The sequence below is a fragment of the Phoenix dactylifera genome, chromosome 3 (genome assembly GCF_051530095.1).
Source record: "Phoenix dactylifera cultivar Ajwa chromosome 3, Ajwa_hap1_PhDact_Kaust_v1.1, whole genome shotgun sequence".
Taxonomy (NCBI): Eukaryota; Viridiplantae; Streptophyta; class Magnoliopsida; order Arecales; family Arecaceae; genus Phoenix; species Phoenix dactylifera.
Window position 1 is genome coordinate 41,751,947 of NC_143192.1, and position 54,955 is coordinate 41,806,901.

At 41.6% G+C, this 54,955-nt stretch overlaps 5 protein-coding genes across 5 annotated transcripts; 1 reads left to right on the forward strand and 4 right to left on the reverse strand.

The window, feature by feature from the left end:
- The first annotated feature begins 4,776 nt into the window (after positions 1-4,776).
- On the forward strand, positions 4,777-9,298 carry LOC120109898 (putative polygalacturonase). The gene is made up of 6 exons (XM_039123520.3): positions 4,777-5,201; positions 5,309-5,680; positions 7,120-7,240; positions 7,485-7,659; positions 7,801-7,871; positions 8,458-9,298. The coding sequence occupies exons 1-6, from the start codon at positions 5,163-5,165 to the stop codon at positions 9,117-9,119; spliced, it is 1,440 nt and encodes a 479-aa protein (XP_038979448.3). The 5' UTR covers positions 4,777-5,162; the 3' UTR covers positions 9,120-9,298.
- Positions 9,299-11,666: 2,368 nt separating this feature from the next.
- Positions 11,667-25,625, reverse strand: LOC120109899 (mitogen-activated protein kinase homolog MMK2). The gene is made up of 6 exons (XM_039123521.3): positions 25,120-25,625; positions 18,234-18,363; positions 15,661-15,798; positions 14,380-14,712; positions 12,307-12,490; positions 11,667-12,220 (listed from the first exon to the last, which is right to left on the reverse strand). The coding sequence occupies exons 1-6, from the start codon at positions 25,278-25,280 to the stop codon at positions 12,048-12,050; spliced, it is 1,119 nt and encodes a 372-aa protein (XP_038979449.3). The 5' UTR covers positions 25,281-25,625; the 3' UTR covers positions 11,667-12,047.
- Positions 25,626-28,575: 2,950 nt separating this feature from the next.
- On the reverse strand, positions 28,576-33,719 carry LOC148714673 (putative protein FAR1-RELATED SEQUENCE 10). Its single transcript, XM_089929685.1, has 4 exons — positions 32,924-33,719; positions 32,609-32,686; positions 29,729-32,523; positions 28,576-29,640 (listed from the first exon to the last, which is right to left on the reverse strand). Exons 1-3 carry the CDS (start codon positions 32,966-32,968, stop codon positions 31,339-31,341), a joined length of 1,308 nt encoding a protein of 435 aa, XP_089785811.1. The 5' UTR covers positions 32,969-33,719; the 3' UTR covers positions 28,576-29,640; positions 29,729-31,338.
- A 138-nt stretch (positions 33,720-33,857) lies between these two features.
- Positions 33,858-38,370, reverse strand: LOC103707530 (Ribosomal L5P family protein). Its single transcript, XM_008792060.6, has 3 exons — positions 37,959-38,370; positions 37,635-37,835; positions 33,858-34,376 (listed from the first exon to the last, which is right to left on the reverse strand). The coding sequence occupies exons 1-3, from the start codon at positions 38,277-38,279 to the stop codon at positions 34,041-34,043; spliced, it is 858 nt and encodes a 285-aa protein (XP_008790282.3). The 5' UTR covers positions 38,280-38,370; the 3' UTR covers positions 33,858-34,040.
- An 11,906-nt stretch (positions 38,371-50,276) lies between these two features.
- On the reverse strand, positions 50,277-52,182 carry LOC120107187 (beta-carotene hydroxylase 2, chloroplastic-like). The gene is made up of 6 exons (XM_039120355.3): positions 51,562-52,182; positions 51,412-51,471; positions 51,134-51,340; positions 50,926-51,051; positions 50,730-50,786; positions 50,277-50,571 (listed from the first exon to the last, which is right to left on the reverse strand). The coding sequence occupies exons 1-6, from the start codon at positions 51,994-51,996 to the stop codon at positions 50,482-50,484; spliced, it is 975 nt and encodes a 324-aa protein (XP_038976283.3). The 5' UTR covers positions 51,997-52,182; the 3' UTR covers positions 50,277-50,481.
- Positions 52,183-54,955: the final 2,773 nt, after the last annotated feature.

A 54,955-nucleotide genomic window follows, 5' to 3' on the forward strand; every position in this document is an offset into this window, starting at 1 on the left:
GCTCGGCTCGATCTCCGTCTTCTATCGAGCTCGGCTCGATCTCTACCGACTATCGAGCTCGGCTCGATCTCCACCGACTATCGAGCTCGGCTCGATCTCCATCTATCGAGCTCGGCCCGATCTCCATCGACCATCGAGCTCGGCTCGATCTCCATCTGTCGAACTCGGCTCGATCTCCATCGGCCATCGAGCTCGGTCTCGATCTCCAAATATCTCGGCTAAGGCCGGGATGCCCCGAGCGCCGACAGTGCGTTCCCAGACCCCTCGGCACCTCGGAAAGATGGGTAGTGCCTTCGCGGCCCCCCGTGGTGCCTCCTCGACTACGGTCGGGATGCCTCGATACGTCAGTGAGCTCGAGCTCCCTCGACCTCGGGATGATAGGGGAGTACCTTCGTGGCCTCCGGATACATGTTCGTGGTCGACAATATATGTTCGTGATCGTGGTCGGCAGTATACGTTCGTGGTCGATGAAAATGTTTGTGATCATCCAGAAATTCGAGACGCAACCATCGATCTCCATCAGCTATCGAGCTCGGCTCGATCTCCATCTATCGAGCTCGACTCGATCTCCATCAACCACCGAGCTCGGCTCGATCTCCATCAACCACCGAGCTCGGCTCGATCCCCATCGACTATCGAGGCTTGGTTCCGATGTCAGATACCTAGATCGAGATCTGGGCGCCTTGAAGCCTGCGACAGCTTCATGTACGAGCTCAAAGGGCTACGACCCAATGCTTCGGATTAAGCTTGGGGTCGACCTCTACGACAAGCTGAGGTACCACTAAGAACAATTCGCGACACGGGGCATATAGCCCCGAGAAGGTACGCTCTGATTGGCGCCTATGTCTTGTTCAATACGCGCGTTCCATTCATTTTTATGTTGGATACTTAAATGAAAATCCCGGCCAATATCGGGATCCTCTGCCGAGCTGATTACGAGCTGAAATCTGGTCGAACGCGCCCGCACGAACCCTAGATCGATTTTTCGGCTGCTCGGCGAAATTTAATCCCGAGCTCGGGGGGTTCAACGATTTGGGCTACAAGCTAGTTACCTAATAAGATGATTAGAGCACGTTGCCCCGCAGCTGGGGCCCCGAGCTCTACGACCACGAAACTGCGACTCAAGCTTAGGAGCTTGGCAAGCTCGAGCTCTTTTTCGATCTAAAGCGCCTTAGCAGCTCGAGAACCCGAGCAGCAAAGCCTTGGAGAAACGTTAGCTAAAAAATGAACTATAAAGGAATTGAAAAAACGAAAGTTGAAAAGGAATATTTCCATTCAAAAGCCCGAAGGCCAAGTACAAAATTAAGGCTCGGCCGTGCGGTAGACAAGGGCCGACCTCTCGTTACAAAAAGGGAAAGAGTACTAGAAGCCTCAAGAGGCGGGAGCCGTAGCATCTTTAGCAGAGATTTCTCCGGGCTCGACTTTGATGACCTCAATCGCCTCAGCCGTCGGACCTCCTTCGGTAGTGGCCCCGACCTCGCCGCCTTCAGTGCCCTCGGGCGCGACCTCGGGAGTAGCTCCCCGAGCAGCCTCTTCCGCGGAGGCCTCCGGAGCTGCCTCTCCGGTCGTCTCGTCCGACTTCGCCCCGAGGCCCTCGACTCCAGCTCCGGGCTGAAGTAGATTGAGATCAAAATTGGGGCAGAGCTGGCACAGTTGATTGTGGAAGTTGTTGAACCCTTGAATAAGGCCGTTCACGGCTTCCTCCTCGAGCAGCTCTTGAAACTCTTCCGATTCTCGGAAGAGCCGGACGGCATTCTGAGCCCGTTCTTGGGCCTCTTTTTTCTGAGCTTCGAGCCGCTCGGCCTTCTGCTCCGCTTCCTTTGCTCTCTGCTCGCGGACGGCGAGCAGAGATTGCGCCTCGGCCAGGCGAGCCTCGGCGTCCTGCAACTCTGATCTAGCCAGAGTATGAGCGGCCTTCTCCTCCTCGAGCGCCATCGATAGGAGCTTAACTTCGTCCTCAGTGGCGCCCACTCTGAGCAAGAGCTCCTTCTTGTGGAGCTCGAGCTCCGCCAGCTTCCGCTCGGCCTCGTCCAGAGCCCGTGAACTCCGACGGGCCCGCTCTTTGTAATCCGCCCCAAGCGAGATCAGCGTCTCGACCTCATGAAGATGCTGCGATCAAGGCAGAAATTAGGCTGAAAATAGAATTAGAGTATCAGAGCTAAAGACGTAGGGAATAAGTGACAGTAAACAAAAGACTTACCTGAACAGCGGAGAGGCGGGCCGACTCCAAAAATTGGTTCAGGCTCATGGCCTGAATCTTCGCCTTGTCGGCTGGAAGGAGCGCGACGCGGAAAAGTTGCCGCGCCGTCTCGATATTCTCGAGGGCTGAGTCGCCCTCGGACACCATCCACTCCACCACATAGTACCGCCTTTCTTGTTGGCCCTCGTTCTCCGGCGGGTCGGGGAGGCCGGACCTTGTCGCACCCGGGGAAGGCGGCCTCGCAGCCCCTTGGCTGCTGCCCGGCTCGGATGCCGAGCCCTTGGGTCGGATGGGAGGCCGACCAGGAATCTGTGAGATCGGCGCCGGGCACGTGAGCACCATAGTCGCCCCCCCCCCCCCCTCCCCGAACTTCCGGGCTCGGAGCTCGGACCTCCCCTCCTAGCAGCTTCGAAGGGGTCAACTCGAGGAGCAGAGACCTTTGCCTTCTTCTTCAGTTCGAGCGGCTCTCCTCCGAGCTCGGCAGCTCTCTTCCGGAACCGAGCGTACAGAGCTTCGCTTTTGGTTACCATTTTTGCGATGTCTGCAAGGACGAGCAGGATAAGAATGCAGAATGTTAATTAAAAAAAAAAGAGAAAAAAGAGGCTTCCTACTGTTACCCTTACCATGAGGACGCGCCGAGCTCAGGCCTACATTCACTAAAGCGTCCTCGCTTATGAGGCCGCTCAGAAGAATACCGTCCCCGAGGCTGCGAACGGCGTCAAGGATCCCCTGCTCGCGCGTGGAAAGCCTAGGGATTTTGTTGGCGGTCCTGAGTCGGCTCGGCCTCCACCTAGGATCAAACCCCCACGTCCGCTCGGAACCTAAAAAGAAAAATTTCTTCTTCCAGTCGTGAATGGACGACGGAGCGCCCTGGAAGAGTGGCCGGCCCGCCCGAAGGGCGACATAGAGCCACTCTCCGTCTCCCGGGTTCGACTTCAGCATAAAGAGCCGCCGGAAAACATTCACGGAAGACGGGATCCCGTACGCCATGCACAGCGACAGGAACCCGATGATCGTCCTCCATGCGTTCGGAGCAAGTTGCGCCGGGACAAGTTGGTACTCCCCGAACAACTCGTTCACGAACCCATGGAAGGAAAATCGTAGGCCGGCCCAGAGTGCCTCCAAGTACACTCCGATCCGACCTAGGGGGGTTCGTCACCTGATCCTCCAACCCAGCGGGTTCCAAACGGAACCCTCACTGAGGAAAGAACCACTCCTCGACCATCTCAACCTCTAACTCACTCATTGCGGACCCGATTTCATTCGGACCGAGACCCATTAGGAAAGAAGGAAGAGAAAAGAAGGGAAAAGGGGTTCCGGGCGGATGAAAAAGACACCTATGGGGTTCGCCGGAGATAATGGAGGATCGGTTGCTTCGGACTGAGAAGGAGATGGGAAGAAGATGAAGACAATGGGAGGAGACGGCCCAGGAGGGATATATATATATAAACCCCTCTGACGGCCCAGATCTGCGAAGTGGAGCGCTGCTCCCCCTTCAGATCATGACACGCGTCAACCCTGAAAATTAAGGCGCTGCATTCAATTCGAACCAACACTTCGAATACAGAAGCGTCTCGTCGGATCGTATGGTCTCATCATGAGCCCACGACGCGAGGACCTTCGAAAAACGAAAAGGTACTCTGATAAAACGTTTCCGAATAAAGAGACGCCGCCTATTAAAGGTGCCTTGAAACGCGCGATAATTCAAAATCCCCCTAATCCACATTAACACAACCGAAACTACTTCCCGCGCTCGAACCTGCGAGCAGCTCGAGCTCGGAAGTCGGGGGGTAGTGTCGGGGGAAAAATATATCGCCACGCTTGACCGAGCAGACCCCTCCGAGCAGGGGCCGACCGAGCAGACCCCTCCGGGCAGGGGCCGACCAAGCAGACCCCTCCGAGCACGGGCCGACCGAGCAGACCCCCTTCGGCCTGGCGATACCCGAATAGCCCTACCAACCCTAGGACGTCTGACCTGCGCGCTGAGGTTACATCCTCCCGCAGCACGACCGAAAGACTATGTTTTGTCTTCGCTAAAAATTAATGTGTATGAGTCCCGCGGACATCTGGTTCACTCAACAATCAAAGCGCATGGTACCTACAGGCCCTCAGCCTACTCAACAATTAAAGCGTATGGCTTCCATCGCCTACGGACATCGAGCCTCTCACGGCAAACACGCATGACTACGAATGATGGCATGACTCCACGACAACTTGAGCTTCGGCCTAATCTCCTACAGTAATAGCATTGATTCACACGATCGAGCATTAATGTCCAATTGTACGACAAACCATTTGCTCTGTCTCATCACAGGTAACCCGGCCCTCTCTATAAAAGGGAAATTTCTCCACTTTAAAGTAAGGATCTGGTTTTCCGGCCTTCTCTCTCTCTTCTGCCATATTGACCCCTCACTGACTTAAGCATCGGAGGGCCGGTGCCGGATAGCCCGGCCACTTGCTTCTTGCAGGTCTCCAGGAGGACGCCGCCCGCCGACGAGCCGCCACCCGCCACTCAGGCAGCGGAGCTCCTCCCTTTCGGCCGACGGTCGCCCCCGGGTTCAATTTCTAGCAACAATAATGATGAATTGGAAAGAATAAAATCCAATCAATACTTTCCATTGACACGTTCTCTAAAATTATTTTTAGCCCGAAGTGTTCCATTAGAGCTCAAGTTGCCCAGCCAAAAAAAGAAGTGTTCCATTAAAGCAAATGATGCCTAATTGATACCTCCCTTTTATTTCCTCGCACCCGTATTTATTAGGATACCTCTGCCCGCAGGATTGGATTCCAGCATATCTCTAGGTAGATTCGCCTTTCATTTAAAAGGGAATGAAATGAAAACAAGGGCAATTGATACGTTACAAAACCAAGACAATTATCCTGGGCGGCTGAGCCCAATTTCCTCTATAAATTGCACCCAAATTCGAGGATAGCCATTGCTATCTTCCCCTCCCAACCAATAATGGCGCTGCTCATGAGCAATACCGCGAGAAAGCTCTACGTAACCCCCTCTCTTCCCTTCCTCTCATGCACACAAATAGAAACAAAAAAAAAAGGTTTCATATATTTTCCTTCTTTTTATCTAATTAATTCCTACTTTTCATACAGGTGCCGAGGCTGGTGATCTTATGGATGGTGGCACTGGTGGGTCTCATTGGAGCCGCGGAGTGCACGAGGCTAGGGAACCACGGCCACCATCACTGGAGGGCCGGCGGCGGCTGGCCCGAGTGGGCGGCGGCGGCGGGTGCCGCCGGCCGCCGGGCCCACACGGCGAGCCTGAAGGACTTCGGGGCGGTGGGGGACGGCACCACCTCCAACACGCACGCCTTCGCGGCTGCCATCGCCCACCTCAGCCGCTTGGCCGCCGACGGCGGGGCGATGCTCGTCGTGCCACCCGGCAAGTGGCTCACGGGGCCTTTCAATCTCACCAGCAAATTCACCCTCTTCCTCCACCGCGACGCCGAGATCCTCGCCTCCCAGGTGCGGTCGCCGCCCTCTCCCCCTCCCTCCTCCCTGTCTCTCGCTTCGCCTCTGTCGGTTTATGCTTCACGTGTTTGCTCCTTCGCATGCACCGATTGGTTTTCTTCCCAATTAGCAAGTACGTATTATTAAGTATTATCCGTCCGGCCATAGATGTAACGCATTGTATGGACGGTGAAGATCATAGATGGGCACGACCCGTGGAAGTTGTCGCTCAGCCAGTAATTTAGCAACTTTATTCGAGCCTCCTTAGACGTATTAAAAGCGGTCGTAGGAATTTTATTTAACTTGGATGGTATGATATTTATTTCTCAACCTATCAAATCAAATATTCGATAAGTTTGTGCACTGAGTGCATAAAAAAAAGCAATTAATCACTCAGTTAACTTAAAAAGAATTACAATTCTTTACGGTGCATGTTATGTAGCACAAATGATTGTGCAGCCTAACTGGACACTGCAGGCATCTTGGATGGATGGTAGCAAAAGAAAAAAATTCCAAATCTATATTGTTTAAGGAATATCACCCAATTATCCTTACAAATTTGGGATAGGATAGAAAGATTGTTTTTTCCTATTATAATTAGGTTTTTTAAAAAAAAAATTGCTTTATAATTTCCAATGACCTTTTAAAGAGACATTCCTAATAGGGATATCAATAATGTGATTTCGGTGCCCTTAGTTAAAAAATCGAAACTGGAATTGAAATTTACTATCATCCTCAAAGCCAAAACCGAAATTGAATAATTTTTGAATAAAAAATCATAACTGTCACCAAAAAAAATAAAATCAAAAAATTGCCAAAAAACCGAAATTCATTTATTTTTTTTTCATCTTACATATATTTTTAAATAACTAAATTCATTTAATTTTAGATTTACAAATAATATCACAAGTATTAAATATTGGGTACATTTAGTTTCGATTTCAAGTTTAGTGTCAAATTTGATGCCGAGTTTGGTTTCAAATCGAGAAATCATCAGAATCGCAACTAAAACTGAAATCGAATGGTTTTTAATTTTTAAACTCATCAACGAAACTATTCTCATTTAATTTTGGTTAAACCGTGCCGTTTAATTCAGAAATAAATAAAATATTCATATATCCATCTTTGTTGACATCCATAATTCCAAACAACCATAATAGACAAATATTATGCAAAATGGTTGCATAGCTTACGTAGAATTCTCCTGTCAATGTATTTTTTTTTTTAATACGGATGCGTTATTGCATGCGCCCATAAGACTAAATATTCCTTGATTTACAATCCAACCTGTGTCTGTTGTAAGTTGTAACTCCATCTTGCAAGATGCAAAGATCCCTTGGAAACTGACAGAAATTGTGAAAGATAGTTTAGTCCTAACAACAAAAAGATTAGCTGAGACTTGAACCTTTTGCCTCATCCACCGTTCAGTCATTTCTCACGATATGGTGTTGCAGGACCTGAACGAATGGCCAGTCATCGATCCCCTGCCCTCTTATGGGAGAGGAAGGGACTCAGCTGGTGGAAGATACAGCAACTTCATCATGGGAACTAACCTCACAGATGTGGTCATCACAGGTATTGCAAGTATTCTTTTCAAGGCTTTTGTAACAATACTGATTCCCATTTTACTGAATAAATTTTTCGACGGATCATAATCCCTGTCCATCATTTATGCAAAAGATGATGGATTTTAAATCTAACCGGCCATCTAATTCACTCGAGAATCGTTGGTCAATAAGGTTTGGAGTTGGACTAAGATTGATCCTTTCAGCTAACATGAATCGCTTTTTAACAACGTCTGTTGGCCGATATGTTGCAGGGGATAATGGAACGATCAATGGGCAGGGGAGATTCTGGTGGGATAAGTTCCGTAATAATCAGCTGAAGTACACTCGTGGTTACCTGCTTGAAATAATGTACTCAGACCGTGTCCTTATTTCCAACATTACATTCAAAGACTCTCCCTCATGGAACGTCCATCCGGTTTACAGCAGGTTTGATCATCTCCTCAAAGGAAAACTGAGAAACTCCATGCCATCATAAGTAGAGAAACTCCATGCCATCATAAGTCACAACCCATATAACTGATTTTTTTCGAGGTTGAATGCTGACAGAAGCAATTGACCTATATGCAGCAATATCGTAGTGTCGAACGTCACCATTCTTGCACCATTTGACTCTGCAAACACCGATGGGATCGATCCAGGTACTTCTGCTGCTTATAGAAGATCTATTGTTTATAAATTGTATTCACCGGACAATCAAAATGCTAACTGGAAATATTAGACTTGTTTTGCACATGCTTGTATATACTGTTCGACTCTATTTTTCTACTGTATAAATATTTAGGATATGCTTCTTCTCATGGTTTCTTAAAGGAGGAAGAAGAAAAGAAAAGGAAAGATACATTAAATAGGTAAAAGCCAAGTGAAAGAGAATCGATTTTCTTTAAAAAAAATCACATTACTGATCTTCGAAGATTATTGGCTGCATTCTTTCTCACATTCCATGTTAACAGACCTCTTTTTGAACTCATATCAAGAAATAAAACACCTCTTTGTAAGAAATATAATCATCACGAGTTAAGGTCATCTTGCTATCCATTCTTCCTGTATATATTGGTAATACCTTTGTGGTGTTAGTTATAGCCATTCACAACCATCGTAAAAAATACTCATGAAACCGTACGAAAGTTCATTTCCCATTTTTTTCTGGGGAAGTTCAAAGCTGACTTAGGATACAGTAATTTTCCAAAGTTTGATTGATAGTTTTGGTGCTTCCCGTCCTCACAGACTCCTGCTCCCATGTCCTCATCGAGGACTGCTTCATAGTCTCCGGCGATGACTGTATCGCCATTAAAAGCGGCTGGGACGAGTATGGAATTGCTTTCAACATGCCAACCCAGCATGTAAACATCAGGAGGCTCACCTGCATCTCCCCCTTCAGCGCCACCATCGCCCTTGGAAGCGAAATGTCCGGCGGAATCCAAGACGTCAGGGCTGAAAACATTACAGCCATCAACACGGAATCTGGGGTCAGAATCAAGACAGCCGTCGGAAGGGGAGGATTCGTGAAGGACATTTTCGTGAGAGGGATGACCTTGAACACCATGAAGTACGTCTTCTGGATGTCGGGCAATTATGGGCAGCACCCTGATGACAAGTACGACCCCAACGCAATCCCAGTTGTCCGGAATATCAGGTACAGCAATGTGGTCGCCGAGAATGTCACCATAGCCGGACACTTGGAGGGAATTCCGGGGGCACCCTTCACTGGGATATGCTTGTCTAACGTCACCATAGATGTTGCGCACTCGAAGAAGAAGCTGAAGTGGAACTGCACTGAGATTGAGGGCGTGGCAAGCGCTGTGACTCCTACCCCTTGTGCTTTGCTCCGAGATCAAGGAACCGGTGCAGCGCCATGTCCATTCCCCGCGGATAGTTTTACCTATTGATACATTCCATGAGTGCAGAAAGAGTTAAAAACTGTGTGACAGCTGGTGCGAGTTCTGTTTTCCTTGAAATAATTCCTTCCTGTCCAACATCACGTAGGAGCAGAGCGTGTATGCGTTTTCTAGTTCTTGATGATTGGATTTTCAATCCGGAAATTTAGTGTTTAATAAATGATCCATTTCCATCACCAAAAAAATAAAAAATCCACTTCTCCTGGGGATTTGAGTTCCATTTTTTTAACGAGTAAGCTATAGCATCTGCTTGCGTGTATGTGAAGCTTGACCTAAATTTATCACTAACAAGTACTAGTTTAATAGCTACAGGGACTATTATTGCAACTGATTATATATAACAACTGCTACTGCAATATAATGGAAGTTCTAATAAAGTGGATGCACCTAAGAAAAAGAAGAAAAGATCTTAATAACCCTCTGAGTTAATGAATTTATTGAGAGGATGAGCAGATCATTGGAGAGAATATTTTGCTTAAACTCTGTTCTCATATTTCTATAACGTGAAACTATAGGTTAAACATACTGAAAAAGTTTATCAATCATTTATTGACTCCATTTGATTCTCTTGTTGAATGCGCAAAGGTTAAAAGAGAACACGCAGGCTTTGTATATTGCAGATGAAATTGATCTTGGTATAAAGATGATACTTTTTTCTTATTAACTGACTAAAAAGTGTCTCAACCAACAGATATCATCAAGAGAACAAGCTCTATCTTGAAAGACAAATCCTTTCGATATACTATGCTAGAGTTATTTAAAGTTGTAAACCAAACTAGCAATATAAAATATAAGGATTTATTTAACGCTACATGAATAAAAACTTCAAGCTGTGCTCTCTGTAGCAAAATACGTCTCCTTTCATCTTATTACAATAATTAAACTTTTATAAATTAACTAGGGGCCAAAGGTAAGTTTATTGACAAGGGTATTTCGACCTTACAATGTGCTTTAAAACCTATTTTAGCCATTGAGAAGTTCAGTAGGCTTGTCCGAATTGCTGCACATATATTCCAGTTTTGATACAAGTGTTTATGCCGAGATGTGGTATTTGAACTCTCTCCAGCTTCCACAACACCCTCCCTCCCCAAGAGCCCACAAAAACGAGGGAAAAAAAAGACTTCCCAGTTGGCTTAAATGAACTAATCAATATGTTGTTGAAGGAGTTGAAGGATCAAATTTTCAATGATGCCATGGCGATGCTTCACTTTATTTATTTGTATGTAATGGAAACCCAGATAAATAATTTCAATCAGTTCTACAGATTCACACATCTATTTGTATGTGAAAATTTCAGCCCCAAACAACTTCATGCAACCACGTCTTTTGGAACCCTCCGTAGCTTCTTCCGATATGCCCATGCATGGAAGAAGCTCTTAAGGTACTTAAGCCCCGTTTGGAAAAGCTATTGGCCATAGAACTTTTGAAAGTAGAGCTATTGGAAGTAAGCTTTTTGAAAAAGAGCTTTTATAAAAAATTGTTTGCTGTTTGGTAACTATATTTCTAAAATACTATTATATTTTAACATGTATTTGGTAAACAAACTGAAAAGGTATTTTTGTATGACAAAATTACCATAAAGAACATTGCATAGTATTATACAACAGAGCATAATAAAATATAACATATATTAATACAAAAATATATAATCTAGTACAATATTACTATAATGTAATATAATATTATTATAATATAGTAATATAACATTATATATTATAGTATAATAATTTAATATAATATTAAATTATTTAACATAACATATCAATGTATTATGATATATGTAATATAATATTATATTTATAGTATAATACAATAATAAAGGTACGAAATATTATAATTATTAGCATACATTAATTTTTCATAATATAACATAATATTAAATTATTTAATATAACATATTAATGTATTATGATATAATGTAATATAATATTATATTTATAGTATAATATTTATAGAAAGAAATTTAAAAAAAAAATTTCTCCTAAAATGTGATTTGAAAAATGCATACAAAAATAGAAAACAAGAATAACTTTTCTTGCACGGAAGAGAGTCTGATCTATGGCTAGAGTTCTTTATTAGGGCTCCAACAAATTTTTAGGTTTATAAAGGAACAAAATATGTAATTGTTATATTTTATTATGAATATTTTATTCCAAAAAACAGCTTTCAGACAAAGCTCAAAACAGTTTTTTCGGAAAGCTCCAAAATGAAGCTTCTCCCAAAAAACTATTTTTAGCTTTCTGAAAAAGCTAAAATAGTTTTTCAAAAATTTTACCAAACATTTTTTTCATCTAAAAGTGCTTTTGGAGGGCCAGAAACTACTTTCTAGCCCTCCAAAAGCTCTCCCAAATGGAATCTTAATCTCAGAGCATTTGTACGCACCAGTCATTCTGCAACATGTCAAAGGTAATTTGCAGTCCAAAGACTTATGAGAAGACACAAAAATCATGGATCATTCCTATGAATAAATTAACCCTGCAACACCGTTATCAAAGCTGACAAGTTTTTTCTCAAAAAAGAAAAAAAAAAGCTGACAAATTTAAAGAGACAGAGAAATTCATTAATGCAAGAGAACCAACAAGATATCACACAACCCACTCAACATGTGGTACTATGGTAATGTCTAAATGATTCTTAGACCAAAATGACATGCCACTCTAACATTCGAGTTCAAAGGCCTGCACATAACATGGTTAACTTCTGCATACGACTTGCTTTATAACTGAACCATTTGATCCACTTCAAATATCTTACATTAAGCATGATGTGGAGAGGACATTAAAGACTCCAGCTATGGCCACTCCCAATAAATTGTACCATGATGATCGTAGCAGCATGTATTTCTTTTTACCTAATGAACGAACGGTCATACAAAGTATCATATTTTTAGGCATATATAGTATCTGCATGTATATCTTCCTAGTGAATAGGATCTGGGTTGTACTTCAGTGACTCCCTCCAGATGAGCTCCTTGATATTTTCTTCAGTAAATGATGGCTGTTCAAAATCAAAATTGAAAGGTGCTCGACAGACAGGCTCATCATTGATGTCATGAAGAGATGCCACATATGGATGACAAAGCGCCTCATCAACTGCAATATGAAAATAAGTACCGGCATGAAAGAATGGAATCCAGACTATATACATTGAGAATAAACTATCAGAAAGTTCAAGGTACCTGTAATTCGCTTGCTTGGATCAAACACAAGCATTCTCTCCAGCAAATCAACTGCTCCAGGAGACATGCTGGGGAATCTGACAGAGAAATTTTGCTTTGGATATTGTGGTAGCTGTCTCACATATCTTCGGGCATTTTCACTTCGAAGAAACCCAAGGTTTGAGTCATCGGGTGAACCTATTAGCTTTTTGGCGGAAAGAATCAAACGAATCGTGTCAGAATTCAAATTGAGCAATAACTACTTATCCTCCAATCATCTAACAGTTTTTAACATTGTAAAACTAAAAAAGAAAAGCAACTAAATGAAAGTTGAATAACTCCTCAATCATCCATAGTTTATTGCAAGGAAACACAAAGTTGCTTATGCACATACAAAGATAATAACAGCATAGAACAAGGAAAGCGGTGTGAAGCACCCATTAATTAGATAAAATTATTTTGCACGAATTGGAATATGACAAGGCAGTTTATCATAATCAGAAATTCCATCAGGAAATTTGACTAATGCGTGAAATGTCTTTAAGGGAATGAAGGTGCAAATTTTGCCCAAACCTACATATAATATATTCATATTTAGACACACCCCGTACAAAGTTGCTGACGAAGATCTGCCTATGTCCGCCTCGAATAATGCAGAGGAAGCAGCCTCAACTATTAAAAAAATAATAACTTATAAGCCTGACCTCGTGTCTCTGAGGTGGTTTTGTCCACCGCACTTGGTGCATGTACCAACGGGCTATATCCCAAATCAATAGCGTTCCAAGATCATTTTTTTCACATTCCCATAATGGTTTTCTTAAGTGTCCTTTCCGGATACTCTGTTTGAGCCCCAATTTACCACAGCCTCTTATTCTTCATAGCATGGTACAATCTTATCTCACTTCATCAGTTCAAGTACTACCTCGTTCTGTGAAGCACCCATCTCGGGCTCCTCGTCTTTGCGACCATCATCGTACATATATGAACTTTCTTTTGTTGCCCAAAGTTCTGACTGTACAACATCATTAGCTTTATATCCGTATTATGCAATTTTCCCTTGACCCTGCTAGCATGACAGTGAAATATACTACCAAGCACATCTTTCCTTTTTTCATACCAATGTGGTTATTTACACATATTGTTATCCATCTTTCATCTTTCAGCCTAAGATCTTGACGACATTTGTGCCATCTGCTTGACCGTATTTTTTGATCATGCCACAAGTCATCTGTGTTCCCATTATAATTGCACCCTGCTAAGTCCAGATTTGGTTTGATTTAATTGGTTAGGACTGGTATCCTCCAAAGCCTTCCTTCGTATTCCCACATAGTACATACTTGCATGATGAGTCTTAGAGACAAGGGTTAACTTTTAGCATAGGCCTAGGTAACTGGAAATTTCTACTTAGGGTACATCTCACTTTGGAACCTCACTGGAAATTAGTTGCTGCACCTCTTCCTAAAGGCTTTAACATTTCTCTTTGTTCTTCATAGCTGAATTTTTCAATTTCAAATCACATCAGAAGCTAAAAACACTGGCGAGCATCACTCAAATCCGAAAGCTTCATAAGGCATTGATATTTTTAGATGCCAGAACTATGAAGTGACAAGCATAATACTAAAAGTAGCACAACCAAGAGGGCAAAAAGAAAAGGAAGCTGGAAAGTCAAAACAACAGTATGAAAAATTGAACCTATGGATTAATTTTTTTATTCATAATTTGTGATGAGACCTCAATTGAACTACTCAGTAACGATTTAAAGTGAAATATTGGTAGATAGAGTCACAACAAAGGATGCATGAGAACAGCAAAAACAAATTAGAAAATTATAATAACACAACTTTATCGGCGTAGGAAGATTTTTTTCCAAATAACAAAAATAATTGACAGGATTAACGATAGTTCTCCAAAAGGGAACACAACAATACTGTTAAGATCTGTCTTGGATTCACCATGTACTCATTTTATTTATCAATAAAATTTTGCAGTGGATTTACACCACTGTCCTCAAAAAAAAATTGTTAAGCCGGAAATCCTCCATGCATCAGCCATCTTGCATATTAAGTTAACTAATGAGATTTCTCAAAGCCATACCTCAGTGATCAATCTTAGCTGATGGACATAGTCTCTTCCTGGAAATAAAGGTTCACGTGTCACAATTTCACCAAGTATGCACCCTACTGACCAAATGTCGATAGCAGCCGTGTATTCTGAACAATTAAGGAGCAGCTCAGGTGCTCGGTACCAACGAGTGACGACATACTCTGTCATGAAATCTGTTTCAGAGGTTGTCCTTGCAAGTCCAAAATCTCCTATCTTAAGATCACAATTTGCATTTATGAGCAAATTGCTAGGCTTGATATCACGGTGCAAGACATTTGCTGAATGGACATATTTCAGCCCTCGTAATATCTGATATAGGAAATACTGCCAGAACAGATAAATATCATGAGATTGCATTAAAATATACTGACTACAACTTATTGTTTAAACATCTGGAAGTCATGTTCATGCAAAGTATCACAGGTACTGAATTTACACAAATTCTCAGACATGATGGTTAAAGATATTTCTTGAACAACAAAGGAAAAGAGAAAACATTTTTGGAAGTAAGACAGCAATGGATTTTTTGAAAAAAAATCCTTTAGAAAGAGTCCCTTCAGGCAAAAACAAGTTCTCTTAGCTGCAATAGAAATCCTATCATCAAGAAATGTTAACACAAAGCAACATATTCAAACTCTGCTTCAGAGATTCAAGTATTATGATCGTGACATATTTAAACTTTAACTAAAGATTTAAGAATGAAAAAGATGATATATAGGTGTTCTCGTAAGTCACCTGAAGTTATAATCTCAAAACAATTAAGAGAAAAAAATGTGGTCCAACAAAAAACAAAAGATGAAAAAATGTGAGAGATTTTAAAAAGTGGAGAGAATAACAGGTACAAGAAATATATCAAAAATAGGTAGAAATGTACTGTATACAGAAGTAATTCATGAATAATTCACAATGATCTGTTTATGAATATGAGTTTTTCAATGTTTTGCCAAAAGAATATTATATGTCAATGAATGTTGTGCTATTTCCATCAGATTGTATTAAAATCAGTGAAAAGATTATGGCAAAATATGTGGAAGTAATTTCCCTTCTTCTAAAGAAAAACAGAGAATTACATGAATCATTTCAACCACAGAAGAGAGAAAAAATAAAAAAGAGGAAAAAGTCCATCAGGTCCAAAGTTCTTCCTGTTACAAACATTTGCGAGTATAATCATGATATACAATCATGGAAAAACTATTGATGTCACTATATAAGACATATACAGCTATAATGATATCATTTCACTTGCATTATGGAAAGATTACTGCACCAAACCTGGCAATGGTCATCAGTCAATGGCTGATTGGACCGGATTATCTGATGAAGATCAGTATCCATTAATTCATAAACAATGTATACATCATTAAAGTTTTCCCTCTGTGGAGGGCGTATGATGTCCTTGAGGGCAATTATCTGTCATACAGAAATGATCAAGTTGTCAGGATGTAGAGGTGCAACAACAAACACATAGTGCGAGCAGAAGTGCTAAAGTGGAAATAAAGCAGTGAACCTGCAGAGAGTCCTATAATGAGGTATCTTCAAAGTCACAGTTTAGGAACCTCTCTAAAATAGCTTTCACTTAAATCATCAAAACTATGAGACACTATCTAGAAGCACTTGTTGAAGGGAATACATGATTGCATCAGGGCATGCAGCCAAATTATACACCATAAAGACACAGCCAGAAAACAATTCACCGCACAAAGGTGCACGTACATAGAAGTGACAGATATAGTTAATGCATAGACATGCATAAAGATTTACAGATACGTCACTTAACAGCACACTGGCATGTATATTGTTTCATACATGCACTATTTAGGCTATGAATCTAACGTACAAACCCTCAAACACAGTAGATCACCAAGAGCTTGCAACAATAATGATACCAAGCAACAGTTAGTTAATTTCAAACCAAAAGGAGAAATGCTACAAGCCAAGCATAGAAGCCAAGTCATAAGCTGCAGAGGTGGTGATCAAGGTGCCAAGTTATCAAGAATAGACAAGATGACACGAGGACACAAATGCAAAAAGTAGTTAAGGAGTTAAACGCAAATATGCGATGCTGCCACTCCAATATGTCTATAGAGAAGCCAAGATTGAAGTATATGAAGAAGCATGTGATCATCAAAAAAAATAGGTAATAATGTCCAACCAAAAATTAAGATCTTTAAATGGAACTCCCATAGCCATGAGATCTGCTAGAATAATGACCATTATAGAAAAATTGCAAGCCTAAGAATAAGAATGCAAGCTTGGGCTGGTTACCAACTCCAAACAATTGCAAAACAGTATAGCCAGCAAAGTTAACTAGCATAACTGATGCTGAGTAGCCAAGCTAACCGCATGTACAAGATCGATGAGGCCCAAGACTTACCTAGCTGGATGGAGGTAGCGAAGTCATAAGACACACAAGGCAGTGAAAGAGGGAAAGAACCAAAAATAACAAGATTGCACAGAAAATAACTCAACCTCAATGTGAACATCTCCAAACTGGGATATTACTATATTAGTCTACACCTACCAAGGTGCAAGAGGTTGAAAATTGAAACATAGGGAGTCAAAGCTGGTCTCAGAACTGCAGGCATGCCAAGGAAGGGTGATGAAAGCTGTGACTGCAAGCCTGAAACATGACATAAACTGAGGAATAATTGAAATGTGAAGCAGCATCTGGACCCCAAGACGGTAGCACATCCAGCATACAATGGAGATAAGAACTAAGCAATGAAGATTTATGAGCCCCAAAGATCAATTATGATGGCAAGATAAACAAGAAGCACTAAAGAAGGCCGGTTCAGAAAAAAAGATTAAAAAAATGACAACGATTTGAATGAATGATTTAAGAAGACATCATGGGTATTAAATCTCTAAGGATGGCCATATTCAGAAAAGTGAGTAGATAGAAAATCAAGATAATTAGAGCCTAGCTAAGGGCCTATTTCATATTGCTTTCGTTTTCTGTTTTTGTTTTCAAAAATCTGAGAAGGAAAATGAACTAGAATGAGCAACATGTATGACGAAATCCATTTGGCTTTTATTTTGTTTGCATAATCTTTAGAGCTTTTTGTGGCAAAGATTTATAGCTTTCAAAAAGAGTGAAAATAAAAGCAAAGAATAGCAGAAGTTTTGTGCAAATGCTATCCTCAACAGAAATGTCCACATGATATTTCACTAACCAGTCAATAAACAAAAACACAAAAATGACAATAATGCCAACTAGACCCTAACCTAAACTATAATCAAAAATTGGACAAGCACGAAGGAAGACATCGATAGAAGTATATAATAATAGAGGACAACAGAGTGATTGGACCAAATGAAGCTGAGAAAGAACCATAAGAAAACCCTCAAACCGATAAGCTTAAATTTCCATGACTACCATGAAGGAAAGTCTTTTACTAGAATGCTTAGTACAAAAAGGTTATTTACAAATAATAAAAAGTTCAATGTTTATGATGGTTTGCAAGCTATTGGGCCCTAAGAGTTTCAGCATTCACAAGCAAGTTTAAAGATGGTTCACAGCACCTCATGAAAAAGCCATGATCGTTCAGGTGATTCTATTGTCTTACAGGCAAGGAAGTGCCCTTTTGCCCAAGCAGCTTTGGCATGAGGCCCACTAAAATTTCAAAAGCAGCCAATTAATAACTACAAATATTAGGTTCAGAGAAGTTAGTCAACATTGTCTGGTCATGTATTAGCTGGTCTCAAATATCTAAAAGAACCATTCGTAAGACAATTTTAGAATAATGAACTAGCAAAGACTGCAAATATTCAAATAGCCAAGGTCTAGAGTAATAAATGAAAAGTAAAATAATTAAAAGCAAGCAGCATTAGTATGCTTAGCTTACATTTTCATGATCCATGTGACAGAGAAGCTTTATTTCTCTTAAAGTTCTCTTAGCGTCAATCCGATTATCAAATGCATTGCCGATCTTCTTAATAGCAACCTCTTCACGTGTTTGTGAATTAACAGCAGCACTGGGCAGAAGAAAAACTGTGTTTAGCCTTCAGTAGGGAAGAGCAAAGATTTTATCCATTAGAACTTGAGCCATGAAGGTAACACTTCAGTTATGGTGGATAAATCCAGCTGGTTAGCACATCAGAAAAAGAAGGTACAAACAGTAAACATTATGTATTGGTTGCACGAATTCTTTGAAATCATCCTTGTGTCATGGTTTTAAGAAACAATAAAGCTGAAAGATCAGACAAAAGGAAACAATAAGATATGGTATTAGACATCAAGCACTCAGGGTAGCCAACAACAAAATGAACGATCCAAGGAAGTGATGAAAAATAGAAGCAATTCCTCCAGGAAACTAAATACAAATTATAGACCTATCCTCCTACTGCCTTGTTTGGCAAGATCAGCTACCACCAAATCCAACTCTGTGAATATGTCCTTCTACTGCTAGCTAATTCTTTTTGAGTTCACATAAATTCCAGTCCCATGTATATACTATAAGGTCCCCTGTAGATTGTAAAGCTAGAACTGGATTTGGGATTGTATTCCATTACAGGATGTTGTCATACCTGAAGAGAATGTTTTAGGACGAAACAGTTGGTGGAATTTTACTTCGCAAAATGAAACTAATGTGACACGTAATAAAAAAAATTCCAAATACCGACATGCTAAACATTTCTACCAAACTTTTTTTATGTACAGTCTTGCAAGTACCAAGTGGTGGCATGGGTAGCCAAACCACCCACTCCAGCAGTTTGCGTAACTAAAACTATACCAAACAAACAAATATATCTTAATAAATGGTTCAATAACCAAGTTTCAGTCTTCGGAAGGTTGTATTTGTTACTGTTAGAATAAGTGGCTCATATTAAGTGGTATTCTTATTTGAGTGGTACACTGGTATTCTAACGGAGCGGAGCGAAGCGACGAGATATATTTATCTTTGGGATAATTATGTAATATTTTATCTTACCAGGGATGCTGATAGGGATTGGGACTCCAGGATTAGGGTTTAGCTATAAATATCTTGTAACCCTTGTTATTTTGTGATAGTGAAAGTTACGGCCGTTTCGCTCCCGTGGACGTAGGCACATTGCCGAACCACGTAAATCCCTGTGTTCTCTTTTCTTCTTCCTCCTCCTCTCTCAATTCTGTGCATTGTTCTGTTCGCCGTTTGGATCCTGTATTTTCCGCATCAATTGGTATCAGAGCCTTAGGTGATATTTCCTGCGGCCGTGGGCGGTGTTCTTCCCGTGGGGAGATTAGAGGCGTCTTCTCCCAAGCCGAGAAAACGCAAAGAAATTTTCCTCCCGTGGGTGGTCTTTTCCGTGCCAGGTTGGTTTCACAGGAGGGGTTGCTTCTTGAAGGCCGTGAAGAGAGGGAAAGGGGAGATCAGCCGTGGAAGGTTTTGCTTCAACGTGAAGGTAGGAGATTTTCCTTTCACGTCGGAGGGGTTTTTTTTGAGGGTTTTGTGTCCTCTCTCCCAAGCACAGGGAATACAATTCTTCACGTGGGCGTTCCTGCTTCACGTGGAGGGGGGGCTCGTGGGTTTCTTCTTCCCAACCGAAACCCCATTGTTCTCTGGTTCGTCATGGCTCCCGTGGAGAAAAGAAAACCCCATCGCAGAGAGCATCTTTCCCCGAGCACACCGTCAACCCCGCAGCCTCCTTCCCGTCGTGCTCTTCAACGGGAAGCAGGAGATCAAGGAGGAGAGGAGCGCTGTCCGAGCAAGGAAGCCCAAACCCCCATCGTCGACCGACGCAAGCGAGGAGAGGAAGAACTTCCCGTCATCCGCGCGCCACCACCGCCGTCCGTGGCGGGATCCAGTGGAGAAAGAGGCCGTCGCTAGCGCTCCGCCCGCCGGTCCTCTCGTCGCGAGGAGGGGGGTTCTGCCGTCGCTAGCGTGCGTTCTGACCTAGGAGAAGAGGGGCGTTTCTGGTATTTTAATTTTTCAACAGATCCTATTTTTCTCTATTTTATTTTGCAAAAAGATAAGATTGTAGGGATGTCTTCTGCAAAGTTCGATGTGATAAAGTTCGATGGAACTGAAAATTTCGGGCTATGGCAGAGGAGGGTGAAGGATCTGTTAGTATCACAGGGTATGGTGAAGACCCTGTATGGAAAGAAACCAGATGATATGGGTAATGCAGAGTGGAAGGAATTGGAGGCTAAGGCTGTTTCAAATATACGACTTTGTCTGGCTGATGATGTGATGTATCATGTCATGGACGAGGAATCGCCGGCGGCAATTTGGTCAAAGTTGGAGAGTCGGTACATGTCCAAGTCATTGACGAACAAGCTCTATCTTAAGCAGAAACTGTACGGTCTTAAGATGATAGAGGGTGCTGATTTAAGCCAACATATCAACGTGTTCAATCAGATTATCAGTGATTTGTAGCGAGTTGATGTGAAGTTCGAAGACGAAGACAAAGCGTTGATGTTATTGCATTCTTTACCTGCTTCTCCTACGTACGAAAATTTGGTTACAACTCTGACGTGGGGAAAGGAGACCCTAGAGTTAGAGGACGTCATTGGAGCCTTGTTAGGTTTTCATCAGAGAAAGAAAGCCAGTGCTGAGAGTTCTCAGGGAGAAGGTTTAGTGGTGAAGGGTAACCAGGAGCGTGGAAGAAGCAACACAAGGAATGGATCAAATCGCAGTAAATCCCGGTCTAAATTCAGGAAAAAGAAGAGCATAACATGCTACAAGTGTGGAAAACAGGGTCACATAAAGCGAAATTGTCCTGAGAAAAAGAAGGGTAAAGATGATGACAGATCTGAAGGGTCCAAGTCTGCAAATATAGTGAAAGAAGACAAAGAGAGCAGTGATGGTGATATACTTTCAGTTTCGTCCAGTTCAGATCATCTCGCGGATTCTTGGATTCTAGATTCAGCATGTTCTTATCACATGACGCCCAATAAAGATTGGTTTGACACCTACAGGTTAGTTAATTCTGGTTCTGTTTTGATGGGTAATGATGCATCTTGCAAAGTCATTGGAATAGGTAATATCAGAATTACTATGTTTGATGGTGTGGTTAGAACGTTGTGTGATGTTAGACATGTTCCAGATTTGAGAAAGAATCTAATTTCATTGGGTACCTTAGACTCTAACGGGTTTTGTTACAAGTCTCAAGGTAGAGTAATGAAGGTTAGTAGAGGTGCTATGACAGTGATGAAGGGGCAGAAAGTAGCAGGGAACATCTACAGGTTGATAGGGACTACTGTTGTAGGTGGAGTTGCTGCTGCAGAATCTGAGTCTGATAATACAGTCTTGTGGCATATGCGTTTGGGTCATATGAGTGAACGAGGTATGCTAGAACTGCATAAAAGAAATTTCCTGAAGGGTGTTAAAACTTGCAAACTGGATTTCTGCAAGTATTGTGTTCTTGAAAAACAGAACAAGGTTCAATTCAGGACTGCCACACACAAGACAGAGGGTATTCTTGACTATATTCATACAGATGTTTGGGGACCAGTCAGAGTAGCATCACGGGGTGGACATACATATTTCGTAACTTTTATTGATGATTTCTCGAGAAAGGTCTGGGTGTACTTCATGCAGCACAAGTCAGAAACGTTTGCCAAGTTCAAGTTGTGGAAAGCTGAAGTAGAGAATCAGACAGGAAGAAAGATCAAATGCCTCAGGTCAGACAATGGGACTGAGTACACAGATTCAAAATTCATTGAGTTTTGTGAGCAGCATGGGATTAAGAGACACTTCACAGTACGCAAGACACCTCAGCAGAACGGTGTGGCGGAAAGGACGAACAGGACTATAGCTGAAAGAGCACGGTGTCTCAGGTTAAATGCAGGGCTTGCAAAGAACTTCTGGGCAGAGGCAGTGAATATGGCATGCTTCTTGATTAACAGGTCACCTAGGGCAGCACTAGATGGTAAGGTTGCAGAGGAGGTATGGACAGGTAATGAGGTAGACTACTCAAGTTTGAGAGTATTTGGATGTCCTGCCTATGTGCATATTCCTAGTGAGGAGAGGTCAAAGCTAGACCCGAAGTCTAGACAGTGTATCTTTCTGGGGTATCAGAAAGGGGTGAAAGGGTACAAGCTTTGGAATTCGAAGGCAAACAAGGTGGTGATCAGCAGAGATGTGGTTTTTGATGAGAAAGCCATGTTGAAAAGTACTCAAGAAGAAGAGAAGCAGATGCCAGAAAGTTGCATCAGCAATAAGCAGGTGATGCAGGTGGAGTTAGAGAGTTCTGTCAAGGAAAATAATGTTCAGGGTACAGAGACTTCTACCTCAGCCGATCAAGAGCAACATAATATAATCACAGACAGACCCAAGCGTACTATCAAGCCACCAACTAGGTATGGTTTTGAAGATTTGGTTTCCTATGCATTAATCACTAGCAGTGGAGATCCTACTACTTTTCAGGAGGCAATACACAGCCAGGAGAAGAGTAAATGGATGGGTGCTATGATGGAGGAGATGGAATCTTTGAATAAAAATCAGACATGGAAGTTGGTGAAGCTTCCAAAGGGAAAGAGAGCGATAGGATGCAAGTGGGTGTTCAAGAAAAAGGAAGCAGTACCAGAAAAAGAAGGGGAAAAGTTCAAGGCACGTCTGGTAGCAAAGGGATACTCACAGAGAGCTGGGATTGATTATGATGAGATTTTCTCCCCAGTGGTCAGACACACTTCCATCAGGGTAGTGTTGGCATTGGTAGCACATTACAATATGGAGTTAGAGCAGATGGATGTAAAGACAGCTTTTCTTCATGGTGAGTTGGAGGAGCAGATTTACATGCAGCAGCCAGAAGGATTTTCAGAACCTGGACAGGAGCACTTAGTCTGTAAATTGAGGAAGTCACTTTATGGGCTAAAGCAATCTCCGAGGCAGTGGTACAAGCGTTTTGACTCCTACATGATTCGGATTAGCTACAAGAGATGTGAGTATGACTGTTGTGTTTATGTGAGGAGCCTTGATGATGGTTCTTTTATTTTTCTGTTACTTTATGTGGATGATATGTTGATTGTTGCGAAGAGTATGAATGAAGTCAACAAGTTGAAGACTTTGTTGAGTAGAGAGTTTGACATGAAAGATTTGGGTGCGGCCAAGAAGATTCTTGGGATGGAGATTCGCAGGGACAGAGATTCCAGGAAATTGTGGTTATCTCAGGATAGTTATATACAAAAGGTGTTGGAGAGGTTCAGCATGGGTAATGCGAAGCCAGTGAGCACACCTTTAGCGAATCATTTCAGATTGTCTACCTCACAGTGCCCAAAGACAGAAAAAGAAATTGAAGACATGTCAAAGGTTCCATATGCTAGTGCAGTGGGGTGTCTGATGTATGCTATGGTTTGTACTAGGCCGGATTTAGCGCATGCAGTTAGTGCAGTGAGCAAGTTTATGGCGAATCCAGGAAGACAGCATTGGGATGCAGTCAAGTGGATTTTCAGATACTTGAGGAGTACTACAGACCATGGTATCATGTTTGTCAGACAGCAGGATGATCCTTCAGTCGTGGGGTATGTTGATGCAGATTATGCAGGGGACTTGGATGACAGGAGGTCGACTACAGGCTATGTATTCACTCTTGCAGGAGGGCCTATCAGTTGGAGGTCCATGGTACAGTCTCTAGTTGCACTATCTACGACTGAGTCAGAGTATATGGCAGTGGCTGAGGCTGCCAAGGAAGCATTGTGGTTAACGGGATTAGTCAAGGAGCTGGGTGTTCAGCAAGGTGGAGTTCAGTTGCATTGTGACAGTCAGAGTGCGATCTATTTGGCGAAGAACCAGATGTATCATGCGAGAACCAAGCACATAGATGTGAGGTATCACAAGATCAGGGAGTTGGTTTCTTCCGGTGACATATTGCTTGAGAAAGTTCACACTTCTGAAAATGCAGCAGATATGTTGACAAAACCCGTTACTGCAGACAAGTGCAAGCATTGCTTGGACTTGGTTAACATCTCTAGGTGCTAGAGAGGATGTGTTCCAACCTATCAGCGTCAGGTGGTATCCCAGATTATTTTTTCTCCTAAGGGGTGAATATTCGCCAAGGTGGAGATTGTTAGAATAAGTGGCTCATATTAAGTGGTATTCTTATTTGAGTGGTACACTGGTATTCTAACGGAGCGGAGCGAAGCGACGAGATATATTTATCTTTGGGATAATTATGTAATATTTTATCTTACCAGGGATGCTGATAGGGATTGGGACTCCAGGGTTAGGGTTTAGCTATAAATATCTTGTAACCCTTGTTATTTTGTGATAGTGAAAGTTACGGCCGTTTCGCTCCCGTGGACGTAGGCACATTGCCGAACCACGTAAATCCCTGTGTTCTCTTTTCTTCTTCCTCCTCCTCTCTCAATTCTGTGCATTGTTCTGTTCGCCGTTTGGATCCTGTATTTTCTGCATCAGTTACCACTAGCTTCTTCAGTTATCTACTTTTAATGTGCAAAAAAAACTTTTCAAACATTGCAATCTCTCAAGATTATGCATCCTCTTCATTCTTGCAATTAATAACCACTATGCTATAACCTGAAATCCGAAAACACAATCAGCATCCAGATCTACTAAGGAATTCATAAAGCCGACTAAAAAAAGTCTATTTCCTAGACTTTTTCCCCCTAATAAGCCATCATAAGTAAAGAAAAACCGCTAAAATTGACAGAAGCAAAGACCATACCCGCTTCTAAGAAACCAATTGAGAAGTCAACCGGACCAACATACCCGAAAAAAAAACATGATCGAAAATTCAAAATCCATGCACAAAAAGAAAAATAACCTATGAAATAGAGATGATATCTCTCACCAAACAATGCCGTAAGCCCCTCTCCCCAAAGGCCGAAGTGGAGGAGTATACTTGGCGGAGACCTCGAACAGGTTGCCATACACATTGTGCCGCACGTAGCGCCCGCCGTGGGTCAGCACTCCCCTTGTCTGCCCCTCTCCAGAGCTCGAACCCGACGCCATCCCCTGCCCACCGAACTCCCCCCTCTCCTCTATCAAAAAAGGGAAGAAAGAAAGATTTGGTGAAGGAGTCGAAGGGAACGCCGAGAAATCCCAAGGAAAAGCGAGGGGAAGGGAGGAGAAAAGGAGGGGACTCGAGCTCTGGGAACCCGTGAAACAGGGTAGGGGAGTTCGTCGTTTCTATTCTCCTTTCTTCTTCTTTTTATTCTTCTTTCCTTCCTCGCGAGTCCTGTTTGGCTCTGAAATGAGAACCCGAGGGGGGAGAGAGGGAGGAACAAAGCGTGGAAAGGTCAAACAAGATGGCTGCTTTTTTGTCCGATGGATTTGGGAAGGCGACTGGATTGGCTGTTCCTTCGGGGTGGGAACAAGGTGGGTCTCCTTACGTGGACGGATGGACGGAGTAATGAATTTAATAATAACGCTCCCGGAGGTGGACAAGAGTGGACTAATGAATTGAAAATTAAATTAGGTCTGATGGCTTTAACTACCGAGCACGTGCAGCGTATGCAATTGATTTTGCCCCGCCCGTAATGTAATTGTGATAAAACACCATATTTTGTAGCTAATCACCATACGTGCATGTAATTGTGATCAAAAACCATAGATCGTCTTCCACTGTTTAGCACCATCTTGCATCACATTTGGTATATGTCCATCTTGCACCCATGTAGCATTGATGGCAGACAACTATAATATTCAGACAGCCTGCATCAAGGAGCTTCATTCATGTTATTTCATGTTTTACCAAGGAAAAATGTTTGGAAATTATTTTAAAAATATTTTTTTAAAAATTTGAAATAGAACAGGAGATCCAAAACACGATCGTTATGGAAGCTTGACGCCTGTTCAAGATTTGATTTTCCATGTGGTTTCCAATGTGCCCGCGGTTTTCTTTACATATCTTCCATGTTCTCCATTCAAGTATTTTCATGCGCTTTCTGAGTAAAAACATATTCTTTTTCTTGTTTATTCCTTTTCACTTATTGTATTTTCGTGCGTTTTGCCTTCAGGCTCTTTCTCAATAGATGAACGTTGATATGTGCTCCGTATCGTTTGCTTTAGGGTGGTTCTATATACACCCCCCCTATTGCTCAGGACACCCCCCAAAAATTAAAAAAAAATTAAATACTCTCTACACCCCCCCATTTGCTAAGGACATCCCTAAAAAATTAAAAATTCCTAAATTACCCCCCACCCTCCCCACCCCCTCACCTAAATTGCTCTCTACACCCCCTAAACCCCCCCCCACCCCGCTCTTCCCCTCCAAAACACCCGCCGGCTTCTCCCTTCCGCCCAAAAAACCTCGCCTCAAGCACCTCGCCGGCGGCCAAACCCCCTCCGTCTCCCCCTTCTCCCTCTCGTCACCGGTCGGTGCATTGCACCTCGCCAACGCCCAAAACCCCCCCGTTCCCCCTTCTCCCTCTCGTCGCCGGCATTCTCCCGATCTCCGACCACCTCCCCGGCCATCTCCCGAGCAACGAGCACCTCGCCGGCGCCTCCACGACCACCTCGAGGTAGCTCCCCCCCCCCCCCCCCCGCCTCCAGTGCTCCGTTCGGCACTGGATCGCCGAACAGAACCCTTCTGTTCGGCTGAACAGTGCCGAACAGAAGCCTTCTGTTCGGCAACCCTCAACCGAACAGAAGCCTTCTGTTCGGCTGCACAGTGCCGAACAGAAGCCTTCTGTTCGGCTGCACAGTGCCGAACAGAAGGGTTCTGTCCGGCTCCGTGCAGCCGAACAGAATCCTTCTGTCCGGCTCCGTGCAGCCGAACAGAATCCTTCTGTCCGGCACCGTGCAGCCGAACAGAAGGCTTCTGGTGCCAAATCGCGTGCCGTGCTGAATTTTGTGCCGAACATTTATGTATGCAATTGAATTATTTTCTTTGATATAGCCTAACATTGAATTTCTATATTTTCAAACATGGATCCCCGTCCCGCCAGAGTTAGACCTACGGCGTCAGCTAGGAGACGTCGTGCTAGGATTGCTTCTCCCGAGCCTGCTCATATGCCATCGGACTCTCCTGAGTCAGAGCATGATGATATGCCCGCTAGGGGCGAAGACGATGAGTCCGTTGGACCATGTCCAGGAGGTCCAGAGGATGAGTCCGTCCTGATCAGTTTCAGGACGCATATAGCAGCTTCCATCTGGAGGCAACAGGTATTGTTTATTTGTTATAGCATTATATTTTGTTTATTGATGTTTTATAAAGTAGTAGTAATTATACATTTATATTACAGGAACGAGCTCTACTAAAGTGCATGAACCATACTGCCAAGGTTGGTGAATGGAAGTGGTGGTCTTTAAACCAACCAAATACCAGGTTCAGAGCACTATTTTGGCAGTCGGGCCTCGTAGAGTTAGTACAGTGCTCTTATCGATTCATCGATAAGATTCTGATTTCGGGCTTCGTAGAGAGATGGCAGCCCGAGACGAACACCTTCCATATACCATTTGGCGAGATCACTATCACGTTGGATGATGTATCCGCCATTTTAGGGATTCCTGTCGCAGGTGCCTCAGTAGCAGTTTCTCCTGAGAGGATGAGTGATCGGGATGCTCAGGAGCTACTTGTGGAGTTGTTGGGGGTGTCAGCTGGAGACGCGCGTCAGGAGGTACTGTCATCACGCGGTCAGTCTGTGAGGATGGAGTGGCTGAGGACTCAGTTTCACTCTGTATCTGATAGAGACAGCCAGCAGAGGATAGAGTGTGCAGCACGAGCCTATTTGTTATTTTTGTTAGGCTGCACACTCTTTGCTGATAAGAGTGGGACCAGGGTGCCTATAGCGTATCTGTGTTTACTGCGGGATCTGGATAGGGTGAGCACATATGCCTGGGGTACAGCTGCCTTAGCATATTTGTATCGGCAGTTGGGGATTGCGTCGAGGTCATCAGTGAGACAGATCAGTGGTTATATGACGCTTCTGCAGGCATGGATTTATGAGCATTTTCCAGCCCTCACCCGTCGCTCGAGTATACTGATGCCAGTCCCCGCGTGCACCGCTGGATGCCCGGTACTCCATCCCGTACCACGATGGACCATTTAGTGGTTCTACGTGAGTCATTGGACCTTTTGAGCATCGATGAGGTACGTATCATATTACCATTTGCTTGTGTTTGTCAGTACTTTTAATATGCGATATAGTATAAAACTGAAATGGACCTTTTGTTTTGCAGGTTATTTGGGATCCCCATCATAGGGATTGATGATGGAGCCTTTGTAATCTTTGTAAAGCCTTTGATATTAATGAAAAATATATATTTTTGGTACATTTACGTGTAATCTTTATAAAGCCTGGCCCGTTCTATTTTACACAAATATAACAGTGCACATAACAATCAATCTAACAATGCGAAGACAGATATTTTTTGATTTATATTGATGATGGAGTTTCACAGAGAACATCCTCATGATCTTTCAACATTTTAAATACATAGCTAACATAACTGTTGCTTATCAGAAAATCCGCCTCAATCATCAAAGGCAAACATTTAAAAGATGCTCTACCACCCCCTTAATTTCTCACTCCCCCAAATAAAGCGCGCAGCCTATTTGCGCTTCGCTCACCTGACCAAGAACATCACAGAGCCCTCTTTTCCAACAAAAGAAATGATAATGCCTGCTCAACTTTTCCTTCAGAAATGATGATGCCTGCTGTAACGTACCCTGATGTAACATACAACTAGATTCACTGACCCAAAAACAAGAAAGTGAGATGGTGCAATCAGAAGTTCTTCCCCATGATACACTTCACAAGGTCTAAGATGCGAAAATAATCATAAACAAGAGATGAATGTTTACCCTCCAGCCCATCACGACTATAGCGGTTGCTACCTGAAAGATTATTACATGGACTTCCACCAATAACCAGATCAAACCCACCAAATGTGTTAATCATCTGCTCAAGCTTGTCACCGTTAAGTTCTTGTACATCAGAAAGGTCTATTAGTTCCCCTGTGTGCTAGGATTGCTCCCACCAGCTCTTAAGTATGTTTCTGTTTACATCTGAAATCTCAACGGAAACAACAGTCTTCATATGTATTCCCAGCTGATGGAGAGCCACCTCAGCACCCCCAATACCCGAAAAATGCGAAGACAGATATTTTTTGATTTATATTGATGATGGAGTTTCACAGTACATGACTCTAAGAGCCCAAAAAAATTTACAACTTTCAAAAATTGTACATATATAAAGAATCAATCTAACTCTACTGTCTCGCTAGTTATAACATTAGGTGAGATGCTCTCTTTGAACTGTTGAATCCGTGCTTCATATGAATTTTCCCATCCGGTAGCACAAGGAAGATGATATTTTCGCCAGTTGGTCGCTACTGGCGGAACGGGATGTCCCGGCAACAAGAACACCTTCAAAATTAGAAATAAAAAAATATTAATAGCTACAAAATTATAAATAAGCAAAATTAAATATTCGCAAGTGTTGTGAACGTAGTACCTCAACAAAATGATTTTCATTTACGAATCCGATAGCGATATCTTTGCGGGATAGAAGAGGTACTGGCACAGAACGGAGAGGTAGGAAGGTCAGACATTGTTGCAACGAGAGATGGTATAGGACAACATTATAGCAGGATGCTATAAGATGACCCATGTCCGGCATAGTCATCCATCTGTCATATGGTGGACAATCATCATAATATGATAATGCATGAGTGATCTCAGCAATCGTCCCTTCCACACCATATAATGTGCGATAGTGGTCCGAATGACATTGCAACTCTTGCAATAAATCCTTCCTAACACGCACCCAGTCATCTTCTCCAAATCCCAGTAAGTCAGCTATTGCCCTAAATCCGCAATTCCCATCAGCTTTTACATCCTTGATATGCTGGATGTATGGTCTCAAGGCAGAAGGAATAGCATCAATATAGATAATGGGCGTATGTGACTGGGCTCTAGTACGAAAAACCTGCAAATAATATCAAATGATAGAAAATATGTAACAATGGCAGAAATATCCAAATAGTTATCCATCTCAGCACTTCCCGTACCGGCACGGCACGGCACGTCCCGACATGTCCCGTATCGGCACATCTTGGCACGGCACGTACCGACATGTCCCGTATCGGCACATCTCGGCACGGCACATCCCGTATTGGCACATCTCGGCACGGCACGTCCCGACATGTCCCGTATCGGCACATCTCGGCACGGCACGTCCCGACATGTCTCGTATCGGCACATCACATACCGGCACGGCACGGACCGTCCCGTAGACGTTGTGATACCTATTGTAAGAAAATAAATATTTGGTACTTACCTTTTGCTTGGGCCGCCTCTTTTGAATCTGAGTAGATGGATTGCGGATGGTAACTTTCTCAACACCAGGTGAATAACTATCCTGTCCAGATAGAACCAACTCAAACGCAGACAGGTCACGTCGAGTAGACGTATCAACCTTCATTGAAGCGCGCCCACGTGAACCAGTCTTCCGTTTTGCAGGCTCTAAAAGAGGTGTACTATCTGGACTTGCAATCTCTCGTAACTTCTTGATCATCTGCAATTGAGAAGCCCCATCTAACTTCTTGAATCGTAGCGCAATCAAATCTAACTCTGCATCACAACTCAACTGAATTGGCTGCACGGGGGGGTAGGCAGAATATCAAGTTTCCTCCAATGAGGATCTATGCAGTCGAGAGGAATGGGCCGACCTTCCACCCTGTACCGCGCAATCTGGTGAGCACATGGTATACCATGTGTGCGTCGAATAGCGCACCCACAATTTGAATCATCAAACCCAACTGAATTGGCTCGTTTCGATTGGGCGAGGACATGATTTAACGCACTTATAGATATGAAACCTCGCAACTCTTTGAATTCAGCTGGCTTGAAGTTGTGCTGCACTACCAATAAACTCTTCTCCAATGAGGCTTTAACGGAGCTGTGCTGCAACTCAATCAATCCATGTATTCTAGTCCAAGATGACTCGAAACTTCCTTGGCTTGATCCAAGCTGCTTTTTGAGCTTTGCATGTGCACTCTCGACCCTAGTAAACAAATGAAAGTTAGATATAAGAATTGAGGCAAATTAAAATTAAATGAGTCTTTATTTGTGATACCTATTTGTCGTCACATTTCCGTAGTGCCTGCATGTATCCGTCCACGCCGCAACAAATCTTTCCTTGTATTTGCTCAGCCAAGTATCTGACACATACTGTAGTGCATCTGGATAGGTACCGAACTCTCTCTGCAGTGCACTCCAGCGATCATTATACTCGTCTTCCGTGGAGGACAGCACTAGTACATTCCAACTCATAATAAATTTATCCCATTTCTCCTTCAATTCGAAAAATTTTTTGCACTTGGCCAAAACATTCCTACTAATATGCCATCTACATAATAAATGTCTAGCAGTAGGAAATACTCTATGAATTGCATTCATCAAAGCCAAGTCTCTATCTGTAACAATCAACTCAGGCAAAACATCATCAGCTATGACACTGCGCAATCTCTCTAATGCCCAAGTATAGCTTTCTTCCCCCTCAGAATTTAAGTATACAAAAGCAACTGAAAATGTCATGTCAGTAGATGTCACCCCCACAATCTCTAAGAGCGGAAGACGATACCTATTCGTCTTGTACGTGCAATCCATTATCAACACACGGGGAAATGCACGGAACAAATCAATGCTGCAAGGGTGTGCCCAAAATAAGTCATGCACAACATCCGTATTAGTACAATTCCTATGCCACTCAATATATTTAGCCTCTGATAATTTACCTAATAGATGTTGCATTTCAGACCTCCCGGCTTTCTCTGCAACCTTAAACCGTTGACGTACATTGTAGATAGTCTTGATAGTCGTAACATTGAGGGCATCTCTTTCCTTCAATGTGGATAATATGTCCTTTGGACGAACCAAACTCTTCGACATATCCACTAACAATTCCGTCTCCTGCTCAGATAATCTCCCTGCATATGAGTGCCCCTCCAGATTCTCTGCAGCGGGATGATTGTGCACTCCACATACGACCAGTAATATCCAATCATCCGCAGTATCCAATTTCTTTCCTCTTAATGCAAAAGGGCATCCACACTTCTTTGTCCCACAGGCAGTCTTTATTCGCTTTTCTTTTTTGGTTCGGTACGTCCCACCCCTCTCACAACCTAACGTAATTCTGGGTTTCTTAGAAATGGTACCTGCATCGGATGATTTGATTACAACAACAAAACCATTTCGCCTCCCAGCTTCACGACACCAATTACACAAGTCCTCTCTACTCTTGAAGATCTATACATTAAACAATTTATGTAAGTACACAGTTGTAAAAATAGCTCGCTAAACTATTACAAAATTGCACAATACATTATAATACCTTGTAAGTTGTAAATTCGCTTGTGTAATCCAGTACAAATTCTGATCCAATTATACTCGATTCGGTTGTAGCATAGCCCTACATATAAAATAATTTATCACCAAGAATTAATGAATCAGAGGATCTGTTCGGCACAAAATTCAGCACGGCACGCGATTTGGCACCAGAAGGCTTTTGTTCGGCTAAACAGTGCCGAACAGAAGGCTTCTGTTCGGCACTGTGCAGCCGAACAGAAGCCTTTTGTTCGGCGATCCAGTGCCGAACGGAGCACGAACCGTGAAAAAAAAAAATTTCGAAACAAGGTGGAACACGTACCTTTGCGGCCGATTCTTCGTCCCAAATCACTAGTTGCTTGTCCATGCTTCGAATGGGGCTTAAATCTCCTTCAAAGATCGCCTAAACGATGTAAATGGATCGAGGGGTTTAAAGGGGGTTTGAGGGGGGGTTTTTTTTTTTCTTTTCAAAACGAAACGGAGGAGGAGGAAAGGGGGGTGTATGAGAAAATTTCAAGGGCAATATGGTAATTACACTAAAGGTTAGTTTGGGTTTTTTTTTTTTGGTTTTTGGGGGGTGTCCTGAGCAATAGGGGGGGTGTATATAGAACTACCCTTTGCTTTACAAGCGGTCTACAATGTCATCCAACCAATTAGCCTCCAATTCCACATATAATAGCAACTTAGCACAATTTCGAATGAACTCAGGTGCCTTCGCATCTCTCATGCGAACCACTCCAGGAGAATTAGACAAAATCTTAGTAGAAAAAGATGAAATTAGAAATACACGTAGTCGACGTATGAGATAGTCTTGATATAACTTCCACTGCTTGATAAAGATTGGCCAAAGTTTCAAAACAAAATACCGATGGAAGAACCAGAGATGTCTGCATGTGCTGAGGTACCTAAGATTTGATACACCAATTTCAGAATAGGAATCAGCCGAAGAATAGTCTTGATCGAGCAGAAAATCAAAAAAGAAAAGCTCTGCTTATTTCAGTTGACTTTCATCCATGTCAAAACCATAATTATAAAAAAAAATATGCATGGGATGGATGTAAGAAACATGGGAGTTTCAGGAAAAATGCATAAATTAATCACACTGGTGCGGCATATAAATACTGACTTTATGGTAATCTCACAATTTTTTCGGTGGAGAAAACATCAGATTGATTTTTGAATTTCTGGTTCTCCTAAGATGCAAAATATGCATAGGGCTGATGGATTAACTCCCCATTCTGATGACAAACCTACAATAGAAGCACATAAGCAGGTTCTGCATGAAAATTTAATATCTGCATGAAACTCATGTAAGATTACCCCAAATTCCACAGATTTTACAGCACAAATTCACTGTTTTAACCATCCAAGAAGCAAACAAAACAGCTCCCGTCCTGAGAAAACGCGCAAAAGGAGCCACTGGAGTGCCCTTTTGCTCATTACCTTCTTCGTCCAGATTTGGAATCAAAGTGGTGAGCCTTTCTCTTCTTCTTGCGAATTATCACTGCCGGGCCGCCACCCTCTTTAAATGGCATGCCTAGGAGAGCAAGCAATCTCTGGGCCTCATTATCTGTTTTTGCTGTGGTTGATATGCAGACGTCCATTCCCCTCTGCTTACCAAGGGCTTCATACCTGATCTCAGGAAACACGCTCTGATCACGCAACCCGATGCTAAAATTCCCATGCCCATCAAAACTGTTAGGGTTGGCACCTTGGAAATCCCTGGTCCTAGGGAGACCCAGGTTTATGAGCCGATCCAGAAAGAAATACATTACCTATACCATGCAAAGTTTATATTATGGAGTAAATGTGAGTGTTATATTTAGTACAAATAAGAAAAACTGGCATACCTCCAGCAAAAAATTAAAGCTAAGTGCTGGAACAGGAAAAGAAAGGAGCAAAGGAACGAAGAAAAAAGAACAATGTGATTGCAGATGTAAAAGAGGTGTAAAACTAGTTTAAGGTATATCACTCATGTATAGGGTCAAAGTTTGTTATACATCCAAATGAAACAATTTGTTCGAATTATATACCATGTAAAATCATTTTTCTCATTTTGATTATCCACTAAATAAAGTTATTCATCATCGATGAGCATATCATGCTTTGGGGGCAATGGTTTTACAATGTAATAAATTTTGACTTAAATTGTTCTCTTTATGCATGTCCTACTGGTACTTTCAATTTTTGAATTATTTGAGAAGCCAAACATTTTTTGACACTTGCAGACTATCTGGTACTTTGAAATGCTCACTTTTGGCACACCATGATGATCTCAACTACTAGCATCTTATCTGCACTTTTTTTTTATTTTTTATCAATTTCTTTTTGTTATTATGATATTTCAACTGAAAGGGCTAGAGTAAGTATCTTATTTTATTGGCTTTATACACACCCTGCAGCACATGATTTGCTCATTAGCATGAAATCCTACTAAGACAATTTTGGCTTTATGCCCTAACTAAAATGTGCATGAGCAATATATCATCATAATCCAAAATATTCTCATTAAGCATTTGTTCATAAAATTTCTCTAGTAAAATGAAGACACAGGGATGTTCTTTGTTGCCTTAAGGTGCATCCATCTCCCATCAAACATATAAAATCTTGATGGGTTCCAAACCAAAGAGAAAAGTAGAACAGAAAGAAAGTTACCTGGAGCAATAAAAAAATGAAGACAACAAACTAATAGATATTTCATAGGCCAAACATATGGTAGGAAAGGATTTGAGCACTACAAAAAGAAAAGCAAGGGTCACAAAGCCTTCAAAGTGGTTCAAACGCCCATTGTAACTTTGCAGGATGAAAATGGAAGCTTAGAAAAGGGTGTGAACGAACAAAAATCCGATGTTTTAAGAAACTGTTGGTGGCCAGCAGGCAGCCAGGGTTAGGCACTAGGTAGATGCCCAGAGATCAAGGCAGACACCACCTCACCTCCACAGCCCCCCACCCCCACCCCAAAAAAAAAAGAAAAAGAAAAGAGCCACACACACAAAGAAAGAAAGAAACAGAAAACTCACAGATACATGGAAACATCTAAGGAAATAATTACACTCCAGAAATTGAAACATAGCATATCAAATAAGATGGAGTAAGCTAATGGAAAGTGCCAACTTGGCAATGTTCAACACTCATTTGTAAATCAAAGTCGTCTTCCATGCTCAAACATGATGTAAAATACTAAGGCAAATGCCTAGGCTTATGCTATGTGGCTGCACCTGGATAGGTGCATAGGCCACAAATGCAGTGCTTCTATAAAACATCACAAGACATCAAGAGAAGTTAGGTCCAGGAAAACGAATATTGGCATCTCATAGAAACAAATGCTCCTTGAAAAAGAAAGAAAAAACAATCAATCAACTACTTTAGAAAAGATTCTAATGACAAAGTATAAACTGCCCTTTTATGTCTAAACATAAATTTTAGCAGATACAAGTAAATCAAATGGGATTCGATCTACCAGGTGGTAGTCCACAGAATAAACAATGCAAACTCAAACATGAAATTGACTAAGAAAGACAGCATGAAGAATAAAATGAAACATAATATTGAAATGACAACCAAAAAAGGACAGTTCCTACAGTGATCTGGTACTAAATGACTGGCAAACACTTCCCAAGTCATATTCATTGGCTAAAACAGAACTTAATCATGCTCATATCCCCTTGGTTCTCTCTTAGCTAGCTAGTGAACATGCCCCCATCGCCATTAGATAACTTTCATAGCTTCACTCAAAAATTGCATTATAGCTGCCCTTACTGCTGGACCTATTTGTGGTTGCAAGGCATCAACTATCATCTTTAGTCATCCTGCAGGGCAAACACCTTCTAGCACTCTCTCATCAAGTACCAAATTGTTTATCTTTAATACTTACAAATATAAACAGGTACTTGTTTTCATTATTGTTGTTTTCTAACATTTTGATTACAAGAGTATGGTATGAAAGTGATATTAAACCAAAAAATTAATGTATAATAGAATGAGATACTCAGATAGATTACATAATGCACTCCCACAACCATATTTATGACCAACAAAAGAGTTCCAAATTTTGAACTGATGTTGCTTCACACTTATCATACTTCATATGAACAAGTGTTCATGCTATGTTGTAATTGACATGGAATATTTATTATGAATAACAATTATACAGTGTTTACTGTCTTCTTCTGATAATTCTTTGTTAATCTTTAACTTCTATAATGTATCTGTGTATGTGGTGCATTTGGAACTTCAGTCTTTATATAGAAGCATCATGTTGGGGAAGCATCATGTTGAGTTATTTAAGTTGAAAAACTGTTGTCAAAACACATATTCATGTTATGAAGCTAGCTTCCTTAAAAGAAGTTCTTCAGCCAACCATCCAGGTTAGCAAATATATGCTGGGAAATGCTTTATATCAAAATACCCTCTATTAACAGTGGTGATATTCATCTTTATGATCAAGCTAAAGGTGTTCCAAATTTTCTATTCCAGTAAAAGCTTGAAGAAAGTGGATACATGATTTCAAATAATTCCTTTTTTTTGCTTCATTGTACAATAGTAACACAAACCTCCTTCATGTGCATATCTACTCTATTTTATGGCATTTGAATAATCTGTGCACTAAACAACTGGAAAGTCGTGACTTTCCACTTAATGCCAATTAAAGTTTATATACTGCTCTCTCCACACATTCCATATTACGGAACTAACAACCATAACAGAAGTTCAACTTTACCAATGATTCTAATAATATATACAACAAAATAACCCAATAATACATAGCAGCAAAATGTGTTTCTATAATTAAGTTAAATACTGCTTGTGAATCCACCCTTTCAATCTAGAACTTGAAGAAAGACTGAATACATGAAGTCCAAATTAAACCTTTTTTTTTCACATCAGTAGTGACACAAGCCTCCTCTAAGTGCATATTTACCATTTCATGGTATCCAAACAATCTATGTTCTAAACAACTACAGAATCCCAACTTTACACTTAACAGCAATCAATATAAAGTTTACAAATAGGTTGACCGAGAGCTCACTTACATTACCACGAAGGGTGACCGCAATACCAACAGTGGCACCCTCTCGGAGCTTGAAAGAAGCAATGGAATTCTTCGCCTTCGTCTTCACCGGTCTCTGCCCCGTTATCATCGCCAAACCCTTCATCGTTGCCTCCAAACCCTTCGAGTTCTGCTCGGCATCTCCCATCCCACAATTCACAACTATCTTCTCTATCTTCGGAACCTATCACAACATCCCTCCCCGATCCCAATAGATAAATAAAAATCGCACCTTTGCCCAAAACATCCACAAAAAACAAGCGAAATTGATGGAGAAAATAGAGAGAAGAGGGCGAGAAGAGAGAACCTCGTGGACGTTCTTGTAGTTGAACTCCTCTTTGAGGCGGGGGACGACCTTCTCGAGATAGGCGGACTTGAGCCGGTTCACCTTCTCGGCCTCCGACCGGTCCACGAGAACGACGCCCGTCGACGACGTCGTCTGCGGTGGGGGAGGAGTGGCAGCGACGGCGGCCAGCACCACCGGCGGCCGTGCCCTGGAGCTCAAACGGACGCCGGTTCGGGGAACTCCCACGAGAACCCGGTTCAGGGGGTGAGCCGAAAACAACCGGGGGTGGACCGGGTGAGAGAAGGGGAGCGGCGGCCATATGGCGGAGGTCGCGGCGGCCATTGAGGACCGCCCAGCTCTGGCGCAGCGGGCGGATAAGAATTAAGAGTTGATGATAATGATGATTTTGATAGGGTGGGTTGCAGTCACTTTTTACTTGAGTTACGGACCACACTCGGCCCAGTAGACTATATAAGGTCCAGAGGTTTGCAATGGCCCAGTAGAATTTTTTTTTTCTTTTTTTTTTTGGGTGGTGGTGGGTTGGGGTTGTAGTAGCCATTAAGTAGGAATTTATGCGTGGATATTTTATGAAAAAAAAAAAAAGAGAAGGCATATTCTTTATGGAAACTAGTAAGGACCATGCCACCTTCGAGCTACTCCTCTCCTCTTTTTTCTAGACCTTTTAAAATATCAATTCCGGCCGATGATCACCAGAATTTGGCCGAGAAGGGCAATGCCTTGTTTCCTCTATTTTCGAAAATCACTGCTATTTTCTTCCAATTTATAACTACCTCTGTAGACGGCGTTTATCACCAAGGCTTTTCTTGATACCCTACAGTAGCTGAAAGCTGTGGCCAGAGCTTCGGCCACCAGGATGTGTTGAATCCATGGTTTAGATGGTCGAAACCTCTGTTTTGATCTGTCTTGGCACTGCTGGCTATCAGTCGCCGCCTGCTGCTAGTCACCACCGGTCGTCCAGTCGTGGGTCCTTGACCCCAAGTACCACCCGCAACCATCTTCTTCCTTCCTCTTTCTTGGTTAGAAAGAGAAGTATCCTTTCTCTCTCTTCCCCATCCTCTCTCTCTATTTATCTCTCTCTATATGATCTGGGGCTCAGTAGAGGATCCTAGGTGTTTACTTTGTGGACTCCAGATTGGCCCAAATAGAAGGTCCGAGACTAGCTCAATTGTGACCATTCAACATGTTGACTTTTACCCGATCTTTGCTCGCATCCTAATCGTTATTGGATTCTACTGGATTTGGCTATCCTCAATCACTATAAGTTATCTATATTTTGGTTTGATCTTTAACTGGATATAATGAATTTGACCGGATTGTTGAGTCTTACCTCTCGATCAACCCTATGCTTCTTCATCCTTATCGGGCATGAAGCCCTATCTCTCTTTATTCGAGTCTTAATTGACTCCAATGTGGAGGCCCTGAATCGTCCCGGTATCCGAGCGGTAGGCCGGTCCATTACTTCGGCTCTTGTCAAGTCTCTTAAGAACTTAGTCATCATTGACCTTCATTAAGTCACTTAAATCATGTCTGATTTTGATCGGTTCAGTTCACTTTTTTCAGATCGACCAATGCAGTTAGGTACTGCCACCTGATTGACATTATCTTTTCTCCATCCTGATTTAGGCATAAGGTCGTATCCGCAATAATATCATAATTATTAACTTTGCTTTGCTTCTAAGATAATGATAAGATTAATTGTATTTTAATGATATTAATGCAAGCGAACCTGACCTGTCTAATTGAAGTAGAATTTTGAAGAAAGATATGGTAAGTAACCTAATGCTTCAAAGTATGTTTTATGATTTTTGGTAAAATAATAATTAGTTTATTAAATTTGATAATGATATATATTTTATACTTGGTTAAACAGGCCAGACATATTATTAATACGATAGTAATTATTGTAAATTATATTATGCGTTATGTTATGAAATTTGGAAAATATGGCTAGGCAAATTATGAAATTTATTTTATGTATATGTATTTTCAGCATGGCTATAATCTGGCCCCGCCAATGAAGATTATTCGTTAGGTCTATCGACTTAATTTCACTCATGCCACCGGATTACGTGGCCATAGCCCAATATTAGATTCCTAATACCAGTTTATAAAAATAATAGTAAATTTTAAAAGAGATATATATATTATTTGAAAATTAATTTATTTTCAATCAATATCATGCTCTTTAATTATTTATTTATTTAGCATGCTTAGACCCTACATTTTGGCGTTATGTTGCTTACTAGACTAGCATAGCTCATTATTCTCACTTTCTTTATTTTTCAGATCATGAATCATGATTGCCCGGTACTTAAAAGAGTGCTCTAAATCTTCTGAAGATATTCACAGTTATTGGTTCTAATTTAGTTAGAACAATTTATTTGATTTGATTTAGTTAGCATATTTTGACTTATGTCATTTTGGAACAATTGATTATGAGAATGATTTTGCTTAGATCTTCATTAAATCACTTTTTGATAAAAAAATTTATTATTATTGCTTTTTAATTATTATGGCTTGATTTATAGCCTTGTATGCTCGCATGGTATGCAGCATGTATTATGCTCCGGGTTTGGGCCGTGGCACTTCTCATAAAACTAGACCTTATTATGCTCCGGGTTTGGGCCGCGGCACTTCTCATAAAACTAGACCTTCAACAATAATGCAGTGCCTAATAAGGCCAATTCTTTACCATGCAATGGACCAACTCAGGCCTGTTTAGCAAGTTAAAAGCCTAATTGGTTCAATTTTATGCCCATTGGTCAAGTCTCAATGAGGCATGGCAGCTCCAACGAGGCCTTGTAAGGCTGCATTTCTTTAGGACCACCAAATTAATAAGAGGACCCATAAATCTAGCTGAAGATTGGGCCAGCATCTTTCAGATGAATTGAATTATTGAATCAATTCAGGTCTTTAATCACGGAGCCGCACAATATTTTGCTCCTCAGCCCCAGGCGCATCAGCTTAACAGATATAATCAAGAAAAGCCCATTATTTTGAAGACCTAAAAAGCCCACTTGCACCAAACCTAAAGCTGTTAACGATACGGGAATATCTGCATCTAAATATAACCATTTAAATCAATAATTTTTTTTTCCCGAAATCATTTAGCTCAACTCTCAAGGAAACTGAGGCCCTTGAAAGTTAGAATCGGTTACTAAAAACTCCAAGGTTCTTCCTTAACCTGGTTTTTAGGGATAAGATGTTTATTTTCTGATGACGGTGATTTGGTGTCGCTAGTCCGCCCTGAATACCGAGAAACTCATCCCCTCCCAACGTCTTTGTGAATACCCAAAAAACCCTAATGTTCCAATAGCTAGAATATTGTAATGTCTTATTGAACAACTCATTTCTGAATCTTATTGTGAAGACACTTTATTCTTTAATGATTAGGAAAAAAAAACTCCATCAAGTTAAAGAAAGAACAAAAGAAATATACATTTACGGATAATTTTTTTAAAAAAAGATCATATATCGATGCCCACTGACCGGGGTAGTTGAAGGACAAAAATATGGGCAAGCAATTACGTGCAAGCAACTGTTGTTGTCTTGCACTCGGAACTCCTAACTTTCTACAAATATATTAATAAACAAAATTTTGAGTGCCGTTAGGGGGGAAGAATGCTATGAGGAAGAAAAGGAGTGTGGGGAAGGGCTACATGCGTTTGATCCTTTTTCTTGAGACCGCAAAAAGGGGCAGGGCCCGAGTGCCTCCGAGTCCTAGTTAGAAGACAAAACAAGGTCTAAAGTTGGGTTGTTAATTGGTTAGCAGACAGCGACTCCAAGTCAAGACGATGGATGGGGACTCTCGGAAACCGAGGGAAGTGCTCGCCGGGAAATTGGGTACTTAGCAGCGCTAGCTATTTGGGCAATGGCAGAAAGGGGTGATTTGGGATATTTAGCTCTAAATTCTAAATTATTATTAGAGTAAATTACAAAAAAAATTTCAAAATTAAGTTAAAACTATTTTTATACAATATATATATATATATATATATATATATTGTCAAGAGTCTTTTTCTTTTTGAGATCAAGCGGTTAAGATTTTTTTTCGCTTCGCCACGCAACCACGAGCGTCATTTCCCGATGAGTGACCGACGACAAGCTTCTCTCCCAACCGGCAGCCGGCGACGAGCATCCTTCCCAACTAGCATCCGGCGACGAGTGTTCTTTCTGATCAACTTTTGTTCGCTATTGCCCATCCGCCACATCATAGAGATTGAGGATGCTGATGTATTATTTGCCGATTCTGAGTTCACTTACCCAATATTGTAGACATAATCTTTAATATTGCCGTTATAGATGAATATTCCTATGTCTACGTATGGAACTATGATGATTCTGGCAACTTGTCATCAAAAGGACCCAATTCAGTACGCATGTAAGATATTTTTTTTCTTTTCGGAGGGTGCATCAGTTGTAATTCCATGGCCTGACTTAGACCGTAGATAGGCTGGCTCAAGCAACAAAACTCTTGATGCTTGTTTTCTAAAGTAGAAAATTTTAGAAAAATCCACTTCGAGAGAGATTTAGATTGCCTTTCCGTTGGCACATTGCTCTTTTTCTGATAATTCATCAAAATTAAACTCCAGACCCATGGCATCTTACGGCTGTTCTCCTCCTTAGGTAAATATTATATCACTTAAGGCTAATTTGATCATTTTTTTAAATTTTTTTTCTGACGTAGTATTTAGGTCCTATTTAAATTAATGGTTTGGCTAACATTCTGTTAAGTTATTAGTTAAAATGTTGGACAAAAATAAACCCTAGAGGATAAGTGTAGATTTTTCAAATTATTGGATATAAGTATAATAAATGTAAATCTTAAAAAGGTTTTTGTAATTTACTCTTATTAATAATCAAGCGTTTCTTACGTACATATCATCCTAAATATTGAAATTTGTATGAATATCCTTCCAAAATTAATATTTATATATATATATATATCTTTTTAAAATACTTATTTTGTATGTATACATTTTATTTTTTAAACATTGATTCTAAAAAATATTTATATAAATTTTAATATTTAAAAGGTACGTACGCAACAAATTCAAAGTAGGATAAAGCTAGAGATAAGCATAGACGGGCACGCTGAAGGATTTATTTGGTTCCCCAGGTGCCGTGAATGAGACGGTGCAGGGAAACAAAATGACATACAGTCAGTTAAACGTGAGAGAATGTTAGGTCCCAGGCACTTTGGATCGGTGCGCCGCCACGGTCGGTTGATGAATCTTATCATAATATAGTTTGAAAATGGCACAAATGGACGTGATAGTATGCGGTCAGCCGCCATAAGAGGCCCCATATGAGCAGTGCAGTCATCACAGCATGAGCAACCAATCACACATTCGCTACTCTAGTACGTTGGCATAAACTTGCTTACCCAGGACTCTATGTTTATCTCCAATATGTCCTAATAACTCTACCATCAGTCACCTTATCTCCTAGTGTTAGTGATCCTTCATATCTCATGGTCAGCCTCCATAAATTTATGACGCAATGTCCTCTAATTCGTATAGATTATAGACCGAGTTTGCTCTTTGATACAATTTATAACAATGTAAGATCTCACTCATAATGGCTAGCTGAAAGGTATTTTTTTAGACTTCTTAGTCCTGTATAGCTATTCAAAACCTAGTCGGCAAGTTCGCCATTAATTCTAAAATTTCTGATGCTTATAATTGGTTAGCTTAGATTTGCACATGCAAAGTGGAAGTTGTTATGCAGTCATTTGATCATCTCCAGGCTAAGCATGGAAGGCGACACTTGCCCGACATTAGAGCATGGAAATACCAAAAGAAAGGGACCACTAGATCGAGCATCTTTCATGCTTCTCAGCGTGTCATCTTTTAATTGTTCTCTCTTGTTATGACCGGGCTAGATAGCCAGCATCTTGGAGTGGGTGGAAGCTTGATGGGCCCATTTGAATGACCATTTTCTTTTATCGTTCAGCACAGCTTAGCACTGTATGCGAACAGGTCGAGCAATTTCCCCACTCTTCCGTGCTCTTTCCTTCCACCTTCTCTATCTCCTTCGCCACCACCACCACCACCCTCCTTTTAGCTTTCCATCACCAATTCATTGCGTGTTAGCTCGAAGGTCGCCACTTCGTTGTGTCATCACCAGTGTTATCTCATCGCTTGCAGAACATTCTTGATTGAGACTGAATTTAAGCTTTGTCTTTGTCGACTTAAAAAATGAAATCAAAGAGAAGGAAGTTGGTGGGAGAACCATGCGCTAACTTCATTAGAACTTTTAAGGGCTTAATTACTTAGCATGATTAGTTTCTTTTTTTTTTCTTTTTTTTTTTTTTTTTTTTGAGAAGAAGGGAGGGCTATGGCCATCATTAGAAATTTATTTTTTTGAAAAAAACAATACTAGAAACAAGGTCCAAAGGCAATAACGTATGCTGCTCTTGCTTGTTTGAGATGCCAAGTAACCAGAGAGAATTTATTCTTAATGTAACAAAAGATAGGCTTATGGAGGCCATGGTTGGCCTTGAAAAGAAATATATTACTTTTCAAAATTTATTGTCTTTTATTTTTCTCTTCGATTTTTTTTGATGGTTAAAATAGTGATAATGCACTACCACGATGGTTTGAATTCTAGACTCAAAAAACGTTTCGTAGATAGAGGGTGTTGACCAAATGAGCTAGCAATTATTGAACCCTGCCTGCTATTTCCTTTCCAATTTTTCAACCCTAAAACTTGACATATGTCAAAACACAATATGAATATTTTCTATCCTGGAGAACCGTTTGCGAAGGTCTTTTCACTTGGGAGCTTTATGGTGAAAATGTTGGATATAGAAGCTTCATGCTCGAATGACATTTGGCCTATTACACTTGATCAAAGAGTTATATCTAAATAAAATTTCTAATTTTCAAGAGAGACTGATAAAATTTTTATTTTTTTAGGAAAAATTTATAAATTTTGTTTTAGATTTTTTTTTTCATGTGTTGGTCCATGTTTTCGTATGAGTTTAGGTATTAAATTAACATTTTGTGACAATAATATTGGGCTTGATTCTCCATGCCATACTCAAGTTTTTGTTTCCCATTATCCCCCAAAAAATCTTATAACATGAAACTCTCTAATCATTTTTAGAGAAATATGATAGAAATGGAATTTTTTGGCCATGAATATAAAACCTCTAACCAAATGCATGCATTAAGGAAAGGGATACCAATTGACATAACCAAGTCTTCTTGTAAAAGCTCTCTATTCTTGATTCCATTCTTTAGAGGCAATCACTAAACTATCTAGATTAATTTTTTAGTCGGCACAAGTATTCACTTTTTTTTATTTTGTATTTTTATTTATTATTTGAGCATCTGAAAGTTTTATTACCTTATTTTTGAGACTTGATAAGTGCAACAAAACTATTATTTATTTTGGTTTTGTTCATTGTGAATAAATTATCAGCAGTCGATAATCTTAGACAACACGAACAAACCAGGGCTTTCTATATTGACAGCAATTTTGGACTGCAAACTATCTCTTTCTTAGATGCTGCTATATTCACTTCTTGTGGCTATCCTTAAATTCAAATTTAAAATCAAAGGATGGCCATATACTCTTAAATTTTCATGCCTAATTTGGCCCTAACCTACTACCTTCTCCGAAAAAGAAGGATTGGGACATATACATCTTTGCATTATGCTAGGTGGTGTGGCTCAAGAGAAATGCTCAAGTTTTTACTCAAAAATAGAGGACAATATTTAATTTAGTTCACTCTATTAATTCTTTGGTTTCTGGTTAGATAGTAGCGAAATTATGGAAGAACTCAAAGGATAGACTATTTTACACCCCTCGCTCAAACCTGGTCAATAGCAATCGACTGATCAGCCTCTGGAGACAATTATGGGATGTAAGTGAGATTGTTGAGGGGTTTCATGTAACCAAACGAAGATGAAAATGATATAACTTTTCAGTTTGTACTTGTTCTAAGGCCTAACCGACCCTTTCAGATTTTCTAATCAGGGATAGGGATTATAACCTTGGAAGGCCAAATACAAAGGTGCAAAAAGCAATAATGAAATAATATACTAGTGTTGCCATTGCTATGCAAGGTTATGGCCTAAAACTAATGTATCTTTGTAATCTTGATACAGACAGCTTCTACAAAAATTATTTTCAAGTTAGATTGTCATTACACTTATGATGTTTTGAATATCAAAAAGCTGTTTTTTTGAAATAAGAAAATAATATCTCAGCAAGTATAGATCTAATCTAACTACTGCACAATATAATGTTATACATAACAACCATAGTATGAGTAAAACAAAAGAGCAAAAATGATGGATTTGACTCGATACCAAATTAAAAAGCCAACAGCTAGTAGGAGAGATGGAGAAAGGAGTGATGCCATGAGAGATGAAATGAAAACAAACGCCATGAAATGTTAAAAAGATCTATTTTATTAGGAAATATAGAGTCTTGGATATTTTTATGACCTTTTGACTTTATAATTTGATAAAAGTCCTTAACTACCATGTGTGACTAAAGAAAGCAAGCTTCTTACTAATTTAAATATTTTTGTAAAAAAAATATAAATCTAATCAACTGAGATTGTGGGGGCCGTATGCGTAAAAATGAGTGTGGGGTTTGGAGAAACTAAGAGGCCATACCCCCAACTGGCCCCTCCTTGGCTCCGTCCCTGTGCACCTTTGATCAAGACTCCACCATGGCATGACATCCTAACCATTTTCAAGATTCACCCAAAATAAAAAAGTCAACTCTCTTCCAACCTTTCCATATAAAACATGACATTTCTGTAAATAATAATAGCCGCAGACATTTGCATGTGAAGAAATGATCCCACCCATGACGGCTATTGATTCCAAGTGATGGTCATGCATCCATGGGGCCACCCTTGACCCGAATGCTCTCATCTAATGAGGGAAAAAAATAAAAAAAGGCGAACAAAATAACTTCGATCCGACCACCACGTGTTCTTTTTGAGGCGAGGAGCACTCGTATCTTGGCCCAAGTTCTGCTCCATTTCCAACCCCATAAAATTTTAGATTTTTTATATAAATATCTTTCTAAATATCAAATTTTACATTAATATCTTTTTAAAATTAATATTTACATATATATTCTTGTAAAATACTTGTTTTGTTTTCTACTCCTTTTGTTAAAATATTTGGGGAAGAATGGAAAAATAGAAAAATAAGATAATTGTATTTCTGTCCGTCTCTTACAATGTACAGGAGCAACCTTTATATAGATTAGGAGACTGACAAAGTTTGGTAAGGCCGACTAAATTTGGCACAATCAATCACAAATCAATAAAAATGAAGTTTGATAAGGCCGACTAAATTTGGCATAATCAATCAATCAATGGATTCTAACATCCCCTCAAACTCAAGGTGGTAACGTGACACCAACTTGAATTTGAAAACAAGAGATCGAAGGATGCCAGGAGGACGAGCTTTGGTGAAGACGTCCGCAAGCTGATTAGCTATGAAAATTACATCACGAATGTACTGAAAAACTGACGTACTAGATGAAGAGTAGGAGTAGGAGTTGCTGGAGTTTGGAGCGAGACCGCGCCCGCCAAGTTTACTTTCGCCAAACTTCTAACGGTACGGTTTGACACGCTGCTTTGAGGTTTGGAGCGAGATCGTGCCTGACAAGTTTACCTGCCAAGCTTCTGACTGTACGATTTGACGCGCTGATGCTAGGGTATGGAGTGAGATCGCGCCCGTCAAGTTTACCCACCAAGCTTCTGACGACACGGTTTGGTGCGCTGCTGCTGGGGTTTGGAATGAGACCGTGCCTACCAAGTTTACCCGCCAAGCTTCTGACAGTGCAGTGTGGCGCGTTGTTGCTGAGGTTTGGAGCAGGATCGCGCATTCCAAGTTTACCCGCCAAGCTTCTGACAGTGCGGTGTGGCGCGCTGTTGCTGAGGTTTGGAGCAGAATCATGCATGCCAAGTTTTCCCGCTAAGCTTCTGACGGTACGGTTTGGCGTGCTGCTGCCGAGACCGGAGCCTTGGCTACCCTCCAAACGAGGTAGGAGAAACAGAGGATCTACGAGCAATGACGACGATCACAACAAAAGCAAAAAAGATGAAGGCAGCAGGTTACATGATTGGTGGCTCTAATGCCATATTGAAACATTTGGGGAAGAACAGGAAAATAAGAGAATTATATTTCTGCTCATCTGTTACAATGTGCACGAGCAATCTTTATATATATATTAGGAGGCTGACGATGTTTGGTAAGGCCGACTAAGTTTGACATAACCAATCAATCAATGAATTCTAATACCTTTTTTATTCTTTTTTTTTGCATGTATACCCATTAAAAAATTAACGGTTTTAAATTAAAATAACTAAAATACTTTTAATGGATAGATGTGTAAAAAAAAATTATAAGACAATCACAATGAAAAACAAAAAAATAATTTTAAATTTTTATTTTATTTTTATTAAAATAAATATAATTTATATTAACAGTATTAGAAGAACCGTTATATTAAGCATATTAATGCAGAACAGTATTTTATGAGAATACAAAAATAAATATAAATTTTTTAAAAAATATTTATATAAATTTAATTTTTTTTAAAAAAATATATTTATTCAAAAAAAAAAAGCTCTAAAATTTTTATTCTAACCGGCACTCGTAGAGTAGGCATCTGGCCCCTAACTAATTAAGTAGCGAGCAAAGTGACTATTGAGACCATGGGTTCGTTCTGATAAAATTAATTTTCAAGGCAAGTCTGCTGTCTTTAGACATTTAATAAAGTCGCATGCGCACGCTGCGATTGTACATTAGCAAAAAGCGCACTACGAAAGCGGTGTTTTTTAAGCCAAAAAAAAAAAAAAAAAAAAAGCGGTGTTTGTTGGGTCATGTTGAGCCATTAAATAGTTTGACGTCTGCCATGGCGTCAAGAGAGCCGAGGATGTCATCCATCTCAAAATTAGCGGCCTTATGTGACGGGTGGAACAGGAGGAGCCTGGGGTGGGTGGGATATCTTGGACAAAGTGTCGCGTTTTCTTAGGTTTGATATCTTGTAAAGTTTAAAGAAAAGAGTGATGTTATGGTTGAAATCTGGCCTAGAGAAGTCGGAAAAGCCACCGGAAGAAAGGAGAAAGGGTCGCACCTCCTATGCTTCCGGGATCGTGCACAAAGCCTCATTGAAGATTTTGGTGAGACTTTCTGATGCTTAAGTTAGAGTAGATCTTGAGTGGATCCAAAAGTCCTCATGCGTTACCTGATGTGGGCTATTTATAGTTTCTACAAAGATCATGAAAGGAGATGGCTTTGGCCAAGTGACGTACAACCAAGGCTTGCTCGAGGCATACGATTTGGGTAGTCCTTGTGGACAGCATGGCGTTGACAGGTGTGGCAGGGTTCGATCCTTAGCAGTAAGCATGGCTGGGGCAGCAAAGTATGCCCCTAGTTGACACGTCATAGCGTGGCCAGTAAGCAAGGCATGGTGTGGTAAGGTTGTGATGTCCGGCCGCCTGCACGAGTATTGGCGTGCATGTGGGTGCAGCCGCGGGTGAGATCAGAGAGGCTCGGAGGCCGCGGCATATCCTTGACGATATCAGCTCAGTAAGCGCTGAGGTCAGCCCGACATTTGGGCGAGGTCGGCTCAGCCTTCCTAGCTCATCTTTTGGCAAGGTCCGAGGTCAGCCTAGTCTTTGGCCGAGGGGGCCGACGTTATTAAAGATATCTATAGTCGTGAGAGTCTTTTAGGTGAGATCAGCTCGGCCTTCCTCTAGCCGACTCTGCAGGACGCCCTGGCTTGGGTCAAGGCGTCATTACTTGCTCAAGAGTTGTTCAACTCTGGATCCTGTTCGGCAAAAATTGAGTGGTACCATGCTAGAGCAGGACGATCCACTTGCCTCCCATCAAGTAACATGCTAGAGTTCTGTATATGGGAGGATGCGGCACTTTATTTTATCGCAAAACGATGTGACAATTTTTATGCGCTTGAATTAATTAGACGAGGGAGTCAATATTAGTAGACCTATCGTTCAGAAGCTCTTAAGCATCCTAATGGTCTGTGTTTCTTAATGCATCAGCATATCCACCTCAATCTTGCATAAGAGTTTTTTTATATATAGCCAACAGAAAAATAAAAAAAACCTCTTGTTTATTTAATGCTCATGCGATGCGTCGCAAGTGATGTTTAGCACTTTTTTATGCGCGCCGAACCAGTCACACCACTATGCATGCATCATTGGTTAATTAAGGATCAAAATGCCAAATTTGTCTCTTGTAGCTCCCAAAAAACAAAAAAAAAAAAGTCATGAATTGAACATGATTTAAGGAGGTTTAAAGAGGCGATGAAACATTTTCCTTCATATAATAGCCTAGCTTTTTCCATAGTATTATTTTAATTTCATTAAAATTCTTACAAAATTTTGCCCTGACGACAGCACTGCAGCTAGCAGAAACATGGTAAATACGCTGCAGTGGAAACCTTTTCACATAATGTTTTCATCATTTCACATTCCAATCTAAATGCAAGAAATGTTATTACATCCAAAAAAAAATCCTCAACTGGTATCCGTGTTGCTATTATAGAGCTTAGTCCTCTTATTAATCTCCTTCTCCAACTCCTGCGCTCCCCCCACCTCCTCCAGTTCCTGAGATCACATAAAAAACAAGCAATTCGTCAACAACTTCTAAAAAAACGGACGCATCCGGAACACTGGAGCCTTTTTTTTTCACCATTGTCTTATACTGCTAAAAGATATGTCTAAAGAAAAAGGACAGTGAAAAATAACAAGAAACCACCACCCACCTTCGGTCCCAAGAACAGCCCGTATGGCACCCCATCGAACTTGTCCATATGATGTATCTGAAAAGAATACCATGCACATAAATTAATTTAAACTAAAAATAAATAAATAATAAATCCCTATTAATTGTGGTGCGGCCGTGTGGGAGACACGGGGCGCAAAAACGGACGGTAGGGAAAGGGGGCGGCAGAGGCACACCTGATGGGCGGCCGCGACTCGACGGAAGTAGGGAACGTTGGCGATGGGGCCCACCGGGAACCGCCGATGGACCAGCCCGTCGTGGACGAACATGTAGGCCATTCCGAACAGCGTAATCCCCAGGCCCTATAACACACGGCCACGTGGACCTCAGATCACGCTGCAAGAAAGATCGGGATGACGTTGGGGAGGGGGGAAGGGGACTTACGGCGCCGAAGCAGAGGCCGGGGACGAGGCCGCGGGTGAAGAAGCCGAAGGAGAGGAGGGAAATGGCCGGGACGGCGTTGATGATGGCGAAGACGTCGTTAAGCTCGAAGGGGCCGTCGCGCGGCCGGTGGTGGGACTCGTGCATGTGCCACAGCGAGGCGTGCCACAGCGCCCGGTGCGCCCACCGCGCCCAATACTCCATCCCCACCTAACCCACACCAATTAATACATTGTTTTAGTCTTGTAAAACTATAAACAAAGATTTTAATCATCGCTTACCGCTGCGCCCACAGAGAGAGCAAAGGTGCCGAACATTTCCGTCATCGGGACCGCTCCTCCCTGCGCCAAGAAGATGATGTTACTAATTTTAGTTCATCACGAACCGAATTGAATATGGCTCGGAGAAATTTCAGGTAGGATGCAACCGACCTCCATTTGCCAGTAGAATCGGTAATAGACGGCGGCGACGGCCATGGAGGTGATGCCGAGGCTGGACATCACCGCCGCCGCTAGGTACGTCCGCCGCTCCGACTGCTTCCTCGAGATCTTCTCCGCCGTCCGGTCCAGCAAGATCCGCCGCTCCTCTTCCTCCGCCACCACCGCATCGGAGATCGCTGTCTCCTCTGCCTCCTCCATCTCCGAACCCCGGCTCTGCCCCAAGACGAAGCAGACTGCGGCGGACCGCCTCCGCCGCTGCCAGGGCTGGATCGCCGAGGCTATGGTAGACGGGCGGAGGCAGCGATTGGTGCGGAGGGGCGCGAAGAGCAGCACGCAGTCGTCGGCCATGGCGCAGCGGTGCGGCGAGCTGAGAAAGGGGTTCCTGAAGATGCCGCAAGTAACAGCAGCGGAGATCCCAGGCGCCATCCGCTCTCTTCCCCCGCTGCCTTCAGAACTGACCTCGAATTCGCTCTCTTTCTCTCTCTCTCTCTCTCTCTCTATGATAGCAAAGAGGAACGGAGATATCGAGAGAGAGGAGAGAGGAAGGGGTTTGAACCTCGGGAAGGAAAGGACGAGCGGTCACCGGGAGAGAATGGAAGCGATCAAATGAATGAAGACTCGAGCCACTGAGCTCGTCCTTTTAAAGTGACATGCTTCATGACACTGCCATTAGAAAGATAAATAATTACAATGAGTGCCATTGACTGTGGGGAGCAAGTTTGTGTGCAAGTTTATTGGTATTGTGACTGCGTTCCGAGGATCACGCTTTCGAGGTGGGCGCGCCCCTTGGTTCCACGTCGTGATGACCACCGGCGAAATATTAATATCTTATTTGAGAACGGTGAGAGAGAGAGACAAAGACGTGAGAAGAAGCATGAAAAGCCAACATTAGCAAAACGCTAACTTTTTTTTTTCATAAGCTCATCTAAATAATAATGACTTGCATTATTATGATCATGGCAAGCACACTAATCTTAACAATTTAAACAAACTCATATGAAAACCATAATTATGGCATAAAACATCTCAAGATTATGATAGTGATGGTAATGATATGGTAATGAATATAGCCTTCATATACATGCTTTGGGCTATTTCCCCCATTATATGTCACACTAACAGCTTAAATACATCCTTCTTTATATATTGTTTAATAAATAAAATAGACGATAAATTATATATTTTGTTTTATAATAAATTATCTTATGAGCAAGTGGAAGCTTTCCTCATTGTAATCAGAAGAGAGCTGAAGGTGCTGATTAGTTAGCTAGAACAGGGGTTATCTTGTTCGGAATAAGTTCCCAGATAAAAAAAAAGAAAGCCTAAAAGGTTGATTAATCCGTGAGATAAATTGATTCTATACGAGTATATTCATAGTATTTTGACCTTGATTAATCAAACACAATAAAGATAACTATCAAGTATATACATACATACATACAATGGAAGCTTTCCTCATTGTAATCAGAAGAGTACTGAAGGCGCTGATTGGTTAGCTAGAACAAGGGTTATCTTGTTCAGAATAAGTTCCCAGATAAAAAAAATGAAAGCCTAGAAGGTTGATTAATCCGCCAGATAAATTGATTCTGTTGTGGTTCAAATCTAGCTCGAGGGTGGCCACGCCGGAGGAGTTGAGAGAGCTGCGGGAGTGCGGAGAAAGACGAGAAGAGCCACCTCCCACGATCAATGGTGTACCTGCATAAAGTCTCATCAGTGTTTTCGGTGAGGGTTCTTCGACGCTCAAGTTAGAGTGGAGCTTAGTAGGTCTAGTCAAAAAGTTCCTTAGGCGTTACCTATTGGAGTTCTTTATAGTCCCGATAGAAGCGCTTAGGTGGCGGAGATATGGCCGTTCCCATCATAAGTGGGAGTGGCGTGCAGCCAGAGTCTGATTGTGGCACGCGGTGGAGTCCGTTCTTGGAAACGGTAAGACGTTGACAGTCGTGGCAGGGTATGGCCCGTTTCCATCATGAGAGGGAGTGGCGTGCAGCTAGAGCTTGATTGTGGCGCACGGTGGAGTCCGTTCTTGGAAACGGTAAGGCGTTGACAGCCGTGTCAGGGCATGGCTGGAGTAGCACATCGTGGTGGCATCGCAATGTACGGCCACGTAGGAAGGCGAAGGCACACACATGGGTGCGATGGTTGGCAGAGTTGAGCTCGTCGAGAGGTTGCATCAGGCATTCGGCGAGGTCGGCTAAACAGGTGCTGAGGCCAGCCTAGCATCCCGGGTTCCGAGGTGTGCTCGGTGGAGCGCCTCGAACTTGAGGGTCGGGGTGCATTACTAGAGAGAGCGCTCGAGCTTGGTCAGGTGAATCAGTAAATACAGGAGGCGCTTCGAACTTGGTTGAGGCGCGTCAGTAAATAAGGAAGGCGCCCCGAGCTGGCCGGAGCGCGTCGGCGAATAAGGAAGGTGCCCCGAGTTTGACCTGGGCGCGCCGGCGAATATCCGAGGTTGAATGAACTTTTGGAGGAGTCCGAGGTCGGGCTGATTTTGGGCCGGACCGAGGACACGTCCGGTCAGCGTTGGTGTCTGTTGGGCCGAAATTGGGTGGCCCTTTTAATGTGGGCTGGACGATCCATTTCGCCTCCCCTCAAGTTCTATATAAGTAACACTCATATTTTTTTATTGGTCAGCTAGAGCAGGGGTAATTTTTTTATTCACAGTATTTTGACCTTGATTAATCAAACACAATAAAGCTTTACATGTATATGCATACATACATACATATGCTTTGAGCTAATTCCACCATTATATGTCACACGAACACCTTAAATACATCCTTCTTTATATATTATTTGATAAGCACAAAAGACGGACAACACTGACTATCCCGAAAACTTGGATATATAATTAACTTGAGTCAAAAGGTGATTTAATTTATCCCTAAAATTTAAGGATAATTGGTTCTGCAACGTCCTTCCGTTGCTGAAAACACTAAAAGTTGTACCAGTTTATCTTTTGACACCTAAATGTGCAACAGCAAACAAAAAGCAATACATGGCGACATTGACATCGTATTAGATATTATTGGCCGCTTGCAATAATAAAGGGCTAAGCTTTATCAGTTCTCCAGCTCCTCAGCTTCTGAACATTGGATTTCTAATATAATTTGTAAAATCTTTTGAGAGAAAGCTGGGAGACCCACCCATGATAATTAAAGCAGGTTCAGATATTTGGAGATTTACTATTCGAGGTTTGAAGATATACATATGTATGTATATCAGCATCCAAACACTTTTTGTTCGCCGCCCAAGCTCATATATTTAATTGAGATAGAAAAAGCAAATCAAAATCAATGATTATGATGATGATGTTGATTAAAATATCCATATACTCTGCATGGTTTGTATTTCTTGAAAAGAAATGTCTAATCACAAAATAAATTAA

Bases quoted from the DNA above. Each gene is read 5' to 3' on its own strand.
- LOC120107187 (XM_039120355.3), bottom strand. From the start codon at position 51,996: ATGGCGCCTGGGATCTCCGCTGCTGTTACTTGCGGCATCTTCAGGAAC. The intron at 51,341-51,411 runs GTAAGCGATGAT...GGTGTGGGTTAG, and splicing joins CTCTCTCTGTGGGCGCAGCG to GTGGGGATGGAGTATTGGGC. The intron at 50,572-50,729 runs GTGGGTGGTGGT...ATGTGATCTCAG, and splicing joins GGCTGTTCTTGGGACCGAAG to GAACTGGAGGAGGTGGGGGG.
- LOC120109898 (XM_039123520.3), top strand. From the start codon at position 5,163: ATGGCGCTGCTCATGAGCAATACCGCGAGAAAGCTCTAC. The intron at 7,660-7,800 runs GTTTGATCATCT...ACCTATATGCAG, and splicing joins GTCCATCCGGTTTACAGCAG to CAATATCGTAGTGTCGAACG. The intron at 7,872-8,457 runs GTACTTCTGCTG...CCGTCCTCACAG, and splicing joins CACCGATGGGATCGATCCAG to ACTCCTGCTCCCATGTCCTC.
- LOC148714673 (XM_089929685.1), bottom strand. From the start codon at position 32,968: ATGGACAAGCAACTAGTGATTTGGGACGAAGAATCGGCCGCAAAG. The intron at 32,687-32,923 runs GTACGTGTTCCA...TTTTATATGTAG, and splicing joins ACGAAGAATCGGCCGCAAAG to GGCTATGCTACAACCGAATC. The intron at 32,524-32,608 runs GTATTATAATGT...TTTAATGTATAG, and splicing joins GCGAATTTACAACTTACAAG to ATCTTCAAGAGTAGAGAGGA.
- LOC103707530 (XM_008792060.6), bottom strand. From the start codon at position 38,279: ATGGCCGCCGCGACCTCCGCCATATGGCCGCCGCTCCCCTTCTCTCAC. The intron at 37,836-37,958 runs GTTCTCTCTTCT...ATGTTGTGATAG, and splicing joins ACTACAAGAACGTCCACGAG to GTTCCGAAGATAGAGAAGAT. The intron at 34,377-37,634 runs GTAAGTGAGCTC...TGCATGGTATAG, and splicing joins CGGTCACCCTTCGTGGTAAT to GTAATGTATTTCTTTCTGGA.
- LOC120109899 (XM_039123521.3), bottom strand. From the start codon at position 25,280: ATGGCGTCGGGTTCGAGCTCTGGAGAGGGGCAGACAAGGGGAGTGCTG. The intron at 15,799-18,233 runs GTAAGCTAAGCA...TCTGTATGACAG, and splicing joins GTCACATGGATCATGAAAAT to ATAATTGCCCTCAAGGACAT. The intron at 12,221-12,306 runs GTACCTTGAACT...TTCATATTGCAG, and splicing joins TCCAAGCAAGCGAATTACAG to TTGATGAGGCGCTTTGTCAT.